The sequence below is a fragment of the Nymphalis io genome, chromosome 11, assembly GCF_905147045.1.
Source record: "Nymphalis io chromosome 11, ilAglIoxx1.1, whole genome shotgun sequence".
Lineage (NCBI taxonomy): Eukaryota > Metazoa > Arthropoda > Insecta > Lepidoptera > Nymphalidae > Nymphalis > Nymphalis io.
The window spans coordinates 7,961,854-8,033,942 of NC_065898.1; the positions used below are offsets into that span (position 1 = coordinate 7,961,854).

General features: G+C 33.2%; 1 protein-coding gene across 1 annotated transcript; it reads right to left on the bottom strand.

The window, feature by feature from the left end:
* Positions 1 to 18,309: 18,309 nt before the first annotated feature.
* LOC126771935 (runt-related transcription factor 3) lies at positions 18,310 to 44,175 on the bottom strand. Its single transcript, XM_050492112.1, has 5 exons — positions 43,758 to 44,175; positions 30,067 to 30,180; positions 21,654 to 21,770; positions 20,316 to 20,498; positions 18,310 to 18,932 (listed from the first exon to the last, which is right to left on the bottom strand). The coding sequence occupies exons 1-5, from the start codon at positions 44,173 to 44,175 to the stop codon at positions 18,310 to 18,312; spliced, it is 1,455 nt and encodes a 484-aa protein (XP_050348069.1).
* Positions 44,176 to 72,089: the final 27,914 nt, after the last annotated feature.

Below are 72,089 nucleotides of genomic sequence, written 5' to 3' on the forward strand. Positions count from 1 at the left end.
CATCGTATGGCCACATGCAGGTATTGTAGGTGGCAGTGCACTACAATCATCGATGACGGAATTGTCGGCAAAGAGTTTAGCCAGGAGATCAGCTTGCTCTTGCGGACTGTGAGCTAGCGATCCGTCCGGATTTCTGAGCGGTGGCAGCGAAGGTTAGCAGAAATTGTTTTGCACAGACTTGGTCAGACGCCAGAAGCTACGGGAGCCCCTAGGATGCGAAACAAGGTCATGACCAATCTGTACAATGCGCTGTGCATCCGCTCTCGTGTATGCCTTTCTACAGGACTTGGAATTTTTATTATAGTTTGCTTTCAGTGAGTCAATGTTAGATGCCCCGCTAATACAGCCGTTGATCCACTTGCGATATGCCGCCTGCTTAGATGATACAGCATCGGCACATTCACGAGTGAACCAACGGTTACGCGTACTCCTACTGACGAGATCTGAGCTAGGAATGTAGTATTCCATTCCCAGCATGATCTCGCCAGCAACAGCAGCGGCACTAGCTGTCGGGTCATTCCCACTGAAGCAACGTTCCTTCCAAGGGACCGACGCATAGTAATCGCGCATACCGTCCCAATCCGCCGACTTATAGTGCCAAACGCGACGTTTGCATACCGCTAGTGGCGGCAGCTTGGCCTGTGGCACTCTGGTAGAAATAAGGCTGTGATCCGAAGAGCCAAGAGGAGCCTGAACCACAACCTGATATTCCACCGGGTGAGAAGTCAGCAGAAGGTCCAGTAGAGAAGGTGCTTGCCCATCAATGTCTGGGATCCTGGTGGGCTGATCAACCAGTTGGGTCAAGTCATGTGTGAGAGCAAAAGCATGAGCAGTCCTTCCAGCATGGTCAGTTTTGAGGGATTTCAACCAGGATTCGTGGTGAGCATTAAAGTCCCCCAAAAACACCAATTCCGCGTTAGGAAATTGCTCTTGCGCAGCATCTGCCACCCGACTAAGATGGTCAAATAGTCGGCTTGTCTCCAAGTCACCATTGTGGGATCTGTAGAGGCACACGTAGACTCGGCTCTGACGAACCAGGTCCACACGTACCACCAACATGGAGAAGGAGGGGTCCTCCAAGCAGCGCAGTCGGTGACAGCAAACATCCGTACTGACGAACAAGCATACTCCGGCTTTCGCTTTGAAGGATTCTTCAAGCGTGTAGCCGGGATAATTAAGGTAGCTGGTATCGGCAGGACGGAGTATTTGTGTCTCCGTGAGAAACAACATTGCTGGCCGTGCTGTCTCGAGATGGTGGTGGACAGCGTTGAGGTTAGTGTGGAGTCCTCGGATGTTAGAGAACTCGACCTCAAACAGCGAGGGTATGGTGGGGGTGAGCACCGCTGTACGACCGTTATTTCTTTTTTGTTGCGCCATTTGGGAGAAATTAAATGGAAAAGAGACGTGAAGCGAGCGATGTATTGCCACGATAGGGATGGGCAAAGTGTGGAGGCGTGTTTCCCCAAGTGGTTGCCAAAAGGAAAAATACACTGACCCGTCGGACGGAAGGGCCCCCGAACCCCCCCGGAAGTGGCCGCCGGGACCCCACCTACCGGTCACCAACCGGCACGACGGTCCACCCCGAGATTATGCGTGGCCTGGTGGGGCAGCCTCACGAGCTGGTTAGGCACGCTCGGGCCCCTGTACTATGCCACGGGCGGCCAGCGGAACAGCCGTTTCTTCGGGTCTCCCTGACCGGCAGGTCAATACAGTTTCCCCCGGCATTGGTTCAACAGCCGTCTCCAACCGGACCAACACCCATCGCGGCAATACTCGCTCGGGCTCTGGCTGTACGCTGGCTGACCTCGAAACGCGGCTGCAAGCCACTTCACGAGTTTTTCACCATGCGTACGGTGGTAACAAGCCAGGCGGATGTTAGCATCCTACCACCAGATGAGCAGATGGTCGCTCAGATATCCCTTAGTCGCCTCTTACGACACCCATGGGAAAGAGAGGGGCAGTGAAATGTATTCTTTCTCCGTCACTGCACGGATAAACATACACGTGATAAATATATGGACATACACGTGATAAATATATGGAAATTCAGTTTTTATATATATTGAAGAATGATGTTTCATTGGTTACAACACATGAATTTTAACCGAAAAGTACGGGCACAAACCCGGACAATTTTCACTGTTTTTATGTGCTTCATTGCCGTTTATAATCAATCGTCAATCGTCTACGCATTTATTTAGTTTTTATAGAAAATATGGTAAGTAGTAACCGACACCCATAGAAATTGGCATTATAAGAAATGTTAGCCATCGCTTACAACACCAATGTGCCACCAACCTTGGAAACTAAGATGTTATGTCCCTTTTGCCTGTAATTACACTGGCTCACTCACCCTTTAAACCGGAAGAAAACAATACCAAGTACTGCTGTTTTGCAGTAGAATATCTATAAAGAATAGTGGGTGGTACCCAGACGAGCTTGCACAAAGCTCTACTACCAGTCAGAATAGATAAAAAATAAAATTGTATCACCAATTCTGAAGTAGAAAAAAAATAAAAAATATTTATATACCTACCTAATTATAATTTGTATATGTAACGAAGTGGTGAATTATTGTTTATGTAATCAGGTTCTTTTAGAACTAGATATCATCATGAAAAAAAAATTACTGAGTGCAGTTATTTTGCTTTTCTATTAAACAAAAAACTTACTTTGATATAAGTAAGCTACGCTATAACGTAGCGTAGGGTAAATAAACGATAATTAATGTAATAACGACTTTATTAAGCATTGATTATATACTCGTATGTCATAGTGGGTTTGATTCTCGTCCGGTATGAATATTTGTTCTCCTCCGGCGTAAGCTCATTTTACCCAGACGCAACGACCATCGTTGTTACCATAGATTATAATATTAGATATAAAAAATTTATTATAAAATATACAAAACTATAATATTGTTGATTTTATTTTCATTAGAATTCTATGATCCATCGTAAAGAAATGTAATTGATTGATGTTTTAAAAATAATAATAATAATAATATCCTGGGACTTTATTCACACACGGCCATCTGATCCCAAATTAAGCAGAGCTTGTGCCATGGAAACCAGACAACTGATATACTACATATACTACTTTTCTTTTATAAATACATACTTGTATAGATAATTACACCCAGACTCAGGACAAACAGACATGTTCATGCACACAAATGTCTGCCCTGGGTGGGAATCGAACCCACAACCTTCGGCGTGAAAGGCAGGTACCTACCAACCACGCCAAACGGCTCGTCGAAATATACATTACATACATTCACTTAAATATATAAAAAACAATTAAAAATGTTATTGTTTTATAATATCAACAATCGATAACAAAGTATTATAAAAAAAACTGTCCCTTATACTAAAAATCTAATAATAAAACAATACAAAATGAAATTGTCTGAAAGAAGTGTCTAATTAGCACTAAGACCTTGTAATTCAAGGTTCAATTATTTGTTCTAATCATATATTTGTACCTTTTTTATTTAGGTTATGTAGTGTACAATTAACTAAAATAAAAATAAAGTGATGTATTATTGCACAGAATTAAAATTCAATTTAAGTAATTATTAATTGTATTCGTTATTTTTCCGTTATATAAAAATAGGTTTCATAATAAAACGGTTTTGCAAATCGTACTACAATTGCTTCTATAATATTCTTTTTATTTTAAAATTTGTTGTGTGGTTAAACATCTGAAGGATCGTTATCTTGTGTTGAGGAACAAGTCCAAGGAACACTTTTTCTGGTGTCTAAGTTCCATCGATCCACTGCGGTTAGAACCACGCCACTTAATGAAATAGAAATTGGCGACCTCTCGAAGACAAACTCCTAACTCTCACCCGTCCCTCTCCCTCGAGGGGGAATGGTCCGCTCAAGTGCCGAGTGAAAGGGACAAAATATATTTATACAAAGTCAAAGACGACCGACGAGTGGGACAGCTGTATTCATTATGAATATAATGCGGTCGCGGCTGTGTCCGTGCGTCTGTACAGCGCGTGTCTGTGTGCGTCGCCTTCTCAACGACGCTGTGAATCAATATTTCATCTTTGTGATGAAGGACGATGGCCAGTTTAGGGTCGACTTAGTATCTCTTATCCGCAACTTAAACCTCTACCAAATCCAAGCTACGAATACTCAACACAATATATTTATTAATTATAATAAAATTCCAAACTCCAATACATTCTAGAATGCCCGGGGACATCTACATACCATAAATAATATAAATAGCCAACCGTGAGTCCTTATTTGAAAAATGAGCATCGGTGATGTATTAATCGATAACGAGAAGTGAACGTCTCGCGTTGTGGTTGGTTTGCGGTTAAATGGGCGTGGTTTGTGGTTATATTTACGATCCCCATTGGCCGATCACCTGACCTTTGCGGTTAGTCCTGTGGTTTCTAAGATTTTCACCCCGCGGAAAAATATATACCGGAAAATATACGCGGGGTGTGACGTGATTGGTCCGCGGTGATAATTTGCGGTTAACCGCGAAAGGCTATTCGTTAAGATGATAATGGGTGGTACAACACAATTGGAAGGATTTGTCATCGGTTTGTTTGGCACGCGTCGAACTTGCGCCGCTCGTTGCGGTCGGAGGTGTCGATTCTGATTCGTCCCGAGTGGCTCAGTGCTCTATATTTACCTAAACCTTATGATACTCTATATTCTAGAATATTGTACATTGAAAAATATTTTACCAGTCTTATTAGTAGAAGAGTAAATTGTTATTTACAAATAGATACTACATACCTTACTTACTATACCATCTTATAAAAACACTAATACTTAATTTTGTTATTATTCATATCGCAAAACAGTCGATATAAAAATAATATATGCTACATTTATTATTTAGCCATTTTTTTTTAAATTTGTACTGCGCCCTCTTGCGAAAGCGGACGGAACTGTGTAGTAACTATTTTTAACGAAACTCCTTCAAGTGCGAACCTTTTAGCTTTCTTCGCCTTCTTAAGAAAGCAAACGCCTTAAGAAAGTTCACGAATAAAACCCCTCGTCACGCACACAGCGACGTTGCCCTACACACAATGCAAGAGGGTGAAAACCTGCGCAAAACAGAAAGGTTATAACGCTTCTTCCACACTGTATATGCAGTACGCCTTTATTTCATTATGATACATTTGTTATAAATTTTCCTTTGATAGAGAACTTACGCCTTTTTGGTTCCTACTTTAAAATTTTACTTTTCATGACCATCATATTTAAATGTCTTATGTAATATACACACGTGTATTAAAATGTAAACTTTATTACATTAGAATAAGACTTACTTTTGAGTGCATATTGGCGTTGAGTTTGGATGAAGTTGTAGCGATGTATTTTTGGCATCTTTTCTTCAATTTGTCTGTGTGTGTCTTTATGCATAGGATGTAGAAAAGTGTGTGAACCGTGGCGCTAATGTGCTCAAAATGTTGGATAGGTCCGTAAGATGGCAGTACTTGCATATTTCTTTCATAAGATGTAATTTTTTGTGCTAAGAAAAGATTTCGACATTTATGTAGTTATTTTCTAATACGTAGTTGCTTACCTATGTACCTACCTACCTACCTATTTGATGGTGTATGAAAAAAAGTAGGTTTCAATTTCTATTGAAAGTTTTTTGTGCTGCCTTTTTTATAGCGACTAAGAAGGTAATAATAAGCATTTGTCATAAGCAGTTAAAGGAAATCACGATAATATAATAATATTGAAAAAAATAAATAAAAAAAAATCTAGATAAGTTATGTAATTTAATTATTTATTTTGTTTTGTTTTTTGACATATGACTTTTTACATCATATCTTTTGAGTTAACTCGTGGCAGATGCATATCTTTCGGAACTTGTCTTGGTGGTAGGGCTTTGTGCAAGTTCGTTTGGATAGGTACCACTCACTCATAAGTTATTCTGCCACAAAACAGCAACACTTAGTTTTTTTTTGTTCTGGTTGGAAGACTCAGTAGGCCTTTGTAAATACAGATACAGGGGACATAAGTTCCTGTTGATTGTTGATTATTATATATGGCGAAAGTTTAAACGATACCAATTTTCTATCCTCGTTTCAGTAACCCGTGTAGGTCAGTATGTCTTAGTAACAGCTCGATATCGTCAAGATGACCTCTTCGTTTTCTCCTTTTAAAAGTAAGTTTGAAGCTTATTTGTGGCAAAATTTCGTTCAACACATCTTTTGTCAAGATTTATATGTTTATATTAAATATGATTTATATTAAAAAATATCTTTCAAAACTACGATTTAAAAGTGCTTATTAGATTCTGGGTGATTAAAGTATACTTAGATTTCTTTTCCTTTTACGTGAAACCTAGTATTGTATGAACGGATTCGACTACGAAATTATTAGTTTAAAATAAACGCGTTCTATAAATGATATCTACTCAGGCCAACTTATGTCTGTAACGTACTTGTTATTTTTTTTTTGTGGAAAAAAATGTCGTATCAAGTATCCGAACATTTCGAAGTATTTATAAATTATATTGTATGATATTATCTCAATTTGTATAACAAGTCTATTGTGTTTGTATTGTGTGACGTAGAATTATTAAATAAATATTTTTAAGTGAAATGACTGCAGAGTTTGTTTCGTACTCATACATAGTCTTTGTCCATACAAAGCCGAGAGACTTGGTCTATAAATATTTCGAAGCAACCGAACTGATTAAAGTTGTTTAATTAAGCAGTGTGAGCGCAGCGTTGCACCATGAATGGAAATATTTAATTATCGCCCTGCGCGTAAATTTCCCACGGCTGCGATAAAGAATAAACATCGGCATTGTCTTGAACCCTCGTAAGAATTACTGCTTTTAGGGCTGGGACAACAAAATCAGGTCGCGAAATATTATACACACGGACATCATACATAGTGTATTTACTATTTTGTTTTTTTTTTTATTAATTGATCTTAACCTAATCTAAGTTGTTTTTTTTTGTATGGTTTTAAGAGAAATTTCATTAAATGATTAGTTGTAATAAAATAACATCAATGCTCATGTAAACGGCAGTGGAGGTTTAGTGTCTTGTAGAACAGGTGTTCCTTTTGTAAGCACCACTCTTCACATTACTTAATTGATAACTAAATGTTACATGTCATTCTGTAAAGTTCCTTTGAAGAAATTAAATTAAATGCTTAATTATTAATGATTGTAATCCGATGAATACTCGCTACAGTTACATGGTTTACGTATAATCTTAAAGCCACCTTTATTTTCGCATTCATAATTTAAGGTATGTCAAAAACTGTATCTATTTATTTTAGGAATTATTAGGCAAACGATCTTACTGCTATAGACTTGGAGAATATTTTGAAAGATTGCTTTCAAGACTTTGTTTTTCTGATTTCAACTAAATGAAGACGGTAGATATTATTAAGGATTGCTTACCATCCCATAGTCACGTGGGAAAAATAAGGGAATCCGTGTCATTTCTATAAATAGTGTGATAACTTCAAGTTAAATCAACATTGCTCATGGTAGCACCCTAAAACCTTAAAGTGTTAGTAAACACCGATTAAAAGGCAATAAATTTTGATTATCAAATTTCTTCAATTCAAAAAAAATTAAAATTCGATCATATCAAATATTAATACTTTAAATATGAAACCTTTCCTTAAAAATGTAGTTTATAAGAAGTAGGCGTACAAAATGTCAGTTTGTTTTATACTTTTTAAAGATATAGAGTATCTACACGAGCAGGCACAAAGTCCTACCACCAAGTAATTCATAATAACATATATATGTTGCTGCTGTTATGCTTGATAAATAAAAATATTTATTATAATTATTTTTATTACATTTAACAAACATAAGGCTTAGACTGACATAATTTTGCTCTTTTTGCATAAATAAAAGATTTTATTATTACTGGAAAAAGGTTACAATTATTTCGACGAGGAAGTAGCAACCCTTATAAGCAATGTCTCAAGTCGTCGCGGCCGTCCCCAAGGGGCCATTACGCGGTCACCGGCTGATTACCGCCCGCCTTGATTTCAACCCTTCGTCTACCACCACCGTACGCTTTTACGTTAACACTTTAATAACTACATAAGCATTAACGATATGTCATAATATTTTACTTAGAATTAACTGTTGATATAAAAGATGAAATAGAATTAACAGATCTGAGTACTTTATGTGTAATTTGTTTTGTAAAATAGAATACCACTGAGTATTTTGTCAGTTCTTTTCGAAAATTCAGTGGTGCTTGCCCGGGTTTGAACCCATGATCATCGGTTAAGATTCACGCGTTCTTACCACAGGGCCATCTCGGCTTTTTAAAGTTTTTGTAAGAACTTACTTTTTGAAATTATTTGCGATAATAATTATTTATTTGCGATAAAATTACACTATAATATTTGTATAAAATAACAATCAAAACTTAAAATCATTGTTAAATAAATATATGTAAACTAAAAATACTTATAATAATGAGAGGCACTACTTTACTCGCCAAAAATTGAATTACGAATTGAGTGAAAATTGAGTAACTCACAAAATATAAGTAAAAAACAAAATATATCAAAAAGTGTAAAAATGCTCTGATAAATTAAAAAAAAAAATGTTTGTCACTATTATAAGTGACATTGAATATTCTCAACCACCTTACATTATTTACTTCCAAAATTAAACATTAAATATTAAAGATTTAAAGTTGGAACGTGTGTAGATATTTAATGCTTCGTTATTACAAATATGTTCAAAGCTGAATAATTATGTTCATTAAACAAAATTCGTTCCCTACAAAGTGGCGTCAGTCGAGACAAACGAAGCGTACACGGTTATTGTAATAATTGGCGTTTTCACATAAACAAAAGTACAAAGACGAATGTAATTGAGGGGTCCGTATGAAAGGTCTCGTAATTATGGATACCCTTGTCTACAATTGTCAATACAAGAATTAGTAGACTTTGAAATATAATAGATTAAGATGTAAGTGTTTGTTCTTGTCTTGGAATAGAAAGTTATTTTAGATACTTTAATATTAAAGCATATATATAAAATGAATACATCGTTTTTATTAATTAACTTTAGCACCGTTTGATTACCATAATTTGTTGTCACCTACTATGTATTTTTAACCGATTTCTAAAAAGGAAGAGGTTTTCAATTTGTCTGTATATATATCTACATATCTTCGCGCATCGGGTTTTGAACTCAACCTCGTATTAAATTTATTTTTAAAGTCGATTTTTGTGTCTCATTTTTTTTGTATTAATAAAGATTTTGTACTATCCGCCCCGCTGTAACTCGCCACTAGATGGCGCTGAAACGCATCAACTTCATTACTTTGCAATCCATGCCAGTAGCTAGTTCTATATGAAATCGTAGCTTAAAAATTTGTTCTACATCTTACTTAGGTACAGTTTCAAACTAAATAAAAATAGTTCAATAAGGCCACATGCTGGTAGCAGTTTAGTTAGCTCAGCCTGTTTGGGTGGTTTTCCACCTTTTTATCATTATTCTGCCAACAAATAGCGATACTTTGTATTACTGTGTTCCAATTAAACGGGCTAGTTATACCAACACTGGTCTCTCAGAAACATCTGAGTGCATCGATCTAGTAAGAAGTTCTTAACACTTGTCTACAGTGCCAATGTTTATAAGGTGGTGAAAACTATACAGGTACTTTTAAGGATTTTTCCCTTTCTATAATATTTTTAATGATACGTAACAATAAAGACATTGTCTCGCTTATGATATTTCTCATTTTAGGATATATGAAAAACCAGCGCTGCAGCTTTAAATATTAGTATTAGTTATTTGATAGACCATATAATATTAAAGCAAAAGTAAAGTACTAGGCTGTAAATGAACCACAGCTGATCTAAGGCCGGCTCTCCTCTTTGAGGAGAAGATTTTAAGTATACTTCACCATGCTGCTCCGATACGGGCTGGTGGATTTAGTAGAAGCAACGGTTAACATTCACGTATTCTAACCAATGGGCCATTGCGGTTCCTTTAAAATATTATTATGAGTATTCATTTAAAGTTCTATCTATTAGATCAAATATATGACAGTATTTTTTTAACTTATTCACTTACTTTCTATTTTAAATAAAAAAAGCAGACAAAATAAAACATTAAACATTTTTTGGTATACGTATAATATTTATATAAATCATGATGTTTGTAATTATACTGGTTGAAATAGCATTTAAACCAGAAGATAGCAAGATAAAGTAATGCTGTTATATAGTAAAATAACTGGTCTGTTAGTGGCACTCATCCTCCTTCAACGTCTTACAGGTCCGCCTGGGTGGGACTGCTCTAGCTCACCAATTGTTTTTCCGTCAAGAAATAGTAGTTCTTTATATTGCTGTGTTCTGGTTTGAAAATTGACTTTCACAAGGGGCAAAATACGAAATAAGAGGTTCGCTCATGGTGCTGTTGTGTATAGGCAAAGGCAAACTCGATTATGACTGATTTGAATCTGCCTTCCTTAAATAAATAATAAAAAAAATGCTTAAACAGCGAACAAAATAAAAAAGTAATAGTTTCCGTATAGAAGTCAATCAGATCGATTTTGTCGGTAGTGCACACTTAAACAGTGTTAGACCGCGGTTTAGAATATTGACGGCGACATCGTATCTACATGGCGTGCATTCATAGGCGACACGGCACAAACGAAGCGGCACAATTAAGGCGGGTACACACCGTAGGCACGGCGCATTTGCCGGTGTCACGTACCGACCGCCTCGCACTTAATTTCGCAAGGGGGCGCGCGGGGCGCGGTGCGGTTTTAAATTACGTTCTCTCCCCATCGCATCGACAGCCTAGTTACGATAGATAGTTCGATGATTTAGTTTCGGAAGTGAATTTTGAATGGCTTTTTGATAGCTAACGAAGAGTCTAATATTGTACTTGAATTTAATCATATTGAGATTTTAAATGCGTAAGTTTCAGCGTCTCGAAGAAAATTAGATATCTTCTTTTATTTAAAATTTTATTTAAGAAAAAAGTATTTATGTTTAATTAATGTCTAGCGACTTTATGGTGAATCTAGAGTTTCAATGTATAGGTGCATTATTAATTATATTTAACTCAACTTAATCGAAAATAAATCAAACACTTGACCAAATAATAAGAAAATCAAGAATTTATATTTAAAAAAAATATATTAAAAAATTAAGATATATATCCACTAACAGTTCAAATACAGTACATTACCAAGTCCGATAATCATTAACCAACTTTATATATACGCACACAGACCTCACTAGTAAATATTAAAATTTTAAATGTTGATATAATATAATTATTCAACGAAATTTCATCTCGTCCTCCGTATAAAGCTATATAGACGCCATATATTACGAACGAGGCATAAATCTGTGCGGGCGAAGCCAAAATGTTCGTGTATTTAATGCTAAAAATCAATAATTAAGCGATATATGTAATTAATACGCCGTGCCCGCGGCGCACGCATGCATTATAGAGGAGTGGATGCATGCATTATGAAAATGACGATGATAAGCCCCGTCATTCACGACCCTACTTATGTACTTTTATGTCTACTAATATATTGACGTTAAAAGGCTTCAGTGCGAGCTTTGGCTTTGGTATATAATATAAATTTAGTCATAGATGAAAACAATATATAATAAGTATTACTTGTATCTATTTTATGTAATTAAATTAATATGATAATTTTGAGTAACCGGATTAATTTAAAGTTATAATTGTAATTATCTCTAAAAATTTCTAAAATCTAGACATCTAAGTTAAATTCATAAATGCGTAAGTAACTCTGTTTGTCTGTTAAGCTTTCTTAGATAAATCATTGAACCGATTTTGTTATAATTTGATATGAAGCAAGCTTGAAAGCCAAGAAAGTACCTTTTATACCTAACACCTAACCTAGTATTAAATATATATGACTTATAATTTTACGAAAAGTTTTAAATAAAAATAACACACGAACATAGGTTTTGTTATTTTTATTAGAAGGTACTTACCTAGTGGTAGTCCGTCTGGTACCACTTATTCGTCAGATGTACCGCATACTTTACATTGCTATGTTTCGGTATCACAGATTAAAACAATTAAAACTTACAAGCACAGGACCATTCTCGTATGAGATCTAGTCTTCCGTAAAGCTAAGGTTCAATTTTTTTTATATTATATTTCAATAAAATCCTGTCTATTTAAAATAATAAAAACAACCACCAGTTGGGTGTGTTAATTTTGAATCTAATATATTTTGAGAGTAATATATTTTTGTAATAATCTGATACAATCACATAAAATATGTTTTTTTGAAGGAATTAGGTACTAATATTCCTATTTATTTCTTCATTTAATCGTATAGCTTGTGTTACGCTATTGACGATAAATAAAATATTAAACAACGGTCCAGTATTTACTAACTTTAATTTACTATTACGGACAAAATTTTATAATTATATCTGTACCTGTTTATATGTTTTTGATTTTTAATAAAATCAATATTGTTATATATATTTATTAATCTTGTAGCTATATTAGGTATAAGGCAGCAAGTCTCGAGGACCTGGATTCAAATCCCGGGTCGGTCCAGTGAAAACCTTTTGGGTTATTTCGTCGAGAATTTCTTAGTAGTTAACACTCCCAAGCCTCGAAAAGCAAGCAAAACCGTTGTTCCTGCGCTTCAACTCTTTTCAGTATGGAGAGTGAGAATTGATTATCTTCAAAATTGTCACCGTGGTCGAAATCGGTAAAGAGGACATCATTTTTTTTATTATATCGTGTTCTGTACCCAAATAATGAGATCATCAAAAACAAGTGGATTTTATAAAAACATCGCATTAATCGGTTTAATTTTTTTTTTTTATAGAATAGGTAGGTGGACGAGCATATGGGCCACCTGATGGTAAGTGGTCACCAAACGCCCTTAGACATTGGCATTGTAAGAAATGTCAACCATCGCTTATAGCCAATGCGCCACCAACCTTGGGAACTAAGATTTTATGTCCCTTGTGTCTGTAATTACACTGGCTCACTCACCCTTCACACCGGAACACAACAATATCAAGTATTGCTGTTTTGCGGTAGAATATCTGATGAGTGGGTGGTACCAACCCAGACGAGCTTGCACAAAGCCCTACCACCAGTAAATTGGGCAAGCTTAAGCTTGTACAACTTCTGAGTGCTTTATTTGTGTTTATAATTAATCTCATGAAGGATAACTTCGCGAGGAAACCTGAAAGAAAATTTCCTACAATTATGTACGTGTCATCATGCAATCCACGCTGGTATAAGATTTTTAATAGTTTTATTATGTTTATATATTATTCAATTGTATCCTTACATACCTTTTTGTATTTTAATATTTTGTACATAATAATTCGTATTCACGTTAGTTAACTGTCTGCATGTTATTATTACTAGGCAGAATCACAATCAAAACTTTAAATTTTAAAATTCCAGGGCACCAAATATGAGATAAGGGCTTTTCCCAACTGTGGGACATTTACGGACTGTAGCTGTTACTATTGTACGAATATAATCAGACATTACTTGGAAATTTTGTTTTGCGTTTGAATGAACGACGTCCATTTTATAATCATTTAATATACATAATGTGCTTATATTTAAACAGTATAGCTATGGGTTGCCGTTATCTGCCCCGTACAGTGTATTGTAGTTTTCGCTCGACTGAGCGCGAAATTATTGATTGTTGTAATTAATTGCAAATACAACGATAAAATAAATATACATTTAAAAATAATCAGCATATCATTTGTATCGGGAATTTATAATGAGCAGTTCTTATTTTAACCACTATTGGAATACGCGTTATGTTTTCAATTATATTTATTGTACCACAGTTGTATTGTAGATTAAAAATATATTTCAGTGCCAATGTCAATGGGCGTTAGTAACAACTTACCATCAGGTGGCCTATTTGCCAGACTACCTACCTATTAATACTAAATTGTATTTTTCACATACATATCTGTAGAAAAACGTAACAGAGTCTGGTCGTACCTTTTTCAAGGATTGCGTCTGCAGCTTAAGGTTGCCAATTTTCCAAATTTTTTTGCAGATTTCATGTCTATGCATAAGGCAATTACAAACTGTACGGCCTCCTTTCTCAGCTAATCTTAGGATATGCATAATTCAATATTTTATTTTTAGGATGTGCAAATATTTTGTACTTGGCAGTACTTTGTGCAAGCCTGTTTGGGTAGGTTGGGTGCCTCGTCACGTATTCTACGACCAAACAGCAAAACTTTGTATTATTGTTTATAGGTTTGAAATGTGAACCAGCGAGCGTAACTACAGGTACCAGGGACATAACATTTCCATTTTTTGTGACGCATCGACCATGTAAGGGATTGCTATTATTTATTTCAGTGCCAATGTCAATGGGCGTTAGTAACAACTTACCATCAGGTGGCCTATTTGCCAGACTACCTACCTATTAATACTAAATTGTATTTTTCACATACATATCTGTAGAAAAACGTAACAGAGTCTGGTCGTACCTTTTTCAAGGATTGCGTCTGCAGCTTAAGGTTGCCAATTTTCCAAATTTTTTTGCAGATTTCATGTCTTTAAATAATTTATATTATAAACACATTAAAATATACTGGAACAGCGTGGTGGAGTAAGCCTAACCAACTTAAAAGACGTCAAGCCTACCCTTCATTAGTAAGGCTATTTACGGAGCATTATTATTTACTTTGATTTTGTGTATTACATCTTATTTGCATTGTTATTTATCTATTTCCTAATTTATTTTAAACATTTGTGAAATATTTGTATGCGCATAGTGTATAGTACTAGCTAGTTTTATGAACATTCGGACCTTTTTATTGATAGTAGATGCATGTTTAATAGTTTTAAAATTCAAACTGGATGTATGTCTTTTTCATATATCAGCCGATAGATTTTACATGAATTAAGCATTTTTTTAAATATTTTGTAAGCCAAATTCAAGTTATGTTCAGCCGGTATATATATATATATATATATATATTTTTATATTCGTCGGGAGGGCAAATGACTCTACTCCACCTGATGGTAAGTGGTAGTAGAGTCCAAACGCGACGACGGCCAGTACAGACGGGAAAAACGTTCTGCACTAGCCGCCTTCGCCTTGCCGGCCCGCAAGATGCCTCTTCACGCCTCGTTTGAAGGAACCCGGGTTGTAAGAGGAGGGGAACACGTGAGCTGGTAAGGAATTCCATTTTTTGGAAGTGCGACAAAGAAAGGAGTTGCCAAATTTCTTTGTTCGCGATGGAATTGATCTCACAGTTAGGCGGTGACATCGAGAACCAGCTCGCGTGGACTTAAGAAGGAAGGGGGAAGCAGGAATTAGAGAGAATAATTCCTCAGAGCACTCGCCGTGATACAGTCGATAGAAAGCGCTCAGTGCTGCTATCTCACGACGCAATTGTAAAGGTTCAAGGGTGTTTGTCACCTTTACGTCGCCAATAATGCGTACGGCACGTCGCTGCAACCGGTCCAAGGCCTCAAGTAGGTACTTAGCGGAGCCCTCCCAAAGGTGCGAGCAATATTCCACGCAAGACCGTACCTGTGTTTTGTACAGCAGGCACAGTTGTTGTGGCGTGAAAAGCGCCGCACCTTGTTCAGAACTCTGAGTTTCCGTGAAGCTGTTTTTATAACAGCCTCGATGTATATATTTATTTTATTATTTTATATATATATTTTATGAAATGAGCGTAATTATATATAGCAAATACGAAAAAAAACTTATCATAGTTAATCGCTTGATATAGCTATAAATAATTTAAACTCGATAAAATGTGCATTAAAATCGTATCGCTAGTACCGAGTTATACCTGCGGCACATCCATCACTGCCAGTGCCGCACTAATCCTCATTAATTACTTCGCAATTTTAAATCTCATTATTGTCGTCCAAATCGGCCTGCCATCGATTTTTCCCTCACAGATGCTCGGGTGGGCTCGCATATATTATCGTAGGTAATCAGGTGACATACTCATGTTGCCATCGGTTTTGTAACAGAAAAGGACATAGGTTTACCAACAATGTAATTATAGCGAATTGATATTAAAATTTGAAAAATCATATATAACTAGCGCCTTAGGACGCAAGGTGATATAGTGATTCCTAAAGTATGAATTAAAACGAAATAACAAATACTTACATTAATTAAAGATCAACAGTCTACGCAGAAGATATAATAATAAAAATCAAGTAATTTTTACACATTTCGAGTCCCGGCGGAAAATGTCAGAGACTTGACGACAAGATGTAGCGCACAAGTAAGTGTACGAATGTACATTTTCTATTTCTTTCACACAGTCTGATGAGATGACAATGCAAAACGGAAGTAGAGAGACGAGGTGGATTAACGGCTTAAAATGTTTTCTAAGTCCAGATTGCTACTTACTTCTTGACAGAAGTAAATCAATTATTTTTATTCGGATAAAGATACGGTTGACGAGGTTCGAAACCATTGCCTTCAGATCTGCAGCTGTAGAAGCTAGCACTAGATCAATCAGGCAAATCAATCAATCATTACCATAAATTAAACTAATTATATGAACTTTTTTGTAATAAAATTTACTATCGAATTTCAAACAAAAAACAATTTGGTTGTAGTCGAGTGTGTAGATTTTGATTAGATTGTCTTTATATATTTAAATAGCGTGGTCTGCCTACACGCGTCCGTCTGTCCATCGTATCGCATTGGCGCAAATTAATGAGGGTGGGATATTTATTCCAGGGTTTCGTTTGCCGTCGCCCGACAAAATATCAATTCGCCGATTTGTATGTGTGCGTGACGTCAGGTGATATGCAAATGTTACGCTCCACGGCCGACTGCAGTAATGAGCTCATTAAAGTTGATATACCTATTGAAGTTGCGGCTCATAACGGCTCAACTATTTAACTGCTGGATTCCGGATCACGGTATCAAATTGTGAGCAGACGTACTATCAAGTGGTTTAGTGCACTCTGTTAAATTATAATTCATGAATTTCAGTCGGGACGTTTATCCAAAAAGGTTTTAGGTCGTGTTTACTATTATTATTATTATTATTGATATACATATGTTATTGTCAATACTACTAAGAACTTTATTTACTTTTCTCATTTTAAAAAGAAAAAGTTTGTACATTGTACTTTTTTTAATAATTATCGCGTATGTTCAGGGAAAAGTATTTTAATCAAACAAGTTATATTCGTTTAGAATTTATTTATACAAAATGAATACCGCTACTTGCAGTGAACATAACGTAACAACAAGCCGTTTCACAAATTAATTGCTACGCAAGATTTACAATTTTAAAATCAACATTACAAAATATTATTACAATTATAGAAAGTAATTAACAAAATGTATTACGTATTTAATAATTAAAATATATTGAAATAAACATATAATGTGTAAACTTATTTACTTTTGGCTGATCATTTTTATAACAACGAAAAATGTGTCACAACCATCATTTTTTCTGCCACAACTTGAAATAAAGGTCTGAAATTAATATTTCCTAACCGTATATTAATTTTGCCATTTTACACATTATTTATATTGTAGTAATAAAAACAATTTTAATTATTTAAATATACGCAAAAACATACAGATTAAACATAACATAGCCAATTTTAAGATTAATAAACTAGTAAAAAATATAAATCTGAAACAATTAAAACCTGCTTTTTAAATAGAATCCTATGTTTTTTTGATTATCTACAATGGACAGACTTCACATAATCAACAGATAATGTTTCTTATACCTAATATTGTATACATCTACTCAACTTTTAATTGCACAACTATTGCACTTTACAAGATGCATTTACAACAAATTATTCACAATTTTATGTACAATTATTTTTATATTTCAAATGAAACATTAAAAAGCGAAAAACATAATCACGTTAGCGTTAGTTAATAACCATGAGCAAATCTCTTGATTAAACTTCTATTGAATCATTTGAAAATATGATAACTACATATAGACATGAATAAATGAATCGCGGAAAGCAAAATGATTCTCTCCATTGAAGTCATTTACATTATTTGAAAACTCGTATCATTGAAGGACGGGAGCGTTTTATGTTTTAAGATCGACGTCGCCGAATCAATTTTTATCAAGCAATTTCCTATTATCCCTTAAATAAATCCCAATAATTACAATACCTATTTCGTTGCAATAGATTAAATTATACTAACAAATTCATATCTGTGACCATTTTGTTAAAATATACATATTTGTTACGTTGCCTACTATTTTCTTAGACTAGAACTCGAGGTCTTGATTTTAATGTGCACATTGTTTCCGAAGTTTCTTAACCTTTTTTATCAGAACCCTAATACGGTCGCCACACGGTGTTACTGTCTGGTTGTGGATTACCTCGTTGCCCGAGGCTATTAACCCTACCATCTTCCCCTCTCGCTGCCGCTGCGGCACACGAATTCCCACCTCCTAATAATAAGTCCCCTTGTCCGTGACTCCCATGCTGCCTGTGATTGTTAGTCGTTGACGATATTTGATCCATCATCGTCTGCAACTCGTTATGGTGATTTTGCGTCGAATGAATAGAATTCGAATGCAACGGATGAAAATTATGCGTTTGGTTAGCCGCCGTGTACAACTGACTATACAACAAACTAGCTGGCAGAACGGGATATAGGGAGTTGTTACAATTACTGCTACCGTATGACGTGTTCTGAGATCCCATTAGAGAAGGGAAGTTGGAACTGTTTGAATGATTATGTCCAATGTTTGTATTCGAGTTAGAAGTGAGTAAGTCATCTTGAACTGGTGATTCTGGTTGAGAACTGTTGTCACTTAACGATCGAGGTCCCGTAGATAGGCTGTAGTCAGTGTTGTTGTTGTAGCGCGGAAGGAGGCTCCCGTGATGGGACGGCGACGACCCGACGAGACCCGACAGCTGCTGATCCAGATCTACTCCCGTCGTATCCGGCAGAACTGCACAAATAAAGACAAATGTTTCTAATTCAGATGCAATATATTCATTTGAAATAGGACAGAATGTTTACATTGTTTTAATATGGCTATATTTTTCGTGATGTGCGCGGGCACGCATCGGCAATAAATTCATCGGCTGGATCGGACGTGTCCGAGCTGCTGTAAATTATAATGAGAGCCGGTTTAATGTCCGCTGCGTCGGCGGGCAGGCGCGTCCACAACGTTGCACGTACGGTTTCAAGGAGGATGTCAGTCGTAAACCATGTTGGTACATTTAATTTCACCATTCTGGTTTGATGGTTTGTAGTCTCCTATAATATACTAAACGATATGCTTCCGATTATGAAGCGGTTAAATCTGAAAGGTGTGTTTCCAATCCGTGTTTATATGATAGGTATATCAACATTTTTTTGTTACTTTTAATAAAATATATATGTATAACAAATACATTACGAACTAACGTTTTAAATTTGTTCTGGTCTTTCAAGCTAATTTATCTTTTTAATCTATACACTGTAAAATTTCTTATCTATTTGATCGAGCATGACGCAAACTTTTGCCACGCTCGAATAAATTTATTTACTATATAGATGTAAAATATAAATAATAATTGAAATAACCTTATGATTAAGCTAACAAGTGATATTACGAGTGCCGATGATATAATAAAACCACTTATGAAAATAATCCGATGGATACGAAATGAGGACTCCGTAATAACTGAAATAGCGAACAGGGATGCGGGCTTAATCAGTTTAATCTATAGCTACTAATGAACTACTAAATATACTTTTTTTAAAAGATTATACTATTTTAATACATAAAAGTTATACCAGAAGATGTATTTTAAGAGAGGCGTTTATTATATGTATAATATTATTATACACGTAGCTGCACTTCGCAGTTCCAATCCAAAATTTCATATTCTTATATAAAGTGATATAGATAGAGTATATTTGCACATATTTTACTAATTGTTCTATGGTATAATTCGCGGTTGGTGGAGATTGGTGGAGGGAGAGAAAGAGACAAGTAGAGATTAAATCAATTTAGTTGCACTTCATACATTAAACTGAAAACATATGTTCTTTTTTTTCTTCTTTATAAGATAGGTAGCGGGCAGATGGGCCACCTGATGATAAATGTCACATCTATAGACATTGGAGCCTTAAAAAATATTAACCATTCCTTATATCACCAATTCTCCACCAACCTTGGGAACTAAAATATGATGTCTCTTGTGCCTGTAGTTACTCCCTCACCCACCGTGCTGTTTAGCTGAATAATATGTGATAAGTGGGTGGTACCTACCCAGACGGGCTTGCAAATAGCCTTACCACCAAGAAAATGTTCTCGTGTCACATTAAAAAAATGATTATTTACCTGTATTATTCGTAAAATCTTGCGTGGTCGTCTGATCCGGAACAGTGGCAGCGAATCCGAGAGCAGGTGGGTTGAACTGTGTCGCGGCGGGTGCGGCGCAAGATGGTAAATATGCGGGGTATGCGCCTGCTCCTCCATATCCCCAGTGTGAGTTGCTCGAACTAAGACCGAACTGACCCATATCTGTAGAAAAATACATCATTAGTTTCTATCAAACGTAATTTATTGCAAAACCTTAAAGGGTATGAATATTTCATAAAACAATTCGCTAATTCTTCGAATTTGACTCATTATTATTGTCAAAGATTTTCCTTTTTAAAAACATTCGCTTGTACATTACAATAGACAAAAATTTACCGTTTTCATCTTTCACAAAACTTGAGCGGTCAGCAAAAAATACAAATGTGAAATTTATTCCGTGCATCGAATAGAGTCGAAAATAATACGGGCACCACTTATAAAGATATCGGGAGTGGACAAAACGCACGCTACAGCAAGGCAGCTCGCACGTTGCATCCACTTTATTTTTTCCGAAGTATTACAGGCTTTTATTTTTCGGTATCACGGTTCCGTTTTTGGCCGACGATCGGCGGACTCGGTTTTTATACGATACGCGCTCGCCGCGTCGATTTGTGAATGTTTTTTTCCAGTTTTGACTCGCTCGAGTTGTTTTGGGCCGGTCGTGGATTTTAGCGGACTCGATGCACGCTTGTTCGATTGGGTTCGCAGTCAGCTTTCATCTGGATTTTTTTTCGGCGACTGATTGAATCCGCGCTTTAGTGAACGTAGTTTAGCGTATCGCTGCGTGGTTTGGTGACTCATTCACTTTTGAGCTATTGCGCGTTATAAGGTTTAAGCGCGGTTTCCGATTGAGATTCCATCATGATATAAATAGAAAAATACTTTTTATTTCTTTGCTTTAGTTGGTTAGAGTTGTAGTTACGATACTAACTACTCTTTATTTTAATATACAAGCAACTTTTTTGTAGTAAATTGAGACTAGCGATTTAAATATCGAGCTACTGACGCAAACTTAGTATTTACAGAAGAATGTCTTAATTTAAATGTACATTGTATTATAATTTGTAATTATTGTAATATAAAAAATTTGATAGACAATGATTACGAATTAATTATTATTAACTTTGTACGATTTCATTACAAAGTTTAATCTTTTAGAATTTCGACTTTAGAACTATTGAAGTCATGAATATCTTTACTAATATTAAAAATATTTTAACGTTGTGTGTCGTAAACACACACACACATTATTTTAGCATTTTATAAAAGAAGACGCTGTAAAGTGCTTATATGGTACCAAATTATATAATAACTTACTTTGACATGTTGTGATAGGAGGCATCCGGAATCCTCCAAGCGGGTCAGGCGGGAAGGGGAACGGTCTCTGGCCAAACGCGAAGTGGAACTGCTGTTGCTGCCCTAGCAAAGACAACACTACATCAGTACGATACCGGCTGTTCTAGTTACCAAGCATTGAAATTATTATAATATATGAAATATATACATATTATATATATATACAATAATAATGAATTCTAATTGAGTATAATAATGTAAAGAAGGAGATTGATTCAAAATTGAACTCCTTATCTTACTTCTATATTATTTTGTTGATAGATGAAGTTGTTAAATAATTAAGTTAGTAAGGCAATCCATACGGATTAATTACATAATTATTTTAATAATAGGAATGCCAATGTACGTATAAAATTTGTAAAAATAACAGTTATGCTTGTTTTCGAAAATCGATTAGTGTCTTTAAAAATAGTTTAAAATAAGTTAATAAAAAAGATTAAGTCATACAATAAAATACCACTTAACCCTAAAAGTAATAAGCAAATATTTATTTATAGGAACATAGTACGCAATTATATATTTACAGTACGATTCACTAGTAAGTTGTATAACACCTAAAATTATTATTATTTGCTTATATCGAGCGAATATAAATATTATATTCGCTCGATTTTCTGCAACCGTTCCAGAACAGGTACCATCAACTCATTAGTTGTTTTACCGTCTAACATCAAGAGTCCTGGTTAGCGCCGAACTGGCGGAGTAAGTAAAGTAACAACTTGAAAACCAGCGCTGCAACTTGCTTCAGAATTCTTGAGTGTTTGCTATTTGATGCATAATATAATATTAAATTAAAAGTAAAGTACCGGGCTGTGAATGTACAAAAGGCACATAGGACTCATTTGCTCTTGAGGAGAAGGTTAAAAGCGTATTTTACCACGCTGCTGGACTTGAATGACGTAATCTAGTAGTAATTATGAATTGAAACCAATATTGTTGTAGAATAAGATAAAATATATTTTTGTTAAATATTTGTAAATAAAATTATGTAGCATTTTACTCTCCTCATCATATCGCATGGAACAGATAATTTTATATATAATTAAATAAATTTGATAAATTTAAAATCCTATTAATATTTATAGTTTAATTAATATATAGTTAAAAAACTCTATTGCAAAAAGAAGCCTACGTCACTCTTTTTTTCAAAAGCGCATTTATGCAGGAAACACTTCGATAGGTTGCTCCACTAATAAATACACTTATAATATGAAAAGGTATTTGTAGCTGTTCATAAAGTAAGGTAGAGGAGCGACGTTATATATTCAATTAACACTCAACACTCGAACCCTCCTGTTTATCAACCGACACTCTACAATTCATTGATACTTGTGTGATGTTCCCTGTCTCATGTCCTCATGTGAGGACGACTCTACTAATTGTCTCGTAGGAATAGTGTACCGGAGGAAGAGGTGTTTTTTTTATCCAAAAACAGTCTGGTGAAATTTGGTCTAACCAAACTTCCCGATTTATCTTAAGAGAATTTTACTATTAAAAAATTAAAACGAGAGCAACTAAGTAAATGTAATAAATCAGAATTTTTACCATTAAAAATTTAATCAAAAGTTACAAAAATCATTTTCTGATACTTTTATGTTCTACTAATACCGACGGATTCACCAGCGTAGACTTCAATTTGTGACGAAAATCCTATAAAAATAGCTACATAATGCCTATTTAAATTGTATATATTATTATACTATTATATATATATTTATTTATACTATTTAAATTTTATAATATGTTTGTTAGGTATCATTGGTAGTCTCAAATAAATAAAACCTCTTAAAAATACACGACTGCAAACGTATTATATATAAAATTTGCTTTCAAATACAACCTTTAAAATATTTTACTCTTATGGCGCAACTAAGTAATTGAATAAAGCTTCCATTAAAGAGCTATAAGGTAAAAACAAACAAAGTCCCCAAACGTGCCTCGCATGCCGAGTTTGGTCCTGATTCAGTATTTCCGAATTGCGTTACAAACCAATCGTCAACCCTAATCAACGCACATATATTGACAAACGTAGATGACTAGCAATTACAATTTAAACTTACTTACTCATACAGTAATATTCACTAACCGATTTTGTATGTTTCAAAAAGAAAGATATACTCATTGTTTTACTGCCGAAAAAATGTTATATTTCAATACTGTCCGCGACTTGCCATATGAGGAGGCAGGTATTAGTTAGTCTATGTGTTAAGGTCACTGTATAAGCTATTTGCTATTTATTATCCAAATCCGTTTATCGCCATTGCGTAACAAACATACAAACTGTCACATTTATAATATTAGTAGGATGTTAAACATGAAATGATAGAGATTAGTGTGTATTAGTGTAGTAAATTTAAATAGAGAGATGAGTATGCCTTAAAAGAAATAACCTTAATATCCATATAACTGCCAAAGAAGCAATTTAGCAATGAAGCAATTTGGAGGATTAATTCCAGCACTTGTTAATAATAAAATCTTTTGTAGCAGAACAATTAAGGACATTCCTCAATAGTGATGGCGAAAAGATTTTTTCATTAACTCATTACGAAAATTATTTAATACCGATTAAAAACCCGACACACCGGCATTTTCACATAAGCGCATTTATTCACTACATTAAATTGATAAATGCACACATTCGAAAACAATTGGAAAGCTCCCTTACACACACGCATCTTATTACACACACATGCTCATTTCTCGCGTAAAAGATTCAATGTATAAATCAACGGCGCAACAATTACACACTTTCATGGCAAGTTGGAATTAGAAACTGTCATTTGCACCGTTCGAGGGTTGTGTGGGTGGAGGGGGTATGTTACAGATGGGAGGGAAAAATAGGGTGCCGGCAAGGGCTACCGTGGACCTGATTAAAGGATTACACTGGGATGGCGTCCGGTCTAGTTAGATTTATTATGCCAAGTATTTCAACTAGTTAGTCTTGCTTTAGTGTAAGTCCTGTGACCGATACGTAAGTATACTCTGAATAACAGTATACTTTTTATAGTTTCACAATATAATGGAATATAAGTATTATAAAATCCATATTTTAGAAGGGATTTTAAGCATGTTGCTATTTTGTTTACATACTTTATTTTTATTTTTATTGGCTATCTTTGAATAATGCGGTATTTGAGGCATTACAAATATGTCTGGCACTTATGAGTATATTTGCAAGTTTCTGGATAAAAAACGTATTAGTTTAAAAGGTTGTAGTTCCTGAAACGTCTTGGCTTCTATTGTACCTGTTTTATACTTGTATGAATACTTATTTTCAAATGAACTAATGACTCGGATGTATTTGAATTTAATTTATGAATATAATTAATATAGAAATATTAAAGCGTAACAACTGTATTTCTTGTAGGTTTTCCGTGAATTTGCATTCTAAAAGCTAAGTTTATAAGTGACTCCTAAAAAAAAATATAAGAGCTAATTCGAATATTTTCAACTTAGTAGCTCCTAACAGATTTCGGCCACGGTAGCTATTCTTAAGGAAGACTAGCAGAGAGCAGAACATATTATTATGGCGTACAACTGTTTGCGCAAACACAGACCTGATTCTTATATCTCATTCATAAAGTCCGATATGACAAAAACCTGGCAGAAATGATTAGACGTAAGACCAACGGGTTTGAGTTCTTTTCGAAAAATGTAACATTGCTAGTTTTCTTTCAATTAAAGGAAGCTACTGAAAATTTCTTCACAAAAAATGCATGAACCCTTTACCGTCTTGTGTCGTGATTTGAACCCAGAGATTTACGGTTTTTTAGAGATACGAGTGTTTAGCTTATTCACAAATGGTATGACTGACATTTAAAGAACAAAATGACAATTAAAGCTTTTTTTTTAAACCAATGGTGATAGATTTATAATAAACCTCGGCGTTAAGTTTTTGGAGAAAGATTTGTTTGATTGAATATATATTAAGCTTAAAAAAATTGACAGCAATTTATGTTATTATAATAAAATATTGCAGATATTACGTATTCCTTATTTTGTTTTGTAGGAACTATTACATAGGCGGCGATTTGACTTAAATAGTGTTGTACAAATTTGCCGCCGCTAGGGCAAATTTGTACAACACTATTTGCACCGTATCTTTACGCTGATGAAACTGCTGATACATCTATATAGGTATGAAGAATAGCTTTATCGCTAAAACGTAGATAGCTTAAAGAGGGAAAAATAGCTAGTTATGTGCTTCAATGATGAATCATCATCACTAATAGAATTATCATACGAAAGTCAAAGGGAAGAGGTTTTATTGAATATAATTCAATAGTTATAATTGTTACAATGTTATTTAATTTAACAAACAACTTGTGAAATAAATAAACAACTAATTAATCATAATAGTGTTATGCAATTCATTGTACAGTCATGTGAAGTACACAATGCAGTAGAAACAAGCTAAACTTAACTCGCATCTTGTATACGCGGGTGGTCCGGCGCATCGAAAATAGCTGTGCCTTAAGAAAAACATCGTTTATAGTTCGCTTGATTATTAAATTGTTGGCGGCTACTGGGCGCGAAGCCGTAAACTGAACCACCCACCCGGCTCTGGTAAAAATAAGACCGGGGGAAGAATACAGTTCTCTAATAATGTAAGTTTACATGTTAAAACTATGTTATAATTACAATGTGTAAACAAATGTATTAACGTTTAAACATAAAAAATACTGATACGATTATAATTTTGTATTATATGATTTTAGTTCATTTTATTGCCTTTTAAATTGTTGCATATAAAGTTATAGCTTGTGTACGTATTTGAAAATGTCACCTGAAATCTCTTGAACCCTTCTCATATATATGTTATTTCTATGGTAACATGAAATATATGTGGTTTTTTTTTAAAGCAATCAACGTTATTTAATTATTGAACGTATAGTATATTAACAATATATATCACTTTATATAAAACTATTGACAAGCGATGAGCTTATAATAGTATTACTATTATTAGTGCTATCACCATTTTAAAACATTAAACGTAAGCTACTTAATTAAAAGTAACAACCACTATGTCATTAATATGGATTTGTACTTGTTAACAGAATATAATACATATATTAATTATTTACAATAATATCATACATATAATCTTGTAAATAATACCTAAACAACAGATGCACGCACAATTTAATGGAATCTTTTAAGTCATTAATAAGCCTACATCTTCATATGGATGTGTAACTCGTCGGAACTTAGAATTAAATAATTTATCGTCGTGGAGGCTGGCATAATAAATCAATATGCAGGGCATGCACACACGGGGAGGTTAGCCCGACCTCCCGACCCGGCCCTTTCTTGACTAATTAATTAAACAACCGATTCATTACAGCCTTCCTTTGTGCCCTCACATTCGTCTCGTGAAGGGGTACAGACAGCAGATCCTTTACATTTTTCATCGGAGATAGTTCGAATAGTACAAGCATGTCTGTTGAATTAAATAGTTGATTAGTTTCTGAACGGAAATACCTTGTATTGGGATGTTTAATTAAATGAAAGCTAGTATATTTTTAATGTAAAGCCTTTTAATTAAGTGTTTTTAATATAATATATTTACTTTAAACTAAAAACTTAAATGAAATTTAAGTATGAACTATGAAAAACTTGATAAGAATTTATCGATATGTAGAATTTACTTAATGTTAAAGTTTAGTTGTATTATCTAAAATACGAAATACGTATACTTCTATAAATATCAATACTTTGTATTATTTAAATAGTTATGAATGTGTTAGATTCAAATAATATTAGTCAGTTATTTATGAAATAAATATTATTCTTACAATATCGACTTAATTCTTAAAATACGAAAGTCAAGAGACAGCTTCCAAGGAACTATTAAAAGAATATATGTTTTATTTTTACCTGTTTTCAAAAGTATTCATAGAATACCTGCATTTATATTGTATGTAGCCACTATCTATGTGTGCAGTGATGGTTATATAATTACTAAGTAGGTAGTCTTGGGTTTAGTTTAATGTCTAATGTTGAACGTAATGTTTAATTATTTTCATTCATTCACACGATACAGATTGATTGAGCATTCGGCGAGATTCGGGACGGTTCTTGTCCCTCTATTTGTTACCGCTGTACCTACCAAACTATTTAAATTGCTCCACCGAACACTTGTTGTATCTTGTTTCTAATAATGTATTCTATTTCATTTAGTTAGTAGTGTGATAATTCTGTCATTCTGTCATATCCCAAATTTTCTCGCTTAAATTATAACAGATAAATTTCGCTAAAGTTAATTTTACTTTTAGAATTATTATTATTTTTATAAATAAAAATAAAACAATTCAATTTAATTCAAGTTTTAGATTATACTTTTTTATCATTTAGGATTTTGGTTCCGTTGGCCCATATTAAAAAAAGCCGAGATGGCCCAGTGGTGAATCTTAACCGATGATCGTGGGTTCGAACCCGGGCAAGCACCACTGAATTTTCATTTGCTTAATTTGTGATTATAATTCATCTCGTGCTGTACGGTGAAGGAAACCATCGTGAGGAAACCTGCATGTGTCTAATTTCACTGAAATTCTGCCACATGTGTATTCCACCAACCCGCGCTGGAGCAGCGCGGTGGAATAAGCTCCAAACCTTCTCCTCAAAAAGGGAGAGGAGGCCTTTAGCCCAGCAGTGGGACATTCACAGGCTGTTACGGTTACGGTGGCCCATATTAAGGTTTAGTTATCGCTAATATACTGCACAAGTGAGTGTGCAAGCAAAGGTGTACCCTAGCAGTCTCTGTTCCATTACTCTAATAATCCTATGGGACGCCAATCCGAACTACGTGTAAGTGCTTCATAAATACAGGCTACTATTTAGAATTATTTGACAGAAAAATTCAATATTTAATACATATAATCTGTAAGCAAAATATTTTCCACAATTACAGGTTAAAATTTATTTGTGGTATTGTTTATCGATGTAATATCTAACGAGCAAGTGTCCAAGTAGCATGTCGTTTCGAGGGCCTACTTTTACACATTTATATTTTTGGAGTTTTAAGGTTTGTATATTATTATTTTTCGATATAAAACAATCTATGTTTTTCTTATTTTACTATTACAATTAGAATTGATTGTACTGTAATATAATATAGTAATACTGTAATACGATTAACGTATACTGAATATTAAAAGAAATGAACTTTTAAGAACTATGTACGAAATATAAGCTATGTAACAAGATTGGTAGAACAATGACAACGAAAGGGAATGCTAATAATTCTTACTGTGCCAATGGCTATAGGTGGTGGTAAACACTTACTATGGAGATCCATTAGTCCAGCCGCCTATTTACGTGGTGGTTGCGCTTTGTGCAAACTCGTCTGGGTAGGACCACCCACTCGTTATATATACCGACCAGGATGATTGACCCAGCGTAATTGAAGGCACAGGGGACATAATATCTTAGTTCCCGAAGTTGGTGGCGCATTGGCAATGTACGGGACGGTAAATATTTCTTACAATGCCAACGGCTATGGGTGGCGGTAACCACTTAACATCAGGTAGCCCACTTGTTCACCTATCTAATACAATAAAAAAACGTATTTATTAAAAACTAAATATACCAATCTTTCAAGCTTTTTAATGTTAAAATAAAAATACCTTCAAACTGGGGACACTATAATCAAGTATATTAAATATAGTAATTGGTTCTATAATAGCTGCTTAATATTAAGATATTTTAAAAAAGGTTTTTTTAATGTAATACCTAATAATCAGTTTTTAAATTTGAATCTACCAATCTCAGTTTCAGAACGTGACGTTTTTAAAAAAAAATTGTCCAGATATTTAGATGTTTTCCCTGTGTGTGTAATTTCTGTAAATAAATAAATTACTTGTATATTCTGCATCCAACCCGCATTGATGCAGTGTAGTGAAATAAGTTCTAAGCCTTCTCCTCAAAAAAAAGAAGACTAGCCCAGCAGTGGGACATTTACTGGCTGTTACTTTTTATATCCTGCATAAATAAACGAATACTAATTTCATATTGATCTGTTATTCTACCACCAAACAGTGATAATAAATACGTACAGTTTGTTTTTCTGTATTTCTGTAATAGAAGACTATAAATCTATTGAGACACAAGGGACGTAACATCTATATTGGTACAATAATTGGTGGTACATTGTATATAAAATAAATTGTAATTTTTTAACATTTGGGCACCACGTACCATCAGCTGGCCCTTTCACACGATGATCGTTGAATGTTGATTATTGTTATATATATATATATATATATATATATATATATATATGTATATGTATAAAGTAATTAGGAAATATATATACATACATCTGCAATAATTAATACGTATATTTGTAATTCTATCATTTTATAGTACTAACTGGTCTTTGATCTCGGCTCCCTCGGCCCGTCGACGGTGACTTTGATGGCTTTGTTGTAGGTTGTCACTTGTGGTGGCGTGGTTGATATCGTTATCGTTAACGTGAATGATTTTCCTGTAACAAATAATCAAATTATGTTTCTAGAAAATTAGGAAATATATCATTTTATTGTTATTTTAATATATATTTTATAATAAAACAATTTTTTGCAATTTTGACTTGACGCAATTGAACTTAATTAAATTATCAAAATAGAAAGAATATACTTCGAGGTTAATTCCATTTCAATTTGAAGAAAATCTAGTCTGGAAACCTAAGAAATTATAAACCTACATACACAAACAAACAAAAACAAGAATAAAATATTATATTACAAAAGAAAATCCTTTAATAATTTGTATGCATGTATGTATGTATGTATGGTTCATATGATTATTTTTATAATTTAAATAGACTTGTATAAAGAGAATGAATAAAAGCATTATTATCTATGGAGCATACTTATACCTAATCCGTAATTTTTTGAGGAGGTCAAACAGGACATGAAAAACACGATGTATAAACGTCATTTTATCCATAGTCCATAGGTAAATAAATTTTACTTGCCTAGCTTGCATCGAATTCAGGTTCAGCTCGGTAGAAAAGCCGCTTTCTAATTCGTACCGAAAATTTAAGAGGTTTTAGTGGGTAGGATTCCACACACCTATTCTCCAAGATTTATTCGCCCAGTATGTTTCGAAGATTTGTCTATTGTATCAGGGTCGAACTGGCCCTACCTGAACATATTAGGCTGAGGCTGAACATATTAGGTTATTTTAAGCTTAATAGCTTCTGCAATTAAATTGTTGTATCGTTAAGATTGTTGTGAAAAGTTGGTGAAAATGTTAGCGTTCTTTAGATAAAAATTATAAATAACTGTTTTGTTTGATGTAGTTAATTTGGGAATTTATTCAATAGCTGATGATTATTCTCTATTGACATATTAAAAGTCAATATTGATGATTTGTTTTACATATTAAGCTACATAAATATATGTAAACAATAGCTTGTAAAATATATAGGAATACAAATTAATAAATTTTCAACCGCCAAGATAATTGGTAAAAATGTTCGGTTGTAATGGAACTATGAAATCGATCAAGCCGTGAAATATTTGTACAAACTTTTTACTCTGAATGAGTGGAAGCAATAAATTCAATCTGTGGTCGCTACTCTTTTCGCGAGCGCCCAATTTTTGTAGTTCGATTTTGATCGCTTGTTCGAAAAGTTAAAAATTTATTGTAGGTTTGCTTTCAATTTACCCGAGTCGAATGGAATTCAAACTAAAAATATTATCACCAGTAGTATAAAATATAAAATAGTATCTCGTAAAATCATCAAATGTAATTTTCCGAATTACAGCTCTCAGCCGAGAGTATGTGTAATAAATTAAATCAACCCTACAGCAGTGGCCATCCAAAACTCCAATAACTCGCCAACTATCAAAATACCGAACAAATAAGCACTTGAAGCGAAATATCATTTCAAAGTGGAGAACATAAAAGAGCAACTCATCCACAACATATCAGAGCATGTCACAAACAACAGGCCGACCACTTCATCACAGCATAACGCCGGCAATAAAAAAAACATTTCCATCTGCGGAAAAACCACAGTTAATATTAAATGACCGTCCGTCAAAGCTGTATTGTAGAGCGCTTTGCCAGCCGCTCGCTGCGGGATGCAGCCAATACCGATTTTCAGATTTTTCCACCCCGTTGCGGGGTGGCGGGAGAGTGACATGTAAGCTTTAATGGGGCCTGAAGCGGCACGCCGCTGGCTACACGCGAAAAAACTGAAAAAAGCCTCATTCATACGTGATTTCATGTGTAGGCTACTTTCTGCGGGCACGGTGTGTGCTCGTTAAAAATGGAGGTCGTACACGAGCCGGCTTGTTGCGGCTATCGGAGTTTATTAATGCGGCTCGAGAGGCGCTCACGTCGTTAACACTTATGGGAATACTCGTGTTTTGTGTCATGATATTCGTTGTATGTACCAAGATTTATTATACTGGGACTTTTAAATAATATTACCTCATCCTTAACTATACTAAATTATACTAAAATTGTTTTATGTATATATGACATGTCCATCCTCCATTCTGAGGCCTTTTTCGTTAATATTTTTATATATTTATATCGGGATAAATATTTTTAATTTACTTTAACCTGAAATGGAACTTGTTATTACATTATTAGGTATGAATATTCTCAACTTATTTTTTTTTTGTATTTATCATATTTGAAATTGAACTATCATTAACAAAATAGTATAAGCTATTATTAGAAACTCAATTAATTTATAGTTTATGAACCGCATTAGACTGTATAAATAGAATCCAATATATTACAAAACCTGACGTTGCACTTTTACAACGAAGAGATCTAAAAAGTAAAAACACTAAAAGCTACATGTACAATGAAGTTTTCCTGTAAAATATATTGCGTTAAATAACATAAGCGTATTGAGTATCTGACAACAGTTACGGAAGAGTTATTAAAAAATCAAAACAAATAGCTCACAACACCAGACAAGTGATGTGCCGGTGCCAGTCGCGGGGTACCACGGAGCGCCACGAGAACAGTGCGCCTAAATAAATAACCCCTACTTAATGTACCGGCGCACGACACGGTTTACGAGTTCACAATTTCCTCACACACCCCCTTGTCACACGCTAAATGACAGACGTTTTATTTTTCGAGATTGATTTATGTGCGACTTGATTTTATTACACAAGCTTTGGTTTTAAACGAGGATGCGGGAATGCGAGGCTTTGCTATATTTAAAGGTGGTTTCATGTCTTCTGTTTTTTTTTTACATACATTATATAATTACTATACAAAATAATATCTTAAGCAATGAATATGACTCAACTTTTAACTCAGTTAAGATCAAATAAAAAGTTGGGACCAAACATATTTTAATATTTAAAAATATTCGCAACTATTTTTTGTAATTTTGTCTTGTAGTGTTAATAATTCAGAAGTATCTTTGGTCTTGAATTTCTTCCATTGTTGTACACATATTATTATGAAAATAATCCTAAAAGCATAAACGAAAGTTTTAAAGAAACAAGGATATTAGGACTACTTATATTTTTGTACTGAATAGCATTGGGTCTTTGTGTTCGAGTCAATTGTACATTTAATAGTACAGCAAGCGGTACACATGACGCAATTAGTAACTAAACTGTACGAACAGCGCTTAGTGCCGCCACTCGCGACTACAACTCCAACTTAACCATACTCGAATGGACAAAGCTGGATAAGGCAAATAATAATACATTACTAGTGTAATATTAAGTAAATTGCATTAATGTTAGTTAGTGAAATTAAATAGATTTCTTTTTTTAATTTAAAAGATAAACTTAAAAGATTTTTTATTACAGTAAATAAAATGAGAAAGTTAAAATATTTTACATTTGTTTGATGTAACATGTAATATACTAAATATACTAAAACCATTTGGTGTACGTGCCGCTATTGCGTCTCTCGACTTTGTTCTCGTGTACGTTTTACATAAATTAAAAAAAAAGCATACAATGTTTTGAATCAGTCATCCTAAATTTAATATAAATACATATTTCCTTTGAAAATCAGAATCACATTTTAAGTGCGTAAAATATTGTGTGTTAATTATTTATTTTTGAAAATCTTTTATTTTTTATATCTGTATTATGTGAAAAACGAAACGCATTTTTTAATCACACTTAAAGATTTTTAATATTATTATGCCATATCCACACAACACTCGTTCTCTCCGTCGACGCAGACGACATTTCCTAATAGCTGGATGCAATCCAATTTGACACCTGTCAAATACACTCCTTGCCGTGTCAGTCGCGGCGATTACGACGACGTCGGACGTAACGACGTGCTAATGCTTACGTGCGCGCTAATTGACTGAATTAATATGCTGATGTAAGCTGTGTGTTTCGTCTTTGTTCGATATATCTCAATCATTATGTTTATACAACCATATAAGCAAAGCTCATTTAACATCTAGGTAAATCATCTTAACAAAATTGTTATGTTGTTTGTGTGAAATTTCTGATTTACTCGTTTTATTATATTATATATGCTGTCATTCTTATACAATGATGTCGACTGTGGATCAGCGTGATACCACAATGAATAGTTACGTAACTTATGGGCCGCGCTTAGTTAGCGCAACTACCCCAAAACCGAGAGGCAACCATAAATGAAATGGTAGTTTTCCGCGGCTAACCGGGCGCAGCCGGGTCGACCGGGCCGGTAAACCGGACCGGCTGCGGCCGCGTTATGGTTGACAAGGGCCTGTTACGGGCGCCGACCGCGTGCGTGCCACAACCTACACGATGTTTGCGTGTTAGCCGCAACCGCTCAAGTTTGTTTTCTACTTTTTTCTTATTTAAGACACTTACACACGCTTTGGTAAGTTTTACAAGCAGATTAAAAAAATTATATTTTTATATCCTGCGCATAATGAAGATAATAAAATAAGGATGTTTATTTGAACAGTTTCGTCGGTTGATAAGTATGCAAGAGAATACGAGTCGTTCATAAAACGGGATGCAACAGTAATCAAAGCGAGGCCAACGCACCACAATATATTCGTATAAAGAATTTCTTCAAAGGAAAATTTTTATTCAAATGGCTATGTGACCGCAGGCGTGGCTCCGCCTCCGCGAAAGACGCTGCTTTTCCGACCTTTTCTATTGGTTCGCGCGCGGAAGGCGGGCCGTGTCTTCTTCTTCGAGACCAACTTTTCATTTGCACAACTCTGAAATATTGCCAGATTAAAACACTGCGCGAAACTTCTCAATGCGGTTTTTCGAATCGCTTTTTTCTTCGGAGGTTTTCTCATTACTTTCATTACCATAAATATCGAAGCTCGTACATTCCCGATCATTATAAATTATTATTCTACGAAGATTATTTTGTCGTTCCTTATATTTTTCATTTCTATTAAACAATTATTACTTTTTAAATAAAGAAATATATTTAAAATGAATGAAACAAGAATAACACTAACATAATAATGTAGACCATATGTTTATTTAATTTTATTATCATTTCAATCAATAATTTAATTTATTATACTTTCTAAGAATCTTACAAAGACGAACTTTGTAAGATTTTTTAGATCTTTAGATTTTTAAAGTTAATAACGTCAAAGATATTCTTACAGTATAATGAATAATATATTCGTTCCTTAATATTGTAAAAAGTATTTTTTGCATGTTTTCGTTTCAGTTTTTTTTATTGAAAAGGTAGGTGGACGAGCATATGGGCCACCTGATGGTAAGTGGTCACCAACGCGCAATAGACGTTAGTATTGTTAGAAATGTTAACCATCGCTTACATCGCCAATGCGCCACGAACCTTGGGAAGTAAGATGTTATGTCCCTCGTGCCTGTAATTACACCGGCTCACCCTTCAAACCTGAACACAACAATACCAATCTTGCACAAAGCCCTACCACCAGTAAAATCGTACCTATTTAGTACTTCTTTTTTACCACGTATGCAGATACGTTGCGCTTGCGTCATCATTGACTTAAAATATATTTTACAAACATAAACATAATAGCTATCATTTATATAAAATATTACTAGTGTTTGTCTGCATGTAATGGGAAGAGTTTGTTAAGCTTGCTTCATACCAAATTTCATCAAAATCGGTTCAGTGTTCTAATCTTGAAAACGTAACAGAGTTACTTTTGCATTTATAACATTGGTATAGATAAAAATTATATAATCGAGATTACTATAATATGTAAATCCAAAACGTAAATTTTAAAATAAATTTCGACAGTCGACCAATAATATGAACTATTTATATTTTCTTATTAAATATATCGACGTCTTCGATGACTTAGAGACCTTTAGACCCAAAATACTTTCTCTAGTTGATAGGGATTTGTGCAAGCCAGTTTGGGTATCACCCATTTATTCCATATTCTGCCGCCAAACAGCAATACCTTGTATTGTTGTGTTCCAGTTTGAAGGATGAGTGAGCCAGGTAATTATAGACACAAGGGACAAAACATTTTCGTTCCCAAGGTTGGTGGCGCATTGACGTTGTAAGGATTGGTGGACCACATACGATATTTTATAATATATAATAATAAATGTAAAATTCAGATATTTGGTTTATCTATAACATAGAATAAAAGTAATGAAAGAATACCAGCCAGCCAATTTTCATAAAACCATAATGAATTACACACTTAAACCTTTCTAATGAATCACTCCGACCATTGGTAAAAAACGTATGAAAATCTGTTCGGTATTTTTTGGGATTATCGCGTTCAGACAGACATATAGACGCGGCGAGGAACTTTCACTTATAATGTTTATCTGAGAATAATTTCATAAATTCTAAAATAAATTTCTATATATTAAAAAAATAGGTTTAATTAAGAAGTAAGAAGGTAGATTACGATATCATATGCTTATTTTAGTATGTCATATACTGACTTTTAAAATAATATATGACTTACATTTACATCGTCAACAAAATGAGGTTTTTAAAATGTGAATAACGTATTATACGTTATTCACCTTTTAAATTATAATGTTTTTGTAATGTTGGCAGGCGAGCGCGCAAAAGGGCCACCAGTATATGGTTACCACCTCCCATGGACATTAGTACTATAAGAAATTTTAACCATTTCGAACAACGCTAATGCGTTACCAACCTTGGGAACTAAAATGTTATATCCTTTGTGGTTGTAGTTACGCTGGCTCACTCACCCTTTTTGCCGGAACATACTAAGTATTATTGTTTGGCAATAGAACATATAGAACTATAGCCGAGATGGCCTAGTGGTAAGAACGCGTGAATCCTAACCGACGATCGTGGGTTCGAACCCGGGCAAGCACCACTGAATTTTCATGTGCTTAATTTGCGATTATAATTCATCTCGTGCTTTACGGTGAAGGAAAACATCGTGAGGAAACCTGCATGTGTCTAATTTCACTGAAATTCTGCCACATGTGTATTCCACCAACCCGCATTGGAGCAGCGTGGTGGAATAGGCTCCGAACCTTCTCCTCAAAAAGAGGAGAGGAGGCCTTTAGCCCAGCAGTGGGACATTCACAGGCTGTTACTTTGACTTTACTTTGAATAGAACATATGATGAGTGTATGGTACCTACCAAGATATACATAACATGTAACATTGAATAAGAACATTTGCGTTATTTGTTCAAAATTATATTAATGTAGCTTTATTGCATAAGTATTATTTAAATCAATTTTAAGGGCTGATCGAAATTAGAAACGAGTACTTATGTTATCTTTTTTTAAATAACATACTAAAATAGCCATCATAACGTTAATAAATCCTTCTTAGGCTATATAAATTTAAAAAAATATTGTACCATACTAACTAATATAAAGAAATTATTGTTGTAAATAAGACGAGAAAGAGAGAAGAAAGTTTATTAAATTTTAGTTTCAATCAAAGCAATTCAAGGTATACTCCAAAGTGATTTATTTTTGCGGGAAGCTTAGTCTTCCGCAAAGCAAATCAATATCAGTTACATTTAGACATTGCTTATTTAAGTGGAAAATGTAGTAAATATAATAATTATTATCTTTTCCCAATGAGAAAAAAAAAATCGTTTTATATAAAAATAAATAAATTGGCAGTGATATGTGGTTCCTATCTGATTGGATATCATCCATTCATCAGTTAATCCACCACCAAACATCTATACTTTGTATTTCTGTATAACGTTTGCAAGTATGAATAAAGTAAAATTAAAAATAAAGGAAACAGCCTATAGATGTCTTACTGGGCTAAGGCGTCCACCGCTTTTGAAGAGAAAATTTAGAGCTTTTTACATAACGTTGCACCAATAAGGATTGGTGGACACATGTGGCAGATTTTCATCTAACACATGCGGATTTCCTCACGACGTTTTCCTTGTATTGACATTACTAGATGAATAAGAAACACAAATTAAGCAAATGAAATTTCATTCATGCTTGTTTGATTCAGATATTATATACATATACTGTATGTTTCCCATTTATAATAAAAATAAAAATATTCTAACCACTGCCATGTCTTTTATTGGAAGGGCGAATAAGCCAGTGTAATTTAGGAACAATGTCAGTAACTCAGTTCTTTTTTTTTTTTTTTTATAGAATAGGAAGGTGGACGAGCATATGGGCCACCTGATGGTAAGTGGTCACCAAACGCTCTTAGACATTGGCATTGTAAGAAATGTCAACCATCGCTTATAGCCAATGCGCCACCAATCTTGGGAACTAAGATTTTATGTCCCTTGTGCCTGTAATTACACTGGCTCACTCACCCTTCAAACCGGAACACAACAATATCAAGTATTGCTGTTTTGCGGTAGAATATCTGATGAGTGGGTGGTACCTACCCAGACGAGCTTGCACAAAGCCCTACCACCAGTAAATAGTATAGTAGTAATAGTAGTTCCTAAGGTTGGTGCGGTATTGACGATATTAGGAATAGTTACTACACCTTACTGCGTCAACCGTCTATGAGCGATATGCCAGTATTTGCCAACTTATCAACGGATAGATACTCGTTTAACTTCCAAAAATGCATTACAACTTTAGCTTTTAGATTTAGCGTGTAATTTTTAAGTAAACAAAATGTTTTATCCAGTATTAAAAATATTTATCTTTTACTAAAATTATCCATTTAATTGTTGTCGCGGCTAGTAGTTATTGTGAGACAAAACTTTGACCTTAATTACATTAGTTTGTTGTAATCTATGGATAGATTATCTCATGCTATTCCCATACCGGCCGTTGACATCTTAAGCTGGGAGATATGCGCATATCCCAGTTACATTAACCTAGCTTACTCTATTACATATTTATATATTAAACGAACCTAGATGGCCTAATGTTAACCGAATGTCACGTGACAGTCCCTTTGTGCATTATCTAGTTATCCGCAAGACCACCTTGGTACAAACAAGACAATTAATCATAGATATAGGAGTTAATAGATTCTGTATGTAATAAAATACGAAAACCCATACGAGTGTTTATGTAATTTCGTTGATATATTTAATTTATTTATTGAATTTTAATTTTATATTATTATTATTATTTAAACTCCTCAGAAAAAAGCTTCCGTGCTCTCCTTTCAGAAACAAAGTAAATGAATGAGACAAAATTTAATAACGTATGTTTAAAAGACGAGCATACGATTTGTCAATGTGTGGAATAACGAATTGTAGTTTACGTATTAATACTCATTGCTTTTAGAATGTGTGAGTGAATTTTAAACCAGTTTCACCTAATCAATCGAGCTTAAAACAGTTTTAGTGTTGGTCTCATCAATCTAAGTAATTATATAAAATATAAAGCTCATTTTAAATTAATACTTTATTACAGTTAAGTATGTGAAGATATGTATACCTTTATTTTATATGTTATATTCAATTTTATTTTTATCATACTTCATTTTTTTTTTAAATATTTTCGATGACGAAATGTTAAACTAAATATTTAAAACGGTAACAAATGTTGAAAATCAATAGAAGTTTGGTAATACTTTAAGTAACAATACCTACGTAAAGAAGATGTAGAAGAATTATGCAAATTAAATTCAAGCACTTAATTAAAATGTTATTATTACCTTATATTGCATAAATCTATTGAAATGTAACTTAAATAAATCAAAGCACTTAGCTAAATATAAAATTGATATTTTGTTTTATTTCTTTATGAACTTAAATATTAACTTCGACTACCTTTGGTACTCGGTATCTTGCACCCTTTAAGAGTAAATTCCTTCAGGGGTACATTAACGCGACAACAACATGTCTCTGAGTTGCAGACACGTAGCTAAATGAAAAAGCCATAAAAATTTAGTAAGACAAAGTATGAATCCATTTTAGCGGTCTTCAATTTTTAGAATATTTTTTTTATGCAACTTATGTTTGAATGTATGTATGAGTGTATTTAATTAATAAGAAATACATATATACTCACTTAGAACTACTTATACCAAGATTAATTCTCACACCATTTTAAATCATATAAAAATAATTCAACAAAATTATGAATTTGATTTACTTTAAACTTAAAACGCATTAATAAATTCATGTTTTTTGAAAATGTTTTCGCACTATTAATTTATTTAGTTTTGAATGGACATGTTTCTTAGTCTGTTAATTTCAACGAATGAATCATTATTGCATGGTTGTTCGTCAGCAATAAAAATTTAAGAGCAGACCTTCTAGTGACTTGACCCTACTTAAAGCCACTTAGGCTTGGCCAGCAAAGACGAGCTTTGAGCCTTAATCTCCGAAAGCTGGATGATATGATTTCCGTGATGTATTAAATAGACACAATTGAATACAAAATTTCGTGTCTGTGCTGTTGCCTGTTGCAAAGTTCCCTCGTCTAGAGCTAACCCTGGATGTAGAATTATGCTTATCATAAAAGTGCATTGATATAAACACTGAACCAATATGTAAAATTTCAATATGATATATAATTTCAAATGTGGTGGTTCTAATTCAGTTTAAAAGATTTTAAACCAACTAACAAACAAATATTGCAAGTTAAATAAAATACTGTAATAATTACTATATTTTAAAATTATCAATCAACTTAATACTTCGCGAAAAAAAAATGTAGTAAGCGCTTAAACCTTTTGTCAGGATATATATAAATAAGCCGCAGCCGAAGAAAGAATCACTATTATCAGCCCTAGATTAAGTATAAATATTATTAATTATCCAGATATTATGACTCAATAACCTATAGCATTTCTAGTATAAATTAAAATAAAATAAACTTAAAAGTTCATTAAGTGATTTTTTTTCTATAGAGATTACTTTATGTTTTTGGTTAAATTTACCCCTCAAAAATTATAATTTAGCAACTTCGCTTTATACACACTCTTTTTGTAAGCTGCATTGCTATATTTTAATTATAGCTATTTCTTAATACAAAAGCACTAAAACTATATACATATATATAAACTGCTTTGTAATTGGTGCGTACGACGCGGCAACGATGCATTAAAACATATGCGGGCTTCAAATTATGCAATGCCCTTGTATGTATACGAACTTTTACTGCGATAAAGAATTATTTACTTTTTACAAAAATACCAAGACAAAAAAAGGACACTAATTATTTTATTTTAACATTTTTTCTGTATATTCCTCAATTTAATAATATCTCATTTATGTACGACTCTTAAATACAAGACACGAACATTAAATTCACGCTTGTCAACTCAATCGTCTAAATTTAAAGCGAGTGAAATTGCAAAGCGCAGATACCTATATATAAGAATATTGTACACTACAACCCTCTTCAAGACGCATTGCATGTTTAGTATAAGTTTTATGTATACTGGTTTAAGGGCTTTTTCAATAGGGCATTACAAAAATTACCTCATAATTTCTGAGTGGGTACAGAAGATAGATAAAAGATTAATTGTATAGATGATATGGTGTTAGTATTTCGTAAGGGATATATAAATTGAATAGTAAATAGTTGACAATGTACGCCAATGCACTTCATTTTTGATGAGAAAAAAAATTAGGTAATTACTAAGACTCTTGCCAGTTCTACTTTTAATTTTATTCTGTAAAAAATCGAATCAAAATCACAGATACCAGTGTGAACTAAGTACACGTATAGGTATTTCGATTACGACTGAAATTAAAAGAAAAACAAAAAGCGATCAAATTTGATAACTTACGCAAAACCTTAATTAGAATTTTAGATTAATGTCACGTTACTCAATATATAAAACACAGACTTCATTATATGATTTTAGCAAGTAATCGAAGTCAAGCCAAGAGTGGTCTGTGTCTCGATTTTATTTTTGATATTTTTTTTCATATGAAATTATTTATATCTGTTAACCATTTTTTTCAATTGAAAAATGTATATAATATCTATAAAAAATGGATAAAAGAATTGATACAAACACCAAAAGCTGTATATTACGTGTTCATTTGTTTGTACTTTGCATTAACAGTTAAAAACGCTCCATAGATTTTAATGAAACCCTGTTTTATGATCCGTTATATCCAGAGTGTAATAATATAAAGGAGTACTTGTTTTTAGAAATAATTGGGCTTATATATAATAATAAGTCTGTATCGTCATACTACACAAATCATCGTAAAAGTTGTCCCAGGTAAATAGCCAATGATTTCAACTTTTATATGTTATTTATTTGAATTTGTTTTATATAAAGTTAAAGCCTAACTTTAAAAAATACAATAGAGACAAGATATCATTCAATTTTCTAAACGTATATGCGTATGTAAATGACTACACGTCATTTCAATTAACTTAGTTGACTATCTAAATGACTAGTTATTCAAGATTTTGTGATATTAAAAAACAATAACTTGTTTATTGAGTATTTTCTTATATCAGAAATATTTTGGATTCTGAGTGAAACTAATTAATAGTTCGATTTAAAAAAAAGTATAACTCAATATTATCTTATCTAATATTTATTATTTGAACACATAATAAGTAGACAAACTAATATTATAAATATTAAAAAATAGATTAATAAATTTCTTATTAAAAATATGTTTATAAAGACTTGAAATGACTTAGTCAATCTTTCTCGATTTTTTTAATTATCTGTGCACTTTTAAGTGGTCACATAATACATTTTAATTTAATTACGCGTATAAAGGAACTAATCTTAAAGAAGAGTGATAACATTTTGCAAATTTGTCAAAGTTTTTCGTATAGATCAGATAGAAATTTGTACTAGAGGGCTTATAAGATCAGGAAAGTTCATCGCAAATATCATGTGAGAAATACGAGCTGTTTTTGTACGTACCTACTGTAAATTTGGACCGAATACAACCTTCAACTATTCTTTGTTAATCTGTCTGAAATGTATACATGGAAAATTTGATATATTATTTATTTCTACGGCAGAGGTCACGAACGAAAACTTGATTAATAATACTCAACACTTGATAATAATCTTTAAACGTGTGTGTACGTGAATTAAAAGATTAAGTTTTATTGCACAATTATTGCGTATTAATGATTGAAAATATTAAATTTGTGAATACGAATTAAAATTGTATTGATTCACTTTGTTTTATATACCTACATTATTAAAAAATATATATTGTTGATTTTTGTGTATATGCGTTAAAATAACAGATATTTATATAATATAAACTCCCAAAACTTTCTGTAAGTCACTGCAATATTATTCTCGTGAAAATCTTAAGGGCGGAGCAGGGCGGTTATGCCGGCCATCCCGCCCTATTTGACATTCACGAACTTTCTTAAGTATCTCGGAAAAAGTTTTGATCTCTTCCGCTGTCGTTAAGTTTATACCCCACTTTGCAACTTGGCCAAAACATTTGAATGTCATATTTACTTTTATGCCAATGTTCGTGGGAAGTTAAACTTTTATTATATTTGTTGTCGTCATTTATTATACCATTTATTTTTAATCTTGTAATGAGGTATTTTTTTGAAGCTGTATTTTGAATATTTATTTGAGAATTTATTGTAATAAGATGAAACTATGTGTATTGTGTATTTCTATAAATTGTTTTTAAACATGTAGATGAAACTTTTTTATTTTTCGTGTTTAAGAAGATATATCTTTTAAATGAGTACATCATTGTGTAACAATAACTGCACCTTCAGCACTCACCGCGACCACTACGGCCGACGAATCTTAGGTCGTTGAACTTCGCTACTTGGTTTTTCATCACAGCAGAGCTGTTCCGCAACTCCGCACAGCAATTCTCGTCATTGCCAGCCCGTACCGTCACCAGTGTGCCGTCTCCGATGTCACCCAGTGCCACAACCTTGAACGCCACAGGAAGCGTTTTGTTTGAACGCCAGTGAGGTGGTAGCACCGTACAAACGAAGTGCGGACTGCCGGTTCTCACTAATTCGCCTGGATGTTCTGATAAGAAGTCTCCTAGTGTCCTCTCCGCGAGAATGTCCGAAGTCATTTTCGTGTACGTTTCGTGGAGCAGGGTGGAGCTGGTGTCAGGTGACACGGCACCACTCGACGCCCCCGTGAGGTGCATCCTCGACACCCGCGCGCGCTGCGTGCTGCACATAGAGTCCACTGTGTCCGCACCTACATCGCACTTCCCACTCCACACTGGTCACATCCACTGGAATGAGCTAACGTCACTCGTCGTCAACATTGCACACCCGCGAAGTTGCACTGTAGCGGCAGGACCTATGGTAAGATGCTTCACGTTGCTAGGGAACGAGCGCGTGGCCACTAGATGCGGTGACGTCACACGGCCTTGCCACACTTTTTTCCCGGTGAATGAAAGGTTCGGCGGCGGGCGGGAGAGGGACGAGAGGGGCTGATTTTTTCCGGTACAGAGGGGTGTCTCCCCCGCGCGCGGCGAAAAAACTTTTCACTAGTTTCAATGACGGCGGCACTTTTTTGCGCTCCGTATTTACGATCGCACGCACGTGCCTTTCGCTTTCGACGCGAATTGTTAACTTTTTTCACTTACAAAAATATACGTTCGATTTCGGTTTCAGTTTACGTTTGGAATACTAGAGTCGTACGTAAGGGTGCGTGCGTCGTAGCGCGCGGTCGTAATGCGACTCAGCCGACGTATGGAGCTGCCTCTGATCGCTCGGTTGTGGTGTCCGCTCGCGGTGGCTATTAATACGCGGCGTACGTCCGCGCTCGTCGACTTCGGACAAAGTTTCGCGGGTGAGTCGGTGCGGCTCCGCGGCAGCGGTGGCGGCGAGCGAGAGGCGGCGACGACGCGGGCGCGGCGGGCGGCGGAGCGCACTTTGCGGTCGGGGTGGGTTGGGTTTAAAGCCGCCGAAGGATAAAACATACAAATAAACACGTGTTCGCGCCGGCGCGAGCGAGAGGTGCGCTGATTGCACTGGAGCAAGTAGGATAGAGGCCGCTCTTGCGGCATTTAGCAGCCGATCTGCTTGCCGGCACCCGCCTGCCGCCCGTCCGCAGTTGCCGTTGCTGCCGTCATCAATGTTGCTATAACTCCAGGACTAGGACAGTTACTATTTTTGATGTTCGAATAAAGTGTGAATAGTGTCGTGACAACGCTTCTATTTTCAACTTTTGTGACTTATAATAATAAATAATATAAATTCAATTTAAGACAATTATTTAACCAGATTATAGCAATAATATTAAGAATCTGTAATCGTTATACGTAAAACTTCAATTTATTTGTCATTGACATTTTTAAAATTAAATCACTAATATTTTTGAATAATCAAACGGTTAACAAACATACTTTGCCTATTTTATCAACAATGATATCTAAAACATCTTTTATCTAAGCGAAACTGTAGTATTCAAACTCCTATATTGTCACTAAATTTTTTTAAACGTCGATATAATGACTTTAATAAGATGTTAGTCGAATGAATACATGTCTTATTTTAAATTACTGGTGCAGTTGATACTAAATTTTCCCTTAACACCTGCTTCGTTTAATATATTATGCATGGATTTTAGAGATTAGTTATTTGAGGGTACATTTAAAAATACATATATAAATATGAAAACAATCAACCTTTACTAATAATTACTAATTTTAAAATGATATTAAAATACATATATAGCTTAACTTGTAATATTTTATTCGTTACATGAGAAAAACACACTTAAAACGTTAAAATGATCAGGCTTCTTTATTTATAATTAAAAAAAATACAATTTATTCGCGATCTTGAACAACAAATATTACACAAATATTAAAAAAATATATAAATAACTCTCTTTAATGAATCAAGTATTGTTATGAAAGTTATTAATATGAAATTATACCAGTAACTACCTTCTATGCTTGTAGAAGGTGATTGTGACTTGACGGATATGGAAAGGGACACGAGGGCTCGACTTAATAAAGCTCGTTTAAAACCGAGACTTTAGCGTCATCCCTTATTAGATTATAGTTCAGTATTGTACTTTTTTAAATGTCATGAAAGTTTATTCTAAAATTATATTACTATTAAAATTATATTATTTTGTTTTGGTGTCTTGGGTATGATATAAAATTATGTATTTTACCCAGATGATTTTAATATTAATAGTAGATCATTTCTCTTCAGTTAATATCTTTTAAATATTATAAATTTACAGCAAAATATTTTTAAATATAATAATAATTTATTTAACTATAATAATTTTTTGTCTTAGCCTTTAGAAAATCTTTAAGCAAAACTTCATTATCTCTATATGTAATATAAATATAAGAGTTTATCATACGCGTTTATAAATGTCAAAAATAATTACAATTATTACACCATCTAAATGACGTTCATAAATATCGAATTTCGTGAGGATTCACACGAACCTCACGGCGGTGAAGCAGTCCATTTTCGTCCCCTTCTCTATCGCCTTACACTCCTTAGTATTAGCTGAGCCAGTTTTAGTAAAACAATCCTTAATGCTATAATTATAAGGTTTCTAATTTTGCTTTTCTTTGACATGTATCATCCATTTCATTTCGCGTCATGTAGCTCCTGATAGCCATTAGTGCCGTTCACTGCAGCTGTCACTTTCACAGCGCCCTGACTCAAATTTCACTATTTGATACGAGATGTAGAGAGAGTGAAATCATATGCGCCTTAATTTAATAAAGTAAGAAAATACTATTTGGAATTGGTAACAAATATATTTCTGTGCTATCGTAAAATATCTATTCACATAGCGTTGAAATCTCTTTTAATGCTAGAAGAAAATTTATCCACCACATATCTTCTTTGAATATAAAACTATATTTAAAAAATCTGCTACTTTATTACAGTATCAACAACATTATAATAATTTTGAAAGACACAAGTATTTCATAATGAAAGATATTTTAAAATATGGTAAATCTAGTTTGTTTATTAAGATCGCTTAGAGATAAAATTTAATTCGACTTAATTTAGTTAATCAGAATTACGGAACGTATAGCTTAATGATCAATGACATGAATATTATGGTTTGGATAACGTAATAAAATTAGATTGAAAAGGTTAACTTTTTATTCAAAACAATTTTAATATATGTATTTTTTTATTTTAAGATATTTTTTGAGTAACATGCATACTATCACGATGTGGAGTTCCATAAAAAACTTATTTATGTAAAAATTAGAAAAAATACAGTCCACCGAGATTTTTATAGAAATATATGTATTATATTATCTATAAATTTTGTATGTTTACGTACAAAGTTTCGTCTCAGTTGATTTTTATTATGTATGTATATAAAAGAAGAACTAATGAAACATTCATCAAAAGAATGACGTGAGTTTTAAATCAGAGACAACCTCAAAGCTACTAATGTATAATAAAGGTATGCAGATCAGTCGGTCCGCTCGGCAAATATTGGAGCGCCCTTACAACACAAAATCAAACCTTTTATTTAAGTCCGTGCACACAGAGGGCACATTGTTTGCGAGGGTCGAGGGAGATAGTTCAACAACCCTTTCACTGACCAGAGCGTAAGCAGATTCTCTGAGCCATTAGAAATTGCATTATCCTCTCACCAGACGGTTCAAATCGTTGAAATATTTTCAAACAGTTGCTGGACTTTTATGAAAAATAAATCTATTAAAAATGCTCAGTTACTTATTATATTAAAAATTTGCCTGAAAGACATAATAAGTCATTAAAACGTGAGAATCATTCATTGGTTAATACAATAATATACGTATCGTAGCACGATTACATAGGCATCTATGAAACAAACAATGCTGTCTTACTTCAAGTAGATTCTAAAAATGAAACGTAAATATTTTTACATCCTTTGTAAAGCAAAGTACTATAATATTAACTAAACTTTTCAGGTAAAACTTCAAATATAGTTTGGTTCAACTATGAACGTGCACGTAGCCATGGTGGTATAACAAGCAGTTGTTAATTGAACTTTAGTCTGACACTTTAAGCTATTGTTAGGTTTCAAAAACACAATAACCTTGTATACAGACACAAGCTTTAGTGGCATACATTTACAAGAATAAAAACAAAAAATAAAGGCTTAACTGTTGTATGGTGAGTAATAATTTGTATTCAAAATAATTTTAAACTAATCAAACGAGATTCCGGTTTATATTTTGGGGCTAAAATCCAGCATAACAAAAGGGCAGTGTAAGCCTGCTAAGCAGCAGTTAGCCGCCAGATTGCAATAAACATTGCCCAGTGGACGCGTAGCCCAATGCTACGCCGGACATATCATGGCGCAGCGAACTATATGGAGTTGATACGAATGGACTTAATATCCTTTTAAAGTATGTATCTACGATTTTTTTATAAAGGCATCGCATGTATTTTTTTAGAGAATAGATAAACGGACGAGCATATGGGCCTGATGGTAAGTGGTCACCAAAACGCATAGATATTAGCATTGTAGTAATTGTTAACCATCGTTTACATCGTCAATGCACCACCAACCTTGGCAACTAAGATGTTATGCTCCTTGTGCCTGTAAATACACTGGCTCACTCACAATCCAAACCGGAACACTACAATACCAAATATTGCTGTTTTGCGGTAGAATATCTGATGAGTGGGTGGTACCTACTCAGATGAGCCTTCCATCAGTAGATTTTTGTAAGACGTACATATTCAGGTTTTTTCACAACTCCTGATAATGAACCAAATTACAAACACAAATTAAGCACATGAAAAGTCAGTGGTGCGTGCGAGGATTGAAGTCTACGATCTTGACCTTGTTCGTTTTCTATACATTAGACCATCGCGGCTCTGAGTTCTTTCCCCATATTAAATGATATAATTACAAGATTTTTAATATTAACATCATTGCATTTAGACACTAATAATGTCCAATTATATTATTATGACAAAAAGTAATACTCGTATTGTTTTCTATAATATTAATAAAAGCACATATGTAGTATTTTGAATTACTGCATCACAACGTAATATTTTATTACTAATCTATTAAGTAATGAACTAAATTACTTTATGATTTGACTTAGTATATATACATATCACGTATATGGTATTATTTCGATTTAAATGATACCAAAAATATATTAATTTATCAAAACTAACTTTAGTAAATAATTTTCAATCAAGTAGAAACCTTAAAGAGGCTTTATTAAATTATATATAATGATTATGATAAACGTTCAGATATTTGAAAATAGAAATTAACGAAATAAATGCTAGGTAAATCAAAGACACTTTTCTAAAAGAATGAATTAAACAATTTGATTTCGAAGACGACTCCACACTTACAGAAATGCAAGGTCCCAGTCGGTCAGACCGTCCGTCGCCCTCGTTAGAGGAGCTCAAATTAATGCAGGCTATTCTCCGCCTGACGCCCAGTTGTTCTTAAATCTAATTGCCAGCTACCACTACGCAAGGACTGATTAATCGGACTACCCTGTATAATGTTGACTATATACAGCAACCATTTACATCGGTCTAAGGTGTGAGAATACAATGTGTTCTTAAAATTAACTTTGATTGAAGAAACCGAATTGAACTATTTTGTTGATTTTCTACGTTATATTGTCTGTATTCGGACTCTATTAACTGAATAATTTGATATTATTGAAATGTATTTAATTCTGAATTTAATGTAAAATTTAAGCTAAAAACAAGTTTGATTAATAAGTTATTTATTAATTATTATAGATTACTAAAAACTGCACTAAGTAATAATAATAATTGATGATCAAAGACAAAATTTAAATCACAATATACGTTATTCAAGTATTATATTATATTCAACTTTCAATCGTGATTTTATAAAGCGAATGAAATATGGTGCAAAAAGGTGTCGGCAACAAACTTGTACAAAGTATTTACTCTTTAATATATTACATATATCAATGATATTCATTTAAAATTGTGTATCCTGAATAAGCACTAAATCATCAAATCATGATCCGTGAAGCTCCTTCCTTTCTTAAGGGGACGGAAAAAAAGCCTCTAATGAAATTATTACTGTAAAGAAAATCAAAGAATTAAAACACAAACTGCACTTTAATATTCGGATCCTAAGTTTCGGATTCCACGGGACAGAGGGCACATACTATTCCTTTCTGTTTTGGGCAGCGCGCTTTACTTCGCTCCAGGTCATGCCGATTTTCTTCGCCTGCGCTATAAGCGAGCTTTGTTTAGTACCTCCAGGTGTGTTTGGGGCGACTAACGAGCGGCGAGTTTCTGCACTGTGACCTATCCAACTCCATTTGCGACGCCTGATTTGTGCATCGACTGGATCTTCACGACATAGTCTCATATATACGTAATAACGTAATGGAACTGTATACATTTCTTGGTCTTTATTTTATACATTAACCAATATAAGTAAGTAGATACTACAGATATCACGAATACTGTTTTCAATCGATATCAACTTATTAAGTTTACAGATAGGTTATGTAGGAAATCAAATTAAACCTTTCCTAGCTATACTTACTGGCAGAACAATACATTTATACCTTTATATAACGCCTAAAGTATTACTATATTTTACGTTAAAAATAATTTAAATACATGAAAATTTCTATGTTGTTTCTTTTCTGTTACATAACATCTAAGAAGTTAATAGGCGACGATAAAAATAATATCTATAATCTCAAATTAAGCCTGTAAGTGCTGTGCGAATAGCGACTTAAGCAACCGTACAAGGTGAAGTCCAATCATTCATCTATCGTGTCACTTAGACGCTTGAGTCAATAAAGCACACGTAGGAGGTGGAAAGTTTCCTGTTCCTCAGTAGTTGTGGAACCATGGTGCCTCGGAGATTATTTTTATTAGACCAATAATACAGTTAAAGCTAAATTTATGCTAGTGACTATCACCGCTAATTTACTAAATTGTATTGAATTTATTTTTTATCATCAACTTATAATCGAAATATTAATCGTTTATTGTATGTATCATACCAATTAAAGCATTAAACGAAATTGCGGGGGTAAAGTGAAACAAATCGCCGTTTTAAAGTCCCACCCGAACTTTTTGAACTTCCACAAACATGTGAGGACGCCGCTAAAATAGAAGTTGTAGGCGAGTTTAGAATTGTTTCAACGAAAAAAGGAACTTTAATTTTCTACGTTTTAAAACAAAAGTCGGTCTTACTCGGGAGATAATGGCAATAACGTGTTCACCCTTCACGGTATTTTATGTGTATTGTATTTTTGTAATGCACATTTAATGAGACATATATATTGTGATGTTTAACAATAGTATATGTACGTTTTAATGGAATCAATTTAATGTTTTAGTTTTTATTTTATGAAAACAACATATATTTCGCACTCTGTCCTTAGTCGCAAAGTCTACACATACAATGCACGTTATCAGATTTTTTTTTCAGTAATTCAAAACGGGCATTAAAAAGGTAACAATTCACAAAGATAAAAAATAAACACTAAAAAAATACTTTAGCAATGTCCGTTTATTTTAACGAATTACTAATATTTAACCCTCCAATTAAACGTAAAGTTATGAGTGGGATGACAATAGACAAAGGCGACAATAGACAGGATCGATCCTGCGGATCAAACCTGTGATTTTTACAGGCCATTTACACGTACACTTGCTAGGCCGCACGTAAACCATTGCGCTAATGAGTAAAATAACAGTAATAATTCTTAAAATGCGAGTACATTATAAATAACATCATTAATAGTTACTATACTTTTCTATCTAACGTAAAATATAAGTTTAAATATTTGTAGAGACAAACTAAATATGAGATCTATTGTACTACTGTACATGAAGACTTTTATATATTAATTTAAGTATTTTATTCTATAGATTTTTCTTTATAAATTTTTTTTCTCTTTTCTTTTTCTCAATCAAAATTCGCTCGTAAATATATTAATAATAATAACGAAACAAACTCAGAAATAAAATTCAACACATTACCAAATATCTTTAGGAAAATAGCACACAGGTAACATAATCTCATTTTGTAATTCATAAGGATGGATGTACATAGCGGAGCGGAGCAGATGCCTCGCGTGGTTTCTTGGCGGAATGTAGCCAGTGCAGGCAAAAAGTGCCTCTCGTTCGCTTCAAACGAAAGGGTCACTGGACTCACCCTCGCCTCTCGTTAACACGGCCAGTGGCTTTCAAAGTTTACTTAATTAATATTATTTTTGTTCAACGTGCTTATTTATTTTTTATATTGTTTTGCAATGAATAAAACAGTTTGCAATCCAATACTATGTACTTAATAAAAAAATAAGAGTTTTTTTTAATAAAAGGAAGATTAAAAAGGTTTTATTATAACTACATGTCTCAGCTTAACACCAAGCGTAACAGTAACAGTAACAGCCTGTTAATGACCAATTCCCACTGCTGGGCTAAGGCCTCCTCTCCCTTTTGAGGAGAAGGTTTGGAGCTTATTCCACCACGCTGCTCATTGGGTGCGGGTTGATAGAATACACATGTGGCAGGATTTCAATGAAATTAAACACATGCAGGTTTCTTCACAATGTTTTCCTTCACCATCAAGCACGAGATGAATTATAAACACAAATTAAGCACATGAAAATTCAGTGGTGCTTGCCCGGGTTTGAACCCACGATCATCGGTTAAGATTCATGCGTTCTAACCACTAAGTCATAGGCTACTCGGTTATATATAATTATAACTGCACCAAAAACATTATTTCATTATTCTTTTAAGACATCATTTTATCGACGAAGACACTGAAAATATAATATAATTATTCCTAACTAGATGCACACACTGTCTGCAAACCTATTTATGTAATTATGGGAAAATTATAATTTGTGTTTATAAAACATTTGTTATGTAACAATTTATAAGAAAACTACGTTTCCTCTTCAAGTTCTACGCGTGAAAATTCACATTTATGAATTAGTCACTTTAAAAAAAACGTCGAAGTTTGAGAATCACTCCGATTTGCATGCTATATAAATCTATGTATAATTTTGCCGCTTAGTTGCCTAATGAAAATGAGCCCTTTCTTCCGCGCACCGACGGTCAGGCTCCGGACATCTCGCGTCTGAGGAGCCCTAATGTGTTCGTGTGTTTTAAATGGGAATCGCACTTGCAATTTATGTGAAAGGGTTTAGAAAATCGTTCCCTGCCGTGTTTATGCGTGTTCTCGGGCTAATTTCGTCCGAATCGGGCGTTATAGGACAAGTGCTGTTGTTACCAGCTGCGAATCGTTATTAATGGTTTTACTTTTGTTTATTTTAAACATTCGTGTGTACATTCAATTGAATATACCTTACAAAAGAGTATTTATATAATATGAAGGAACCGCCCGGTGCATGACGTCAATCTAACATTTAAAAGCCAATAGGTTTCGGATTTAATTCTGCCTGACATTAAATAATTATACAATAATGATTCCTGTCTAGGTTTCCTTTAGGCTCTCTCTTTATTTGCCATGATAACGTTTTTTAAACGTTTTATAAATTCGTTTTAGTATTTCAGTAACATACAATTAGAATATACAATGCGCTTTCTTTTTTAAATGTTAATGTCCCACTGCTGGGCTAAGGCCTCCTCTCCCTTTTGAGAAGAAGGTTTGGAGCTTATTCCACCACGCTGCTCCAATGCGGGTTGGTAGAATACATATGTGGTAGGATTTCAATGAAATTAAACACATGCAGGTAAGGTAATAAAAATACTGCCAACTTCCAAACTCCGTCTTCCTACTGAGAACTCGACAACTAAACTTTATAAAGATTCACTGGTGCGATCTGGAGCGATCCGACCTCGAAACCACCACCTCGAACCTTGTAAGCTATCTACATGATCAACTAGGCGGACAAAATAAGTCAATATGAGTAAATTATTACCTTAGCATATCATAAGTTTTGTAAAATACAACCGTATATACATATTTATTTGATCCATTATAACTATAATTACACTGGCTCACTTATCCTTCAAATCAGAACGAAACATTAGTAAATAGCGATGTTTAGCGGAAGAATATGAGTGGGCTGTACTTACTCATACTGGCTTGCACAAAACCAAAAAAAGAAAATGACCACGAAGTAATTTCACAAATATTACTATCATATAATATTGACGAAGCATTCTAAATAACATATAAAATCTAATATTGCCATTATTTTACTGTTTTATTAGTCGAATGAATTCTAGTAACTGAATTACAACTTCCAATAATACAAACGTTTAGTTTAATTGTTTGTAAAGGTTGTTGATTATTCAACGTAATAATTCTAAACTTGCACGCAATATTGTCACCATAATCCGCAGATTGTATTTCAAATGTGATTTGTTACTCTTCACATTATCAAAATTAATCTTAATAGCGATAATTATTAACTATTTCAACATTTAAATACGTTTTTATTTAATTTGTATCTCCACAGGCGTGTTTTTCGTGTCTTTCATGTATTTAATATATATACCTAATATTTTAATGTTTATTACCGGGCAGTATCACAACGATTGACGTCTTAAAAGTCCAGGTACTTAATTGATTCGGAATGTGTGCCTGTTGACTTCCTTGTAGGCTCCATAGCCACGGAAACACCGTGGGATTCTGAATGGTATTCGGCAAGTCAATAATCCGATCTTATCTGTATAATGGATCGCCGTTTTAGGTTGTTTTCCAGAATCTCCTTGGTAGTTGCCTTGATTTTCACCAGTGTTCCCATCACACTGATATACTTTAAATGCCTAAAAAATCATTAAATGAGTAAGAAATATTTCTTTTTGGCAATATTGTACTACATATGTATAACTTACTTCAGCCAAGTTAAATCAAATACAAATTATGACAATATATTATATGTAATCACTTAATTGTTTGTCGTTTTAATCCTTGGTTTATATTTACTCGTATTGAAAATCGATTTCTAAACGATAAGCGGACATCTTTTATGAAGTATAACGAACTATCTAATCGATGTTGATACAATAATAGAAACAAAAAATATAAAAATACTTATACAATTTTTTTAAATTCTAAGTGTAGTCTCAATTATAGGTGTTACACACTTTCACTGGATAAATATACACATACATACACATGCAGCGAAAATTAAAAAACTTATAATAATAATATAAAAAAATAATAATAATAAAAATTGAAGATTAATTAGTACAATTACAATTTAATATTATAAATTTAATTTAAAATATGCACAATTTACTAATATAGAATTAACTCGTAACTCGTTGTATATGAAAAATATGCCTTATTGCCTTGGTAATGTGGTGAATTATAATTAAGATGTACCAGCTATGATGTCACACAACAAGAAGTGAAAGTTAGGGTATTTGACATGTTTTATTCTTAGTTCCTGTAATTAAGCTGACTCACTCACCGTTCAAACTGGGACAAAAGATGGTTATTGATATTTAGTTACCATACCGAGTCAGTACAAAGCCCTACTACCTGTGTTTTACAAGAAGCATTAATCTGATTATTTTCTTAGGAAACATTTCATCAGCATTATGTTCATAATTCTTCTGCTATTTTGATGGTAACTTATATTGACTATTTCTAAAAACTTGAACTCCACAAATAAACCTAAATGTAGTAATTAATATTCGAATTATTACAGTTTTAAATTAGTATTTATGAAGCAATTGAGCCACCTGACGATGGGTAGACATATAGCCGGCAAACATCGGTACTGTAAGAAATACTTCTAACTAGAACTGCTTCTAGCAACATTAATGCCACAACGTCAACTACGAGAGAAAGAAGTATATACACAAGGGTCTAATATAGACTCTTGTGTATATACTTCTCACTCACCATTCAAACCGGAACAAAGCAATGCAACTATTACTATTGGGCGGTATAATAGCTGATGAGTAGGTGGCTTCCACCGCCATTAAACTGGACAAAGCCATTATAGAAATTAAATAAATTTAACCCATTTGAATAGTTTAAATAATATACTACGTTCTAATAATAAATGGTACTAATCGTGGTATACACGATATCCTAAACACGTATAACCCAACTTTGAACAAAATACGCTCCCCATTGAAAACTAATTAGCCGCGTTCAGCTTTAGAAGTGAAATTAGAAATTCCAATTAGATATTTGGCGATGTTTCCTTTCAAATTCCGAGTGAAACAATAATTGTTATCGGTGGCCACCCAAGCAGATGCTTTGATTCGAAAATTATTTCGTAACAGACCCTTCGGCCGCCGGAGAAATGAATATCTTTTTGATGTTACCACTTCCTATCTCGTTAAACTTTGATACTCTCGCAGATAGAGGTTAGTTTAAAATAAACACATAATAAAATAACTTTGTATAAAATATATACTGACCAACTTTAACTTTACAAATAGTTTTAATCGTGGTATTAAATATTTTTAGTATTATTTTCGTCGAAAGATTTTAATAAAAATAACTGTTAAATTATTCATGATAATAATAATTGACTTGGTCAAAGTGAAATCATCTCATGTCGTATTTACGTTTTGACACGTATATACGCCTTCGAGGAGACCAGGACCCCCAATAATGATTAATAGAAATTAACCATTGGAGAACCAAACAAAAAAGCTATCTATTAAAACAAAAAATATAAGATTTTTTTTAGAAAATTTAGAATTTCAGAAAAGGAAACGCCCCATAGTTCAATGGTAAGAAGACATGTTATACATGTATATAGCCTTAAGTTCAACACCGACCTAAACACATTGTTACTTCATGAGAATAATGCTTAGTTGAAAAATTTATACATCGATATGCTTATTATTAATTAAAAATATTACATAATTAGTATTAATCGTATTTTCAAATCGAAGGAATAGGAAATACTTTTCTAGTAATATTACAGAAATACTCATAATGAAACTAATACGATCGTATAAGAGGCCTTGGTGAGTAAGAACCTTTAACTGCGTTTAACAGTCGGGTGATTTGCCTGATTATATTTATTACTTGTTTATGCACTTGATTGTTATCATAGGTATTACGAGCATAATTACACTTAAAATGATGATTTCTACGATACGTTGTATATTTTAGAACATTTCGTATAATGGTCATTTTGATCTTAACGCATCCGTTACAAATGATAATAGTTTGAACAAATAAATCTATTAAATCAACAGCTTGTAAATATATTATAATGAATTTTGAAATATTTATTCTTCATGTTTCTTTTTTTAAATGTACTTAACAGTATAAATTTCATAATTAATGATATTATATGACAGTGAAATATTATAGTTAAAAATTTAAAAAACGAAGTTTGAATTCGTCTTCCTGAGAATGATATATTCATACAGATTTATAGTCTGTACATGTAGCAATTCCTGAGTAAAATAAATAAATAATATATATCTAGATATTTCCTCAAGCCGCTGCCTGGAAGAGGTCGTCTTTAGCGCTAAGGCCGTCTTTAGTATAACAGATGTAATTTTTTTTTACTTTATTTGCTTTGTATTTGTATGCAATAAAGTGTTATTACAAAACGGTATAATAATGTTAGCCGATTTAAGACTCAACAGTCCTTGTCTATGGAAACTGGAAACTACCTGCACAGGGGACGAGACATGAATACACCACGTGTACCAATATAGATAGATAAGTCACATGTCACTCTTACTCACAGATTAATGGGAGGGCAATCTGAAAGACTACGTACTTTTCGTACATGGAAGCGTAAAAATGTTACCTTATTAACTCCGGTCCATTGCTAATAATTTATTATCAGAAAAAATCCATAACCTATATTGGCCCGACGAAAGATTTGAACCTTGGGCATCGGGAAATACTGCTGCTAGAATCAGCGACCAGACCAACAATACGGCTTAAAAAGCATATTACAATCGTATATAATATAATGATAACCAATATTTGAAATTGGTTATAGTTTCAGCGTAGACATATATTATAATTTATATTTATATGCTATAATTTTTGACATATTTTTATGTATATCTTTTTTTTTTTTAATCTCATAAATATATATGATAGAAATCCTAATAAAAAGCTCTTAGATAAAATATTTTTTTTTCAAAACTTTTATCATCTTATGATAAAAGTTTAAAAAAAAATAAACAATTAAAATTCGTTTTTGAGTAATGTATGAATACAACAAATAAAGTATACGCAACGAACATATATTCAAAACATATTATCAAAGAACCAGTTGATATATGTATATAAAGACAGATAGAGGCTCGATTTTGATTATGTTTGATATACCAATATTATATTTAAAAAAAACGAGAAAAAACCATACATATAGTTACTAACTAACTCCTGACAATTCGGTATCAGCTCATTATATATAAGATAGAAAACAATATTCATTTATGAATTTAAAAAAAGTAATTTTTTTATTAGCATTTCTTTATTTTAACTACATCCATATTATAGCTTTTACTAACGCTTAAGCAAATACAAACCTCAAAGGTAAATTTAACCACATTTGAGATGTAAAATTAGATATTTGAAATCGAATTGGATGTTCATGATCATGTCCAGTGATTATTCTTTTAATTTTTTTATTTACTCAGGCCGGACTTAGAGATCCAAGGAACTTCACATTTTAAGACCCCACTCCGAAGCGATAAGATTATATTATATTTAGTTGGGTGGGGCACCTCTATCCCCTATACAGGTGCCTTGTAGGCCTAGGCATAAATCCGGGGCTGTTTTTTCTAAGCTATTCAAGCTGATAGTGCAAGAAAATGTTGGCTCTTAATAGTGTATGAATATCCAAGGACTCGACACAACATAAGTTTCCATATCGTAGTCTTCGAGCCAATTGAGCAACCATTAGCATTACAACATTATGAATTGTCATATCCAACATTCGATATCAATCGAAATTAGATTCTAATAGTATTACACTAATGGTCATTTTTCTATAACATTCGAATGGTAATAAGTAAACCGTTGCCTAGATTAAATTTGAGAATTTGCATAAGACGCTGTCAGTTTCTCAGAAGGGTTAAAATCTCGAGGGCTTTCCTCGTTGATCCGGGCGGCTTATCCTGATAATTATTTCAATTGTTTATGCCTGTCGACGGTGCATTTAGATGGCGTATTATAGTTTGTAGAGTGTTGTCTTCATTAAGAGAGCGTAGCTGTCGAAGTGATGTACTACATCTTGGGTTACTTCGGATTATTGGAGACGGAGCGAAGATCGTTTTCTGTGTCAAAGATGTATCTGTATAGACTACTAATAAAGTCGTCCTAAAACGTTAATCTCTCTATGACTATAAAGTAAATAACATGTATTATTTATTTGTACCTTAAGACGGGAAGGAGACGTCTAACTTTCATTTCAACTATACTATAATCACTCAATTATTTAATGAATTTTTATTCTATTAATGCTGTGTTATTTTTTTAAATTATATTTACTTTAAATTATGTTACAGTTTGAAGGGTGTGTGAGCGAGTGTCCCGAGTGTTACAGGCACAAGGTACATACCATCTTAGTTCCAAGGGTTGGAGGCACATTAACGATGTAAGGGATGGTTAAAAATTTGTGCTGTGACAACGGTCGGTGGTGAGTACTTATCATCAGGTGACTCATTTTTTAGTCTGCCTATTTATTTCACATAAATAAATAAAACGTCCTGAATAGCATATTTATCAATAATACTTCTACTGGATTGTCAGTCATCCGATATTATAAAATATTAAACTAGTTTAGCAGTTAAACAACCGTCCGGTTAACATGCCATTTCCGTTTCTTCCTCCAAGATGGATTTCCTGGATTGCTAAGGCGAACGTTACTGTCACCAACTCAATCCGCTCTTTAATTTAATTTAAATAATTATAATTGTTTTTAATAAAGAAAACATTAAATGGTATCAAACAATAAAGTTTTGAATAGCAAAATTAAAAAATATATCAGTAATCTTAAATATTATATATAACGTTTATTATGTGTATATAGTATATTTAATATTTGTTATGTATAAAGTGGATTTGCTACGGCTAGATTCGTTTTAATAAGTTCAATTGAGTGCCTCGATTGGAACAATTGACCTAGAGTCAACGTATGCGTTCTATTCACTGGGCCTTCAACTCATTATCTGTAAAATGTGATTTACTTAAAATTTAATCTTTAGAAATTCATATGTTTACACACATTCCCATAATAAATTGTTTCCCCTCATTTCATTAGAGCGACGTAGTCGATTCTTCAAACGTTAAATATGACGAGCTTCCTTAATAATGTCTCATTATTGTTAAGAATTATTAAATTTAATACGTCTTCATATACGAGGGTGTATACGAGGGAATATCTAGATACAAAATACTACTTATGAGTTCAAGAGATAACGAACAACGATGACTCCTAAAATGTTTTCTAAAAAGATTGCAATAAATCGATAAAATACTTTTTTATACTTATTTTTATTAAAATTACATATTTTAAGAGATCAACGTATATTGCTCTATTAAAATATATAATGTAAGTCGACGAGGAAAATGAAGAGCAATAACATCCTGTAAATAATACTCTTCTAATAAATATTGTTCTGGCATTAAGGAGACACAGCATTGCTCAACTAATCACCCCTAAACAATATTTAGTAGTTTAGTTAGAGGTAGAGTGGAATAAAACCATTCGAGTTTAAGTGAAATTTTGAAAAGTGGGTGAAAAGTGAAAGTGAAGTGTTGTAAGTCAACTAACAGTTTTTTTTTGATAAGTTTATTTATCAACTCTTTGACAACTTTACTTTGTAGTTGGCCTTTGTGCAAGACCGTCGGATAGGTTCCGCCCATTCATCATAATATATTCAACGGTCGAGCTGCAATACTCAATATTGTTGTTGTTGTTGTTGTTCCGGCTTAAAGGGTGAGTGAACCAGTGTAATTACAGTTAAATCTAAGTTCCTAAAGTTGGTGACATATTGGCGATGTAAGGGATGGTTACTGTTTCTTACAGTACCCATGTGTATGGACAGTTGTGACCACTTACCATCAGATGGCCCACCTGCCTACCTATTTTATATAAAATATTAAAAAAACAACTACTCGTGTGGTAGGTAGTAGGAAACCAACCCAAGTAAATTCCCGAGGAGTGTTGGCGTCAGACAGGCCGTAAAAACTGCCATTTTAAACCACACTGCGCCGATTCCATGTAAATGGGTTAAGAGTAAGTGAATTATGACGATAAAATGAAGTTTTTTAAAAAAGAGTTTTAATGACTGTGTGGAGATTTGGAAACTTGGGATTCCAGTCTTGAGGAAAATTCTTCACAAGGAACTTATTATGATCACTTACTTACTCAGTTAATACGCTGTTATTGAAACAAAACTTAAAGCAATAATCCACTATATATATATTCACTAATTTCAAATTACTTTCCTGCTTTTTTTTAATCAAATTTTATTTGTATTTGTCAAATTCATTTTTTTACAACAGCGACTGAACGCTTAGCACCCGACTCCAAATTAAACAATGAATTCAAATAATTATCATTTTATCCCTATTAATATCAGATATTTGATATTTGCTAGTAACAATTGGTTTAGTATACCATATAAAAAGAACCATGCCTACTAGTAATCATAGTATTTGTATAGTATAAACATTTTTATCTGCGTAAAACAAACTTAAGCTGTTTACCTTTAAATATAATTTTGTACTTTAAACTCTTACGATGTTTCATCATCAATCATTAAATTAATCAGAGGCAATGAAAATAGTCGTATCTACAAGGATTTGACAACTAATAACAAATCAGTTTACAAAATTACCATTTATTAAATATTATATTTCTTTTGAAATATCAATAAATGGTTTTGTTTATAATGTCTACCTATGTCATTTATTTAAAAATATCCCATTAGAATTATGAATAGGTTTCGCATATGATACGATCAAATCTCATCCCTTGACTCAAGAACGGCTTAATTAACGTAATAAACACACTCCATTTCATTACAAGCATACGTCAAATATCACAGACGCAATTTCCTAAGAACGAGGAGTTAAGGTAACGTCCGATCATCAAAATTATTGTATTATGTTTGTATATAATCGAACACACAATATATAATATATATTTAAATAATATAAGCACGGTAATTAAGAAATTCGGGAACAATTTGAATTTTGCTATTCTCTAGTTTATATTTATGTCAAAATTCAATTCTATATTTTGTTATTTCAGTTAAAGATGTTTTTGTTTTGTTTTTCATCAATTAGAGAATTGTTTTATTATAATGTTAATTTAGACTATCATTAATATATATTTTGTTACAATATTTTTATATAATCAATAAGAAAATATTTTTCTTAATAAATAACGATGGTTTCCTTATTAATAAAATTAAATAAATAAATAACATAGTTCGTTTTGCGTTAGGTAGCCCTAAATCAATAAAAAGGAGTGCCATAAACGTCATCGGTGACTCACCATAAATAAGTTGCGCTCGGAGTTAAGCACTCATCGTGTATCGTTATTACATCTATAAGACAGTATTACTCAAATTGAACATAGGTGAAACTAGGTAGGGCACACCTAGTATAAAATAAACGTCAAAAATGAGCTTCAATTAATAAATTTATTTTTCACGAAGACTTCTTAAAGATTTATTTAAAAAAGAAATAAATATACTGTGTTGAAAGAAAACAAAGCTTCAGATATTTTGTATATATATAAATAAAACAAAATGGTTTTATAATAATTTAATTAATTATCCAATTTCGACAGAACACAATCCTTCAAGGATAGAATATAATTTATAATAATATCCTGGGTCATTTTTCACACACGGCCATCTGATCCCAAATTAAGCTTGTACAAAGCTTGTGCTATGGAAACCAGACAACTGATATACTACATATACTACTTTTCTTTTGTAAATACATACTTATATCGATAATGTATAATCCAGACTCAAGACAAACAGACATGTTCATGCACACAAATGTCTGTCCTGGGCGGGTATCGAACCCTTCGAAAATGTAAGTATCTACCAACCACGCCAACCGGCTCGTCGAATGTATGTAGTTCACATACAATATTTATTCATTAATCAAATAAAAGATTAGCAATTTAGCTTTAAGGGGGGTGTATTAAGCGCAGTGCAGAGCATACCTACGAAGAACTTAGCAGCCGAATGTGCAAAAATGTGCATCGGTTTATCCATAACCAGTGCGGCCACGCGCAGTTCCTTATTTACTAATCCCCTGTCCGCTTTGATCTTTGTCATCAAGTTTATATATATACCTAATAATATAAATATGGTATAATGTTGATTGATGACCACTGAAATGCTTTAACGTTGCGCTGCGCTTTGCCAGAATGACGATTAGAGAGAAAAAAAACAAATTCTTCAATTAACAACAACAATATCTATATAAAATTAATTAATTGCATGATTAATGGTTTTTCGAATATTTAAATATAATTGTAATTTTTCATATTTTGTATACATACCATTTGTGTTAGTTTTTCTTTGTTCTGTGACACATATAACGATGGCATCTATTTATGATCGCTTAATAACGAGATTCCCATATCGTACGAGAAGGGATGTATTTTAATATCGGATGTTGAAGCAAGCTTTATTTATATTTGTTGAATTTATTGTTTTTAATCAACAAACACGTAAAGCCTATTAGTAATTTTCCTCAAAGTTTTTATAATTATTATGGTCTACTAGTATAAATAATTAAAATTAAATAAAATAAAATTTAATTTAATTAAATGCACTACTTTATTGATATTATTTTAATACGTCGTTTTAATCGATACTCACATCGAACTTTCGGAATGCTTCGCATATTTAAACGGTTAGAACTTTGGTCATGTCCTATTCTATGATAAATTTATTAGAATTCGTTTCGCTGTTTCAGTGTGATTGAGTGACATACATGCCAACTTTCGCATTTATATTAGTAAGAAAATTATATGAAAAATAAACTTAGCCCAAACAGTATAGCAATTATTAATATAAAACTTGTAAATACATCTATAGATAGGGCCAAACCCAATGTTTATCCACGATCTATATATCGACATGCCTTATCCAAAAAAGTTTGGAAACCCGAAGCCAACAAAAAGCAACTTCGAGGCAGACGGCTTGGCACCAATTTTTTTGGTATCCAAAAACAAATACCGTGGAGATGTCGACCGCTGACATGTGATCGATAAATCTATACGTCGGAAATGGTCACACGAAAGTGGCGAATGATGACAGTCGCATTTTTTGTTGGTCTTTTGGGGTGAGGTTAGTGACGTCACAAACGGGTATTGCTTTCGAATTTATATAGTATTTATTGTATGGATGTGAATTATGATTTTTTTTAAAACGTGTGTGGCTCAAACTCGTGAATTGTAACGAAGATTGCGAGTTCAAACCGGGGCGATCACCACTAAACATTCATATGCCTAATTGGTGTTAATTATATATCTCGTGACCAGCAATTAACAAAAAGGTCGTTAGGAGTATACAGGAGCAGCATGGTGAAATAGGCTCCAAAGATTATATTCAAGAGGATATGACCTTTTAATGATAAAAGTGGGATATGTACTGGCTTTAATTTTTTTAATAATTTAAAAAGTCCATTAAATGCATATGTATAATCATTTTTCTGTTTGCGGTAATATTTTTTACTAGATTTTATGACATTAGTATTTCAATAGTATATAAAGAATACAATTAGAGATCGAATAATACATGATATAAGTGATAACTATATAGTGACAGGGGACGTTAAAGATATATATACTATGTCACATTCAGTAATATACTGAACCACTTAAAAGCCCGTTTGAAACGATACCAAAGGGAGCGTCCGTTAAATAAAACGATTACAGTCAGAATCTAACACTTCTAAACCGGAATTACCCGCGGGTAAACATTACCATTGTAACACGTGTAATTTAGAGTTCGCCGTGAATCCAGGGTCCTGGTGAATAATTGAGCAGCGTGGAACGGGAAAATATGAAATGATTGTGTCCGGACATTTGACCCGACGTGTCCGCGCCCGACGACCGACCCCGACAAATGAACCACTTCTAAATTGTAGGATTTATGAACACCGCGATCCTAACCCTGTTATTTGTCTATGTAAATCATGAAACTTCCACCTACGTGATTCCGAAACGACGGACGGCGAAACGGACGTAATGAATAAAATAAATGATACGAGAGAAAATAACATTAGCTATGTGAAATACATTTTGATTGTATTTTAATAACTTTGATATTATACTTAATATTCCACTATTTAACAAGGAGATTAATTCTATTATACTGAGTTCGATTTACAGTGATACTCCAATAAGGTTAGCGGCTTAATCAGCACATAGCTTCGTCAGAAAAACTTAAGCCCCTGCATGTTTTCATCCTCAACGTTGCGCGTTCTAGACACGAATTAAAGGGCTTAAAAAGTTCTGACAGATTAATTCGAATAGGAACATGCGATCGCTTAAAAATGTTTGTATTCAATGAGCAATGCTCTTTGTTTTACATTTGTTACGAGTTACCCAAAAATATTACTCAACACTTTAAATATTCCGTTTAAGGTAGGCCACCTATAAGATACCATCAATTTAGGATGACTGAACAAACATCGTAAACAGCTAATCCACGTGCGATATAAAAACTTAGATAAACCCAAGCGCGCGCTCTCCGCGTGGTCCGACCGGGAAGCGAACCTGACACCGACCGCGGCCCACCAGCGTGCTTCCTTAACTAGTTTTTGTTGGCTCGATTTATAGTTCCGGCCACCCTGAGCACGTGAGTAAATATAGAAGAGATTAATTTGTAAAATAGTAATCATATTAGCATATATTATGGATACTTTACAAGAAACTTATTAAGTCTGATGTATTTTTGAACTAATTCGCGAAATTCAATACTTTTAAGCTGACGAGCCACAGTGAATCTTAATCGAAGATTGCAGGTTGCAACCTGTGCGGATGTAGTTAATTTTTTTAGTATTCATCTCGTGTTTAGTTTTGAGGGAATGTATCATTTGAAAACTTGTATGATTTGTATGAATTTACGCCACATGAACATTACCCATAGGCGAGTTAAGTGATGAAATAATACCCCTCTTTTTAAGAACGAGGACTGCTCAGCTGGCGATTATTCCACAGGGGGCAGCACATTAACATTATAAACATAACAAGGTTTTGTTTGTATTTTAGGTAAATTGGGATACTTTATTTACATAATTGGTGCGCAATCAATAGAGGCATAATAGTATGCATTCTATTTCTTTACTCTCACACTGACGGCAATACAATGCAACTGGAGAGATCAGGCGCAGGACTAACTTTACGTATTCTAAAAGCTAACCAAAGCATGGGAATGTAAGCATTGCTGTTGCTGAGAATTTCATATCAGATAAACCTAATCTGGTTTCAAATTCCACATCAATAGGTCAGTAGTAGGGATGTTATAGATAATTCTTACTAACTGTGATATAATTGTTGATTATATTATGAGAAGTAACATTAAAACACAAACAAACAAACATAAAGATTTTTAATTCTAAGCGGTACCTTTTCAGTCACTCATAATAATTTATCTTTTCATAAAACATTTATTTCATTTACAAAAGCTGCTAGCTCTAAAACACTAACTTCTATATAACACTTTAATATTTTAACTGTATTTTTTCAAGTTTTTCATTGCTCGTTCCGTGTTAGTTATGAAGTACAATAACACGTTGGGTAATGTATAATTAAATAGATTATAACTAATATTATATGAAAGATGAGTATCAGATTGCTTCTAGGAAAGATATTCGTGAAATTTATTTATTACGAATTACCAACAACTCTGTGGAACTAGGTTTCGTCGGCGACTTTTCGAACCGATATGACGATGAATGGCTTTATTAAATGGGTTTCTAACCTTACCTAAGAAAACCATCCTCAAATTCTACTCATTCCTTAAAAGCCAGCAATGCACCTGCAAGCTGATGTTGAAAGAGCCCATATAGGTGGTAGTAACTTCCTATCAGATAAGCCTTGTGTAAGAGGGCGCCCTCTTACATAAAAAATACAATTTAAATTATTGAAGCTCAAAATTACAATACGCAACGTAGTTGTACTTTTAATTAGGTAATTACGACATGCATAATGAGAGATATATAAACGTAACATTAACGTTGTTTTTTAAGATTGTAAATATTCTTAAAGTTTAAATTACAATTATTTTCAACGCTATAAAATTAGTGGAATAATAATAAATTAATTACCAGATTACACATTGTATTAACAACCAAAATATTCGAATAAATATAGAAACATACTTAAAAAGCCCCAAGATACATATATATTATTATTATTATTATTTTGTTTGAAAATATTCATTGAATAATGTATATTCGTAGTTACTTCTTATGTTAAAATAAAAACGCTATCCCAGCTCCCTCTTCAAATGTAAAAATATCAGGGAACTAAGGAGAGCTCATGTTAAATGTTGGAAGTTGCGGGATTTTGCGCTAGATGGCGTTGATTCATTATTTTAATAACTTTTTTGTTAATCACATTGTTTATAAATATCAAAAGTAGTTTTTACCTTAGATTTTTTAGAAAAATATTTGCTTTATTTCATGTTAATTTCCAAGATATAATTCATTTTAAAATGCTATACAGTATTTTAAATTCAATACGCTTTTAGAATACGTGCATTTGTATGTACATATAATTATACAAAAATGTATACTAGCAACTTTAATTCTTCGACCTGCTTTACAAAATAAACAAGAGTTACTTTTCGACTTTAGTGGTAGCATACAATCAGCACCACGTGTATTGTACGTCTATATACAAAGCGATGAGAAAATAGTAAATAGCAGGTAATTACGATAAATATGTAGATAAAGTAATCATTAGCCATACCAGTTTTATATTTTATTCGTTGGTGGACGCGCTAAAAAGCGTCCATGCATAATTACCTCCCGTGAGGATCGGTGGCCGACGCATGGATACAGCGAAACGAGGAGTCGACGAAATACTTCAAAAATCCATTATTTTTATTTATTTTTTACTGTTGTTATGTGCGAGTGTGTGCGTGTGTATGCGCGCGTGAAACATAATGTCATTAGTCTTATTTGTATTGTATTTGAAATTAATTCGTTTTTTTTTAAATTATATCTTATGTACCTAGTGTTCTATTCTAGCGTTAGATAAACTGTGATCGAGTGATATGAGGCTATCTTATTACAATATTTAAACTCGTCAATTATATTTCATATACAGATAAATAATATATACTTATTAATATATATTTATTTTTGATTGCCTCGTTGGTCTATAGGCTACATATAAGGCCGAAGACCTGGTGGGCCTGGGCTTAATTCCCAGGTCAGGCCTTTCGAAAATTCTCAGTAATAGCCCCGAGTCTGGAAGTTGGAAGTGTGTACACTCCCGTGCCTCGAAAAGCACGTAATCTTGCGGCTAAAGTCTTTCCATTCGTGTCGGGTTGCTGTCCCATCAGGTTATGAGAGTTAGGGTATAGAGACTGCACCTGTGTTTGCGCACACACCTGTGTTTGTGCACTATAATATTATGTTATACCTGCGCATATATATTATGTTATACGCATATTTCGTTTTTGATATACATTTAATAAAAATAATTAAATGGCGTCAGTCCACACGATCTATCAGATTTAAACCAAGTAGCTTATTTAAATATTTAATTAGCCGTTTCTTTTCTTATAAACTAAAACTATAATTAAAAATTCTATTAATGAAATTTAATAATAATTCTAATAACATTTTTGAACCAATACTATATTTTAATTTTCATTTAAATATATATTATAAAAATTTGAAACGCTTAAAAACTTGACGATTGTATGATTTTTTTTATTGAAAAGCTTTGGGCGAGTCCGTTCTATACGAATATTCTACCGTCTGCCTACCAGTTTCTAAAAAAGTGAAACTTTTCTGTACAAGAGTATATTTAATGAGTAAATTTCAACATAAAATCTCAGTTCTATGACAGGAAATTTAAAAAAAAGTATTTACTTTGGACCTACAAATAATTTGTAAACGTAAATAAATTATTATAGTGAAGTTTGCCATAAAACAAATTTAGGAATGTTTTTCTACGCATTTAGAAAATTCAAATGTTATAATTAGTTAAAAGTTGAAGAAAAAAATATTCTATTTGTGAAAGTATTACCTTAATAAATCTCAAGAAATATCTAAAACCGATATAAAGGTAGATATCCTGTGATAGTATTATGAAACTATGATTACCAATATACTATATATAAATAAATAAAAAAAAATCTTTTACACATCCACTCCACGGATGTTCCTATTCGTTACGGAACTCTTTTGTATGCATTTATCGGTGAATTACAACGTCGAGTTGCACCAGTGAAAATACCCATCGCACATGCATATTATGTACCTCAGTACATAATATTATATACTGCAGAATATATTTTTTGTGCGTAAATTCTTTTTAGGTCTTCATGATGAGTTTAATTGCTGTGACGACAATAATTCCGGTTACCGCTATACTTGTGGTTAGGCTTTATTTATGAATGATTATGTAAATGACATTATTAATTAGTCAAAATAGAACATTTCAATTGGCAATTGATCTGCCAGCGTCAATATTACATCGTATATTGTTATGTTGTAGAAATTTCTTTATGGTTGTGTGAAATAGGTAGGCGGACGAGCATATGGGCCACCCAATGGTAAGTGGTCACCAACGCCCATACACATTGGCATTGTAAGAAATGTTAACCGTCGCTTACATCGCCTATGCGTCACCAACTTTGGGAACTAAGATGTTATGTCTCTTGCGCCTGTTATCACACTGGCTCGCCCACCATTCAAACGGTTTTGCGGTAGAATATCTGATGAGGAAGTGGTACCTACCCAGACGAGCTTGCACAAAGCTCTACCACCAGTAAGGTGTACCTATAGACTTTATAGGTACATTACCAAATTAGCTTCTAAATCAAAAATAGACATATCAAATTCAATGTTAAATAAATCACTTTGACTTTGATTTTTTGAAAAATAAAATATGCTACATCAAGCCATTACATGAACCACCAAAAAATACCAAGTATAAAGAAATATAAGATGGTTCAAAAATATAGACTTTTCGCCAGGGAATCAAATTTACAATCAAAATAGGAAAAATCATCCCAAACCCCATCGCATAGTATAAATTTATGTTCTTTCATACAAAACGATGTAATAACAAATATTTGAAACGTTGATAACCTTACCTATTACAAAATTAGCTCGATAACGAATCCGTTTAACACAAAAAAAAATATAGAAAAAATCAACCATCGCTAATAAATTAAACAAAAAGTAATAAAGAGGAACACCACGAGTATAACCGAATTACCTGTAGGTAGGTAGGGCGGCGCGGCGCGTTCATTAGTCGTGTTTGCACAAAGCTTTTGCAGGCACTGAATAGATTTATACGATGGCTATTAAATCAACGCAGTCAGCCCACTGTCTGTGTTTGCTGAGGTACCTTAATATCTAAGCTCTATAATGACGATTATTAACCGCTGTCATCATATCCGATCATCGAATCAGAAAACATAGATACTTTATATAAGTACTATACTTTGGAATTTAAATTAAATATAAAATATAATACAATATTACCAACGGTTTGGTATGTATATTAAAAAGATTTGACAATATTCGGTAGTTACACTTTAATAGTTAATATAATAGATATATAATAGAAAAAGAAATGGCTAATTAGTCACCAAACTGCTCCTTGTACTCCATGATGTACATGAATTAGTTCTAATTATATTTCCTACTCGACTTAAGTCGAGATGGCCCAGTGGTAAGAAAGCGTGAATCTTAAACGATGAAAATGGGCTCAAACCGGGCAAGCACCTCTGAATTTTCATGAGCTTAATTTCTGTTTATAATTTATCTCGTGCTTTTCGGTGAAGGAAAACATCGCAAGGAAATCTGCATGTGTCTAATTTCATCGAAATTCTGCCACATGTGTATTCCACCAACGCGCATTGGAGCAGCTTGGTGGAAGAAGCTCCAAACCTTCTCCTCAAAAAGGGAGAGGAGGCCTAAGGCCAGCAGTGGGACATTTACAGGCTGTTACTTGTGTACTATTTTTATACTTCCTTCTATATCACGTACAATAAAGTATAAATAAATTACTTATGTTATTAATTATTTACGATTAACTTGAACATATTGTGTTACATAAAAATTGTATGTTTTATGAAGTCGTTCAGGGTGAATACTACTCACTCATCAAATATTTTACCCCCTAAAAGCAATAGGTAGTTTGTATTTCTGTATCCCAATTTAAAACTATTGGCCTTTCATCTTAGGTAATATAACCAATATTGGTTTATGTTATGATATATCTAAATAATGTGGAACCAACTTACCTACGGGCCTCATTTTAAATTAAAAATAACATAAATATATTAATAACATTCCTTGACAATACGATCATTATAATACGTTCGTCATAATTAAAACTGAACATTCCACGAGATCTCTGTCATATTTATTCAAAATACTATTTTTTTAATTAAATCAAGAAAAAGACACTATTAGATAAACTATTCAATAATTAAGTGATATTACGCAAATGTATTAGAAAATTTTACAACATTCTTTAACGTTCTATTTAAAAAAAATACCTAAGTTTTTTTTTTCAAATCCCTGCATATTACAGATTTTGTTGATCCGCGAAATGGGAAAACTATGAAAACGTGCTACGTTTTGTTTGTTTTTTTTTACATGCTACCTCAACTAACTGCACAGACACACCACAAACCCGAAAACCTACATCCGTCCGATTTCGAAAATAAACAAGTTGAATCGAGTGGAGTCGAACTGAATCGATAGACGGACGAATCGACAAACTTTTGTAATATAGCTTGCATTGTTACAACATACTACAAAACGCCACTTCTATATATGTATCTGTTTTCATATATTTGATTTTCCTATTTCTCTCCCTGGGTGGAGAATTAGCAAAATTAAAAATATTCACTCTTATAGAACGAGGTTTTAGAGCTCTGTCCACCATGCTGTTCCAATGCAGATTGGTGGATAAACATGTTGCAAAATTTTATTCAAAACGTGCAG

What these genes read in the sequence shown, in the direction of transcription:
- LOC126771935 (XM_050492112.1), bottom strand. Translation starts at nt 44,175, where the DNA reads ATGTGCAGCACGCAGCGCGCGCGGGTGTCGAGGATGCACCTCACGGGG. An exon ending in GGAGCCGAGATCAAAGACCA is followed by an intron (nt 21,771 to 30,066) that starts GTTAGTACTATA and finishes GTACTGATGTAG; the next exon opens with TGTTGTCTTTGCTAGGGCAG. An exon ending in TCCTATCACAACATGTCAAA is followed by an intron (nt 20,499 to 21,653) that starts GTAAGTTATTAT and finishes ATTTTTCTACAG; the next exon opens with ATATGGGTCAGTTCGGTCTT.